This window comes from Chelmon rostratus, chromosome 7, assembly GCF_017976325.1.
Source record: "Chelmon rostratus isolate fCheRos1 chromosome 7, fCheRos1.pri, whole genome shotgun sequence".
NCBI classification, from domain to species: domain Eukaryota; kingdom Metazoa; phylum Chordata; class Actinopteri; order Chaetodontiformes; family Chaetodontidae; genus Chelmon; species Chelmon rostratus.
In genome coordinates this window covers 17,307,741-17,368,688 of record NC_055664.1, presented here as the reverse complement: position 1 = coordinate 17,368,688, position 60,948 = coordinate 17,307,741, and the positions used below count along the sequence as shown (strand labels likewise).

The 60,948-nt window shown below is 41.6% G+C and overlaps 2 protein-coding genes across 2 annotated transcripts; both read right to left on the bottom strand.

The window, feature by feature from the left end:
• Positions 1-763: 763 nt before the first annotated feature.
• On the bottom strand, positions 764-41,416 carry ppp1r37 (protein phosphatase 1, regulatory subunit 37). The gene is made up of 13 exons (XM_041940468.1): positions 39,623-41,416; positions 20,799-20,896; positions 15,838-15,883; positions 15,570-15,670; positions 12,484-12,603; positions 9,676-9,826; positions 9,329-9,484; positions 8,809-8,921; positions 6,327-6,468; positions 6,067-6,233; positions 4,099-5,818; positions 3,910-3,995; positions 764-2,822 (listed from the first exon to the last, which is right to left on the bottom strand). The coding sequence occupies exons 1-12, from the start codon at positions 40,359-40,361 to the stop codon at positions 3,919-3,921; spliced, it is 3,630 nt and encodes a 1,209-aa protein (XP_041796402.1). The 5' UTR covers positions 40,362-41,416; the 3' UTR covers positions 764-2,822; positions 3,910-3,918.
• A 1,929-nt stretch (positions 41,417-43,345) lies between these two features.
• LOC121608996 (late histone H2A.2.2-like) lies at positions 43,346-43,762 on the bottom strand. Its single transcript, XM_041940482.1, has one exon. The coding sequence runs from the start codon at positions 43,760-43,762 to the stop codon at positions 43,346-43,348; it is 417 nt and encodes a 138-aa protein (XP_041796416.1).
• Positions 43,763-60,948: the final 17,186 nt, after the last annotated feature.

The window sequence follows — 60,948 nt, the reverse complement described above, 5'->3', positions numbered from 1 at the left end:
ATGTAATTTCAACTAGGAAACTCTTCTTAGAAAGCTCAGATATATCTGACTCAAAACCTGAAAACCAACATGGCCGCCTCTCATCGGCAAGATTGTCGTAATTAAAACCTAATTTAATGGATGTGGCGTTATATTGTCAGCGCACAGACGACGTGAGAGCTCCCTGGTTGTCAACACGAGGATCTTTCCCATCTCTAGCCTCATTCAGCTGCTTGCATCGCTGTGGACTTTTTATTTTCACGATCTTCATAAGTACTTAAAAAACCTAAAATTAACTACAATTAGGACAAGAAACCAAAGCAAAGGTTAGAGGAATGTCTGTAAAATACAATTTTTGGGAGCCAGTGTCAGGTTTTGGGTTTATGTCCCTGTGAAGGGCGGTTTGTTAGTGCCAAACACACAAACTACCTGCCCGATGTCTGACTATAACAAAACATTGATTGTCATTTTGCACTGACAGCCCCTCGATCACTCACTCAGACCAGGACTTAATGTTAACACTGAACGGAAAGTGAAAATCATTGCGTACTTTTACAGAAATTGTACTTTTTTCATACTGTATTAATGAACCAGTGTTTTTATAGAACTGATAGATGGCCTCTATTCTCTGCCAAAGTGGTCTGTGAACAAATTAGAAAGTTTCAAAGATCATACATTTGAAAGAGTCACCAGCTGTATCCTGTTATTTATGCATTCATCTGCAGAGTTCAGTCCTTCTGAAGTCCCAAATGGAGTAATTTGATTGAAAGATTCAGTCATATCATTAGTCATTACATGCATTTATTTGAGAGGAACAAATTTCGCCATACATATCTTTGTGATTACCAGCACATTTCAATTAAGTTAACAAATTATTATTAAAAATTTCTAAAAATTAAAGCATAACAAACAGTGGGGGCAAACTATCTGTTGGGTGGAGAGGAGCAGAAGGGTTGAATGCTGCTCCTTTTAAGAAGAAAAAAAACACCAAACCTGCCCATGTCTGCTTCAGGAAGAAGCTCAAAGCAGGGTAAACCAGCTCTTGCAACGAACAAGTTGACATTTTATGCAAAGTTTCACTGCCTTGCTCAGCAAAATGTAGGACAGGAGTTAGATGTGAACGGAGACATCAGCCCCTGCAGCGTGTTGTACATGATGCTGTTCAGACTTTTTCTCTCCACAGTGGGAAAAGAACACAACCACTGGCGCCCCCTTGTGGTCACAGCTTCACCCAGCAGAGTAGTGTTAACAAGGACTTTGTTGAGAACTATTGTTTGCTGCTTCCCTGTGTTTGCTTTAATTACTGCACCCCGACTGCTACCGTAGCCAACCATTCAATCATATTTACCTTTCCTCCAACACAGATTACACCCCTCCCCCAAAAACTAAACTAAATATTTGCTCTAGTTTGAATCTGAAATATACATCAAAAAATGGGGATAATCTTTAAAAGCAACCCCCCAAATGGAAAAGAAAAAGAAAGTGAAGAAGGGGTGAAAAAAATCAGAAAAAGCTCATATATCTATAAAATAAATACAAAATAACTGATTTCTCAAAGAAAAATAAACAACAACAAAAAAAAACAAAGACTGAATATGAAGTGGTAGTTGAAGGCAACATGAATGATGAGCCGGAGCGGAGAGGTGAGATGGCACGAAGTACCAGTGGAAGACCGGGAGGAAGGAGAGGGGAGAGGACGACAGAGACCGAGCTGCTTTTCTTGAATGACTTTAACACAACAACGACTGGTCGAACGAAGCAATAACAGCGTCTTAAGTTGCAGAGAATCAAGGAAACTTTATGTTTTCTTTTTTTGTTTTGTTTTCCTGTAAATAACACCACTGAAAGCAGACGTCTTGCTTTCCGACATTGGCAGAAGATGTGGGGAGCAAATAACCGACTTTGTGGCTTTCAAAAAGCGGAGGCAGGCGGGGGAAACAGTTGCAGCTCCTCCACATCGGGTCTGAGGACACTGACCGGAGGGGGATGCTGATTCCTGAGGGGCCAAAAAACGAGCAGAGAAGGAGAAAACAGACATGAGGGAGGTCACTTTGGCAGAGGTCCCTTACAGTTTCCTTGTTTTTCTCCCCCTGAAGAATGGTCGGGAGAGTGGGGACACGGACATAAAACGTTGACATTTAAACAGACACGTTAACATCTTCAGCTTCCTCGGATATAAAAGCCTTTGACAGTGACCTACTTTCACCTCTAGAGCAAGTGCTTAAAGCCAGCAGGTCCGCCCAGCAGGGTCCGTCACCTTTATTTCACGTTTGGACTGTGCCGTTAACCCCACTTTTCTTGTTGTCACCGATATGTCTTTGTATCTGTGTGTTGTGACAAAAATTGCTAGTTATTTCACCAACTACAGTGGAAATCTACACAAGAAAGCGAGTAGGGCTGTGAGAAAGGTCTGTCTTTGGTTAGTGTTTTATCCTCCATTCTTTGCCCCCCATCTCTCGTCTTTCTCACAGGCTGCTTGTTTGTAAAGATTGCAGGTTGACAAACGGTAGTGATAAAAGGGTGATTTCATTTCTCTCTTTCCCCCCTCTCGCTCATACTCAGTGTGCATATGTACGTGATTCAGTGGTCGATGTAGTGTGGATGTACAGGATTCCTTATTTTTCACAGCTGAGCTCGAGCAGTTGATTTTGTCCTCTGGGTCTTCCCGTAAATTTCTTGTATTTTCACGTATAGAGCTTCGAGTGCAACACCAGGTCTTCCTTTATGGAAAGGTCGTGTTGGTGGTAAAGTCAAAGAAACGACAAAAACATTGTAGGGCAACCAGTCATGTAGAAGAGCCAGACAAACTATCTGAGTGCTGTTTTCTCCCGTCCTCGCAGTCCCTGGGGAAGTGGAAGAGAGGAGATGAATTAGTCCTGGAGCAGAGAACATTCAGCCATATATGATAAAAGCAAACAAAATTCACCTCGATTGATGAGTGATGTATGACTCATTTTTGACTGAAAAGCTTCACTCACGCACACACACACACGCACACAACAACAGTACTTATGGTGGGTCTATGAACGGGACTCTTTGATAAGTTATTTTACAAAAGAAAGAGAATCTACATACGTTTATCCAAGTGACCACAAGTGTTACCAAATAAATATGGAAATATGGAGGCTCCACATGCAATACATACATACATGCTGATTTTCACAGACTGTTGTCATTTAAGGCTTACCAGGAGCACAGAATTTTCTGTTTTTTAGAGGATCTGGTTTGCGTCAACAGTTTAAATGAGACATGTAGAATAAAGTAATTTTTAAAATATTACTATTTTGAGCTTAAATTTTGATTATTTTTCCTGGTGGAAGCGTTCGTTGCACATAATTCAGTCAAGGACAAAAGGAAATGTGAAAATGTAACAGTAATTTCCATTTTCTGGCATTTTTTTTTAACAGAAACAAAAATGTGGTTTTATTTGATTTTGTATTCAGACCCACTTGCTCAGCAGAAGACACAAATGTAGCACTGGGCCCATATCCATACTGTTGTACTAATGTGTGATTTATCACCGTAATCCACCTATGCATATATACTTGTATAGTGCAATAGTGTAAATGCTGTACTTATAATATCCATACCCACCATGTGCAATTTCTGGTAAAACTGTGAATATTCTACACAATTTTTGGCATTTTTTTTTAACATATTTTTATAGTTCTTTGTATAAAATGTACATGTAGTAAGCTTTTATTTTGTATTCTGTATTTTTACATTCTATTCTGTTGTCATTTTCCTACTGCCACTGCCTGCTGCCTGTAACAGAATTTCCCCAGCTGGGGATTAATAAAGACTTATCTTAAATACAGATGAGGTGCTTCTGGAGAAGTTAATTCAGCAGGTTGAAGTCCCCGTTCATGGAAAAGATACAGTACGTCAACACTTGTTGACTTTCATAGTGCATACATGATAAATGTTTACCTCGCAGCCTCATGGCGCGTCTCTCCCCGTCTCCAAACTGGCCTCTAGCAGCAGCTCCTCCAGCTCTTGTCCACAGCTGACACTCACTACACAAATGACACATTAGAGTCATTATCAAACAGGATTTTCACACCCAAAACCAACTGTGAAACAAATGTGATTTATTATTCAGAGATTACAGCGACTCACCATGCTCCATCACACAGCTGCCTGGTTTGGGGCTTTCAGTGTCCAGGAGATGGAGGGAGAACTCAGGCTTCAGGCCGTTGGGCAGAGCTGAACCGACGAGTTCCTCCTGCGGAGCCTCCGCAAAACACTCGCCCTCGTCCGCAGAGCTCTCATCTGGCGAATCCTCCACTTCGACTGGGGACACAGGCGCGGTCAAGGCAGGTTCGAGACTCTTTGAGGCTCCCCCTGCTGGGGGATTTGACTCATTGACAGATGGTGCTTGTTGATCAGTCTGGGCAGAGAGAACAGGCTGTACTCCCTGTTCATCTGCCTCTGTCTGCTGCTTTGGACACGGTTCCTCTTGGCTTGGCTGGCTGTACTCGTTCCCTGTTAAACTGGGTTTTTCATTTTCTGACAAGGTGGCTGGTGCTTCCGCCAGTGCCTCCTCTTCTTCCTCCTTTGTTTGGTTCTGTGACTGGGTCTCCTCTGATGCAGATGCTAGCTCATTCTGTAGCTGCTCAAGAGCAGAGGTTACCGGCTGCTGCTGCGTTTCTACGGCAGGGATACTAGTCTGGGTTTGACCCAGTTCGTCTAACTGTCTACACTCTACTTCTGTGCTATCCGGGGACATCATCTGTCTCTTGTCTTCTGTACGACCTTCCTCTTCCTCCTCTCCTTCAACACTAGTGGGCTGAGCCTGGGGGCTTTTAGTGCTCTCTGCTACGTCCTCAGTGAGCCAGGCTGATGAGGAATCTGAAGGCAGGGCTGGTGCTTGTTGACTAGGATCCGTCTCTTCTGGGCCTAAAGTGCTTGCTGTCACATCCTCCGTGGGTTGACTTGCAGACTGTGGCTCTAGTGTGTGGGTCTGTGTAGTATTTGGTGCGATGTCTAAGTGTGCTACAGGACTCTGCTGTGTCAGTTTACAGTCTGTTGATGGAGCAGGTGAGCTCTCCTCCACGTCCTCCTGTGCCTGTTTTGTTTGTGTAGGTGTTTGAGATGAGGGTGATGGCTGTGTCTGCTGTGCCGTGGGCGTGTTCGCGTCTGCGGGTTTCTCCGAGGCCTCTTTAGTCTGGCTGGGAGCTGCAGGTGTGCTCAGCTGGAGTTGTAGCTGCTGCTGCTCAGGCGGACTCTCCACCCGAGTTACCATGAAGATCTTATGACCCCTCCCGGGACTAGAGACAGATATACAACGTCCAGGAGAAGGAGGGGTCCCGGGAGGAACTGAGGATTCTGTGACGGTGATGCCAGAAATGACGCTCGGTCCGCCGGCAGGTGAGGCCGCCGGGGATGAGGACGTGTGTGAGGCACTGAAGAGAGGCTGTGCAACCCCTGTCTGGGTTTGAGGAGCAGTCTGGTTTAAGCAAACGGAGGAGTTTGACGTGGAGGAGGACTTCGTTACCACCTCCTCTTCCTCCTCATCCTCAGTGTCTGAGTCTGACTCCAGGTTCATTTGAGGAACGCTCGCCTCAGCGCCCGTCTCTGACTGGCTGCCTGTCTGTCCTTCATTTCCTGTTGTTTCACCTTCTTCTCCCTCTTTCCTCTCTGCATGCCCTCCTTCCTCTGATGCTGGTTGCACCACTTCTTCTGTGGTCCCATCCTCTGTGGCGATTTCAGCCATGGAGGCCGACAGCCTCATCTTCTGCTCGGTTTCCTCCTTCTCTTTAGCCAGGATGAAGTTCCTCTTGCAGCCATTCTGGATCTCAGACAGAAGGGCACGCTGGGTCTCAATGAAGCTCTTTACCTGAGAGACAAATAATATGTCTGAAACATGCAAAATAAACCACAACAACATCAGAATAAACATAACTAAATCAAAGGAATTCCTCTATTGAGCCACTACCTTCCTTCAGTCTGCTGTATCAGTCAGCAACAGTATATTTTTTTCCAAGCAACTATTTTCTTTAACAAGCTAAGGCTCGGGCACCCTGGTTGCCTGTCCTGTAACTCCTCTCCTCCATTCCTTTCCCAAGGCCTTGTCCCCATGCTTACGGTTTCTTTCTTGGGCTCCCGGTCTAAGTCGAGACGCAGCAGAGAGGTGTTGACTTTCAGAGCGAGTGACAGGGCCATCAGTCCACCCGTCTTGATCTCATTCTCTCGAAGGTCGAGGCGTAGCAGTCTGGGGCTCTCAGCTATGAATTCAGCCACAGCCACAGCTCCTATAGCGCAGTGGACAGAAAGACACGGGGGTGTCAAAAAAATGCAAAAAATCTTCCACAAAACTGCAGAAGCACACAGACATCAGTTCCCACCTTCACAGGACAATTTGGTGGAAGCCAGGCCCAGTCTGAGCACAGAGCGGTTGGCAATCAGTCCGTCTTTAAGCTTGTGGACCCCTTCGTTACCCACCAAGTTATGGCCGAGGTTCAGAGTCTCCAGACTCTGGGTGCAAGGCTGAAACAGCAGAGGAGAATGACAAGCTGTGATGTGTGTCTTTGAATGGGAGCAGAGATATAAAGTATTTCCTTAGCGATGTGAGAGTGCAGTTACAAAACCACATTATGCTTATACTAAGTGTACAACGTGTTTCATGCAGTTTATGAAACCTGTGTGTTATGATACGGGCCAGTCACTTCAAATAAATGTCAAATATGTTATGCATATTTTAGCTTTCTGACAAATACAATATGTGTTTATGCAGACTTTTTTATGTTTAAATTGTGCATTTTGGATTTGGATTCTGTGGAGAGTTTGGACATTACTGACTGTAGATATTGCCTGGCAGGACGCAGTTTACTATTTAATGAGCTGAATAATAAGACTCCTTCCACTTATGCTATGTGTTAAGCCATTGCTAATACATTGACTGCCAATTTAAACCTCTCAGTGAGTGCCAGAGCTGTGCTGCACAAACACACCTTTTCACTAGAAATTTCTATTAATTGTCCATTTACAGGCTTTTTCTCCTTAAACTGGTTACTGTTAAATGACCAATGCCCTTTCATTGCATTGCGGAAATCGAGCACACAGTCGTTGTTTCCAGGGTTATGAATCATCAGCGTCAACAACAGTCATGGGATGTTATCTATCAGTATGAATTGGGGTTTTAGGCCATTTATGTGTCTCTGACAACATCTCACAAGCCTCAGTAAAAACCACCAACAAACAGATTTCTTGGAAGAGCTCAAAAACGCTGCAGTTTATAATCCACAAGCAAAATCATCATGTGTTTCTAAAAATAAGAGGACTGCAGTGTCATAATTGCAGTGTCACACACGAGGATAAATGCATTCATTAGATTTAATAATGTTAAATCCTGATAATTATTCTTATATACATTTTATTGCTAAGAAACAGAAAGTAAATGACTGAAGCAAGAAATAATACTACTAACTGCAATAACAGCTGTATGTTACAGTAATATATAGTTTATAAACAAAAAGGTACATTTTGTGGAATAATTTAGCTGAATATCTTGATTAATCTGTAATTGAGAAAAATCATACGATTTAAGTTAAATATGCTGCTAAATTCTGGGTAAACAGCTTGTCAAACATGAGCAAAATTCAAGCTTCACTATAACACTGCCAATACAGAACAAAGGAGAGTTTTGTAGCCATTATACTGGGTCAACAAAGTTAATCTCCTCTCATAAAACAGCACTGAACTGAGAACAGTGTGAGCAAGAAACATGCTGCTTTATAGTCATTCAATAATGTTTGCCATGTTTGTCAAATTTTCTGTGGTTCTATTACTGACAAAACTGACAATGACAAAACTGTAACAAAACACTAAAAACAGCATAAGGAAAAATTATCTCACTGTGACAAGGCTGCCTCTGTAATGACTCAGCAGTGTCTACATTTAAACGCTGCAGCACTAAAACAAGTGAGCAATAAGTGTGAAGATAATGACGCTATCACTCAACTACAGACATGAGACCAGTGACTTCAGTAATGGATTATCTCCACCCGACTGCTGTGAAATCAAACAAAGAAAAACTGAGAGAAACGGTGCGACACAAAGACCAGAGCCCGAGCTCACATCTGTCCACCAAGCGAGACACGGCCGCACAAAATGTCAGGTGTATTAATGAGGTGCTTACGTGGAAATAAACGGCCACATCAGACGTAACAACACCTATCTACGCAGCACGCTAATCTCTCACCTACACACCTGTCACACTTGAGTTTACACAAGGAAATCAGGTTCTCTAGTGAAATGCAAATGTGAGTAATTCCTCTAACAATGACACAGCAAATGCAAAGTTTTTAATCTTATTTATTTTAAACAAGATCGCTCAGGCACTAAGGGGGTCAATATGCGTGTGCCTCTCAGCCTGTGTGACTTCTTTGTTTACTTCCTGTAGATAATCCTCAACATCTCTGTACTGTCAACTGGGAAATACATATGTGAATGCATGCTGCTGGAAGTGAAACTGGGCAGATTCATAATTATTCCAGCAAAGATAACTAAACTCCTTTCTTTCAAGTAAATACACACACACACACACACACACACACACATATCACACATACACATACAAGGTGTAGAACAGACTTGAGCGACTGTAAAATTTGTGCATGTGGCAGAAAGCTGAGATCCAGCTGCCCAACACGAACAGATTGAAAAAGAGGTAAAACAAACAGCAGAGCCCTACTTTCACTGCTCTGATAAGAGTAATGAGGAGTAAATTGAATTCTCCCTGCCTGTGCTGTTATACACACATCTGATAAGTGTGCAGACTGGCTATAGCGTGAGAGAAAGTGTGTGTGCGTGTGTGCGTGTGTTCACCAGTGCAGCAGCTAGGTAGCCCATGCCGTTGTGTGTGAGCTGGTTGTTCCATAGCACCAATGTGACGAGGCCTTTCCTCTGCTCTTTCAGTCCTTCACACACATAGGCCAGACCTGTGAAGAACGAGACAGACAGAGTTCAATATATCACAATTTTAACAAAACATCAAGTGACCTAAAGTAAAATGTTTAATTTGAGGGAGCCTGTTTGCGTTGTCTTGTATTTTTTCTTCAAGATTTACTCCAGAATAAATTTCTAAGCTTTTTTTAAGATGAATTTAAACACCAAATAATCATACATAATAAATCTGGGATTGTGTTTAAAACAAGTCTGCTGCCATGTACAAATTATAATTTCCCGACAAGGATCAAATGATTCATTTTTATCTGAGTTTGTAAAACAGTGTTGAGGGTTACGTGCAAACAAATCTGTTTAACAAAAGTTTCACCTAGAAAAAACATGCGAGGCTATGTAACAATTTTTATCCTGTATGTGTTAGTGCTCTGTCACTGCTGTGTACCAGAGTCTAGGATGTGGTTGTTGCGCAGGTCCAGGATCTGAATATTGTAGTTGAACTTGAGCAAGTTGCCAAGTTGGGCTGAGTCCTGCAGGCCATTGAGCTTGTTGTCTGCCAGGTACAACTCCCGCAGGTTCATATTCATCTTCAGAGCTGTCGCTATAAACGATAAAAGAAGGTGTTGGAAGAAGGAGATATGCGTGAAAATAAGAACAAATGTCAGGACTAGAGGAATGAATTCAGGGATTAGGATTCTCTGCCACTGAAGGTGGGGCTGGAAAGAGAAACCCCTCCTCTTCCTCTTATACATCCTCTCATGTCAACCCCCCCAGGCGCTCTGCCTATCTTACCCAGTAACATAAGCGGTCTGCCAGACAGGCCAGCGTTCTCCAGGTGGAGGACTGCCAGGCTGCCACTGATCCTGAGCGCTCGTGCTACAAAGGGAGCCGAGTGGTCCAGCAGGGGAGTGTTGCGTGCATCAAGATACTGCAAAGAGCTCGTCTGAGGGGGGAACACCAACAGAGATAAAATCAGTAAGGTATGACAAAAAAAAAAAATCAGAAACCAGAACAGTGTGTGAAATTATCTCCTCTAAATCGCAATGAAAGCCGTCTTTGTGCAGTAAAATAACACAATTACAAACATCAGGAAAAATAATTACACAGACTAAATGCAGATCTTGAGATGAGGTGATGCGATGACCTCACACATGAACACACATTTCCCATCTTTGCATCCATTATCCTCTAGTTGGATGAGTTTCATCTTTATTTCTAACTAGCTGCTGTAGCATACCAGTGATGTTTCATGAAGTTCTTCTTCTTCATTAGACTCTAAACCAGGCATCTCAAACCAATTCCATAAAGGGCCGCGTGGCTGCAGGTTTTCATTCCAACCCAGGAGGAGCACACCAGGCTGGAATCAATTAATCAGCTGATCCCAGTCTTCAGCTGATAACTAAGTGATCCCTTGATGTTGATTGGTTGGCCTGATGTGCTCCTTCTGGGTTGGAATGAAAACCTGCAGCCACGCGGCCCTTTATGGAACCGGTTTGAGATGCCTGCTCTAAACATTATCCTCACATGGGCAAATGTGAATAGCAAAGATGACATGTATGCACACTGTTGCCCAGACAGAAGAATTTTTAATCTGCTTAATCCAAGATCTCACCTCAGGGATTCAAGGACACACAGTTGTTCAAAGCATCGGTCTGTTAAGATCTATTGGACCTACCTGAGTGAGCTATAACGACTTTTTATTGACAAGCTATGACACAAACAATCTACTGGAACACATGCCTCCATGCAGCTCTTCATTCATCATCAGACACTAAATTCTTAAAGACAAGGGGATGCCTTTGGGTACAAATTCTGATCAATGACAAAGTAGCTTCTCACACAGTCAGACAGTCGGCTGTGGTGCTTAAACATTTTTGTAAACACAGTTATTGTATTAGTAGGTGTGATTACGAACATGTTGTTTTTCCCTCTAGGAGGGAAAGTAATGAACCAGATCTTAGAAAACAAGTAAATATGCCACAATATTAATAATCGAGACTGCAAAGTAATTTGCATCTTGGCAAACAGATTAGTGCGGTACACTGCCAGGACAGGCAGCCAAAATATCCACAATGCAGTCACCTAATATTGTTTTTTTTTATAATATATGTTTTTTGCATGTATCATCACAGACTTCTGTTTACATCTTAAGCCACTATACAGTATGGAATGATATAAAGAGAAATGTCTCTATTACACTGACACACAATCAACAGTTCCTTCACATGCTTTGTTTGATTTAAAAAAAAACACTTCAAACTAACAAGCAGCTGTTTTTATCTGTGTGTTTTCTCACCCACAGTGCTTGAAAGGTGATATATTAATGTGTTTGCCTGGCAACACATTTGTATTCCTAACAGTAATAAGTGGTGACTGACGTCAAAGCGCAGCATAAAGGGCACAGTCAAGGGATGAGCAGGCGAGGAAAGGCCGAGCCTTATATCTGAGTGCTGACAGAAACCAGCAGCTCTGCACGACACAAGTTCAGACACAGATAAAATCAGTGGAAAGATCGATCTTCTCCTCTGGGCACGGAGCAACAATTATAGAACTAGAGAAGAATAGTTGACTTTAAGTCAGTAGTATTTAAGACCAAACATCCTCTTCACTGGCCAAACAAAATACATGGCGTGAAATATTGTGCACAGTTTGGTCTTTAGCCTGAAGAGCTTTCTCGCTAAAGACAACAAACACATTGTTGTGTAATCCATCACACTCTGTTTTTATTTTGCAGATGATTACTTTTTCCATCCTCACAATCTTTACTGCCATCACCTAGTTTATTCTGTCAGAGTTCAACATGTAATCTCCTTCACATTATTATTTATAGTGGTGTTGCACTGTGGAAGTCTTAAATCCAGGGTCTGAGCAGCTTTGTAATAGTAAAATTCAAGCACCTTTCAAATGTTTTCAATGTACCTAACCCAAAAAAATCTCCAGACTCTTAAAGTCTTTATCTATAAAAAATGAAGTTCACAGAATTATTTTAAACCCACAGCAATCAGTGTATATTTTCACTTTATTTTATCAGCTGTTCATCAGCTTTGATAGTTTTTAATCATGATCTTTTTAATGCTTTTATGAACTCTGTAAATTAAATATAAAGTTGACTTGTTAGGAGGGATTTTATGCTTTATACTGCTAATGGCACTTTGTTGTCTATTGCTATACTTCATTCACCTTCGGTATATTGAGCATTGAATATGGATTGAATGACAAGAAATTCTAGCTTGAACCAGGTCTTGTCTTATTTATGCTGATTGAATTTTTACTGAGCTTTAAATCTGCTTTGGTTGTATTTTGGTGTATTTATCTGGATATCTTATGGTTTAGTTTGCAGAGATGTGGTTTTGTATTGTATTGGTTAATGTTACGTTAAAGGTTTTATGTCTGCCAAACCGGTGTTTTTGGAGCATTCCACAACTTTCCCTCTTTTGTTGCACGTGTCCCAACTTGTTTAAAACGTGTTGCTGGCATTAAATTCAGATGAAGCACATATTTACAAAAATCAATGAAGCTGATGACGCTTAACATTAAATATATTGTCTTTGTACTGCTCTACCCAGCATCCATCCACTGTAGAGGATGACGATCTCTTACCTTCCTCATCATGTGAGCTGCTGCCTGCCATCCTCGTGTGCCAATGTGCTTGTTGAAGGAGATGTTGAGATGTGTGGCTGACTCGTAGTACTCGATCATGTCAAACAGAGCTGATGCACCCTGAGAAGAACAGAGAGGAAGCGAAAAAGAAGCCAAAGGGAACAGGAGAAAGGTATTAACCATCATGGCACTTCAGCTTCTAATTCAACAGTTTAAAACAAGTCTCACAGCTGGTCACAGTGTCATAATCCTGGAAAAGATACAGTCTGCAGCAGCTGTAGTTGCCATAGTAACAGTCCCTCAGGATAGGTGAGAGCTGCTGAGGTGTTTCCATGGGGGCCTCAGGTGAGGTTGAAGAGATACCTGTCTGGGCCTATACAGTCTGATACTGATACCGTCTACAGTTGCAAATATGATGTAAAAATCCCGATTTGCTCAAGGCGGCATCTAGTCCAAACCCCCAAATAATACGTTTCCAATGATATAAAATAGAGACATTTGAAGAGCTGGAACAATCTAAGGTTTTACATTTCTGCTTGAAAAATGACTTCAATTGTTAGTAAAGTATAAACACAGTGGCAGATTCATTTTAGGCAGGACGAGTAATCGGTTAAGTTACTTGTCATTTTGGCTATTCTCTGGAGATAATATGAAAAACGTCATTCGTTAAAGGCTGAAAAATCATGTGAAATGGTCAGTGAATCAAAATCATAGATAATGAAACCCTGCTTTGGTCAGGAGCAGATGCAGGACTGCAGTGAAAAGTCAGGTGATGCAGCACAAGGCCAGAGTGCACTCATGTGATCAGAGTGTTTTAATCTCATTTTGGTTTTGGTGGTGCTGTGTGGGTGCATCTCTTTCATCCATACAGACTATGAAAAGGTGTTGATGACACTAGAGTGGGGGTGGATTTCTGGTTGTTTTGGTTTTCTGCATTTTTTTTTCCATTTGCTTTCATTACATAATAACTTATTACCATATTTTAACCAAAAAAAATAGCTACTGTGTCATTGTGTCCCATATGTGGATTCGGTGTCCCTTATGTATTTCAATCGGCAACAGTTAAAGGCGCACTTAAACACCAGAAATAACCAGCCAGTGATAAATTTCCTCCTGCGCAGCCAATTGCAGGAGATTAAAATGGGAGTATGAGTGTATGAGTTTATCCTCTTCTGAAACTGATGAAAAGTAACAAAATCAGACAGGCTGTTGCATAGCATCTCATAACCTTTTCCTGTGTGTGTGTGTGTGTGTGTGTGTGAGCGCACACGGGGAGACATTACTGAGTATACACAAGTGTGTTTATCTACAGGGTGGGGGAAGATGAGTCACATCCATTCCAATAAAGAGCCAGCCGGGGTTAGTGCTCCCCATGCCTGCTCCTCCCTATGCTCCTTTAAAACATCTCCCCAAATCTATTTTTTCCTCCTTTCATCCTCCCAAATCATTCCCAACAAGATGTCACTACTGCCAAATCAAACCATCTACTATATGTCTCTCACTTCAAAGACGAACCCCTCTTCTCACTTCCCCTTTCGATACCTTTTCTGTCCCACCTTCATCCATTCTTGCCTCCTCGATATTTTCTCCTTTGAGCATCTCATTTAATCTGAGCCCAAGGCAAGAATACTCCTCTCAGAATGAGACGCTGCTCTCTGGGACTTAATCACCGACTCATTCAGCTACTTCATTCACATTTCCGGGACGGAGTTACATGTTGGGTGAGAAAAGAGCGTATGCCACTCTGCATTTGTTTGGATTATGTGACGCTCTGATGTGCATGTGTGTAAACTGTGTGTGTACTTTGTAAAACAAAATCTGTACAATCATATATACCAATATGTCATGGTTTTACATAATGATGAATTACAATCCATTGTTAGGATATGGAAACTATAAAATTACACAACAAAAGTTTTTCTTTAGAATGTGGTCACGAGGTAAAGATTGACTAATCTGATCGCCTCCAAATGTGGTCTAGCCAACCACCTTCTTATCCCAATGTGTTCTGCTTGCATTTATACTGGTATTAATTAAACTAGCTCATTATGTGTTTTTCCTTATCCAGATAAAGTATCCAGATAGAGATCACATTCTAATGCCAGATGTAAGTGGAGTAAAACTTTGCATCACTAAATTTCAGATTATGTTATTATTATTAATTAGGAAAGTGGGAGAAACCCACAGTGAACAAAGGAAAACCTCACAAACACAAAGAGAAAATGCACCTTCCACATAAAAAGGGCTGGGGCCACTTATTCAGTCCCTAATGCTATATAATAGAGCCTTCCACAGAGACACTGTTTTTGCCGACTAATAAATCCTAAAATCACATTTGGTTGTCAGTAATTACAGCTGTATACTTGCATTTGCTGATGTTTGCCACGTTACCACCACCAACTCTTGATCAGTAAAAAAGTATAAAACCATTGGTAGTGTGTATCCTGTCATCTGCGTGCAGACGTGTTGGTGTTCGCCTTAAGATGTTACTCCATCGTGCTACTAGTGGTCAAAAACTCCACAGGTGCCTTTAATTCATAGCCACTTTCATGGAGCACAAAGTGTGCAGAAAAACAGCAGTTAATTGGGGCCTAAAAAAAATCTGCAGTTTAAGGGTGAACTACTGACACAGCTTTGCTAGAGAGTAATAAAATAATGAACAGTAATTCAAGGGACCCTTCCTGCCCTGAAGAAATGTATCCCATGTGACTCTGGCTATGAGCAGAGCTTGCCTCTGTGTGTGATACAGTGCTGTACAGTATATTTAGAGCTGTACATGACAGGAAGTGGCCAGGGCCTGTCCCCTCTACTCCACACTGCAGCACTGTCTGTGCGTGTCTACAGCCCAAACGCCCCTAATGGTGTTTACACAAGTGGACATCTGGAGTAATCAGAAAACCCATGACAAAAAACTCCACATCCCGCCAACGCATTAAGAGTGAAAGAGGATCAGAGTGTGACTGAATGCAGAAGCAACGGTGACAGAGGGTGAGAAAGAGAGACAGGCATGAATCAAGGGCTGCACTGAGAGAAATAAAGGATAGGATTGAGACAGAGATAGATTTTAAAATGCAGGATCTTCTTACATCTTCATCCAGGTTGGTCTGCTCAAGGTCAATCACTTTAAACTGGACCCTCTTCAAAATCTCTTCCAGAGACTCGCATGCTTTGTAGTCCAGCTTCTCACCTAAATACGTACACACGTCTGGTCAGTAAACCATTTTGCAGCAGCACATTACATGTTGTTCCATGAGACAAATTTGCTAAAATTTGTAAAATGATCTCCCAACATGAAAAAGTGTTGGCGTCTGTTGATTCCCATAAGTTCCACGATATGACTGTTTTGGTTCTTACCTTTTAGGTCTAAGCATTCATTTCGCTGTGTCAGGTCTTTCAGTTCCTACAGAGACAAAAGGAAGCAGCGTCAGTTGAGTTTGTGTATTAACCCATGGAGGCAGACTTTGCTTTTCACATGTTGAAACTTTCACATCACACAGGAGGCAATTCTGTGAATTAGCATGGAGACAAAACACAGATCTCATACAAAATCACTGTAGAGCCTGATGCCTGCAGCGCCTCATCTAGCAGATAGCTGTTCCTGGTAGCATTATTCTTACCTGTAATACTAAGAACAGATCTGCTGACCTAACAGTGCAGAATATGTTCATATTCAAAAAACGTGTTCTTGTTTTACTTGAAAAATTGAAGTGTTGAGCCATCATCTTAGTACAAGACATAGCTCTTTTTGAGGGGAGTCCCTGGTTGGCTGTGGTTGGCCCTGCTCAGGACGCGGTGCAGCTCAGCGGCATGAAAGTGGGCCAACTAAGGTCCTTGGAAAGGTGGCCTAAATGCATCTTGATTATTCAAACTGTAAGCCCATTTTATGTGCCATTTGAGTCAATAAACCTCAGCATGTACAGCTGTCTGTGTGCGTGTTTAACTTGACCATGTCATCTATCCTGTGATGTAGTCCGACACCAAAGCACCACGGATAAAAAGGTGGAAAGATATTTAACCTCTCGCCCTGGTAAAACACCCAACCACCAATTCAAACACAAAAACACAGAGCGCTGCCCTCGAAACTATGTACCAGCAAATCCCTCTCTCTAGTTGACTGCCCGGCCCATTCAGCGTGAACTCCATAACCTCTGCCCTCGTGCCACACTGCCACCACTTATGTGTGTGTGATTGAACATTCTGATGATGGTTTAGTTGCACTGAGGGTTCATGGCCTCCTACATGACTCAACAGGTCCCAAAACATGATGATGTTGTGTGACAAATGGCACATGTAAAAAGCTGCATTGTCACAGTACAAACAGTAGGAAACACTATGACACTAAATAACTCACTGCAGCAGTTGCAAAGATAATTCAGCTATAAAACTGACTGAAAAATTCACTTTAGGTAGTATAATCATTAAATAAATTTCAATAGTATTTTATCAGTATGTTGTGTTTTAATTCAAACACTCTGGTTGTTCTTCAGCATCCAAATGGTGTTGACCATGTACGGTAAACACAAGCAGACACACATTTTGGGCGATTTAACAGTGAGACCATCGTCACCTAGAATTAACACGGGCACCTGTCAGTGAGAATGACTTTATCAGTGTAAATACCTCTCTGACAGCGCTTCCAGAAGCCAAAAATAGAAGATGACGCACAGTGCGCCTCTGCATGAGTGGTGTGTGTGTGTGTGTGTGTGTGTGTGTGTGTGTGTGTGTGTGTGTGGACTACATCGAGCTCCTGGTTCCCTTTTGATCTACTCCATTAAATTTGTGATGACTCTTGCTGTGCCTGTTATATATTTAAGCTGTTTTCGTTAGTGTGTTTTAGCCAAATTACCTTGTGCAAAATTTCTCATGAGTCTGAAGTCTAACTGAAAAGGACAATTGGGGAGGAAAAATTTGGGGAAAAATGCCTTTGAATTGCATCCCTAATGAGAATGATAATATGTCTGTGCCTAAATGGCATGATACAAGTAGGTGTCCGTGCAGCACAAAGATGTTGCTAAATCTTAAAGTGTTGATGCATATGTCCCATCCCTTCCTTCATTTCATACAGATTTAAAGTTTATTATCCTGAACCTGAACCAATGTAGAGACAGCAAGTTTCTGCATATTCTGAGAAATCAAGTGAGCACCCTGCCTGCAAGTGAGACATTGCATAATAGGGAACCACTTGTCCCCAAGGGAATCGCAGCATCAGAAATGTGACACAAGGCTACCAAGTGTCCAGGTCTCAAGGCTGTGGTGGGAGTTACTGTAGAGCAGGCATTTAACAAGCGGCTGCTAAATGGTGAACCTTATAAACACACAGACACAAACAACTGGACAGAAATGCACATAAGCTGTAAGGTTCCTGGCAAGCCGCCACATATACAGTGCAGTTGGTCTTAATAAAGAAAGCATTTAGAGGGAAAGAGGAAAAAACAGTAAACGGCTGAACTCCTCTTGCAAACCCCCCTTTCACTGATCAGCCATTTGGTCTGACTGGCTTGTTTATGTGGCTGGTTACTGCAAGGATGACTAAGCAGAAATGAGAGGGGGTGGTTGTGGTCCAGAAGACTACAGAGGTAGGGAGGGATGGAGCGCAGCCAGACATTGCAAACATGAGCAATCACAAAAAAAAGCAGAATATGATGGAGGCAAGTATGGGAGAAGGTGGGACATCTCTGTGATGAAGTCAGCCAACTCCCAGTGGAAATGTACCCAGACGGTAGGACTAAATGAAGCTCACAGCAGCAGCTTAGCACATGGATGTGCACTTCCACAAGTAGCTGAGATGTTAAGCCAACTTCTTTCTCTCAGCTGACCGGGTGTGTGGGGATTTCTTTGCAGAGTCTCTCGAATTACATATGTGTTTCCATCTGGGGCTCACTTCACTTCAACATCATCACGCAAACATGGAGACACACCTGCAGGTACAAATGCGCAGAGCCCCAGTGGAGAGGCCCAGTTAAGGGTTTATGAGTGTGTGCTGCAGTGACTGTGCGACAGAACAAACAGGAAAAAGTGCTAATGTGCCCCTGCTGCAAAGGCTAGCACTGCCAGCTCCTCCATCATCCCACCAGTCTCACTGCAGGGGAATTGGTTTGGTGATGGGACATTCCCACACATACACAGGCAGAGAGACAGGCACCCATTATGACTGCATACACAGATTACCAGTGATATCAGATCGACATAAAACTTCCAGTAATGGGTGGGGCATTTATTTAAGTATTTTAAGTGCGTTCCAGGTCACAGACATGGCTAGATATTTTGACATATTCACATGAAACATATTGCTTTATTATGCATTATCATATTGCAAGCACTCATTTTAACTCTGGGACAGTATACACGGAAGTCTTTCCCACCACAGGCAGTGGATATATTATCAGCCTATGCTAAAAACTGATGATTACATAGTCACTTTTATTGTCTACAGGCAGAAACCTGTGCCCACTGCTTCTTACAAACTCTGCAAAAAGGCCTCTTTACTCTTTTGTGTGTGCTATGCAGTACCAGTACCATCCTCTAGTATCAGATTTCCAGCATAATTAAGACTGGGTGTTGAGCGGACAGTAGTGTACATCTACTTGCAGGGAAGGTTAAAGAGCTGTATTGTTTTCTCTGCCCATTCATTCATATTTCCTCTCCTCTGTTACAAAAACCCGTCTCACATTGCATAGAAACAACTCCCACATGAGGAAACATTTGAACACGTTGACAATCGCAATACAGATCATGCACGCGCACCAATTCACATACAAAGGCACAAGGTTGGCAGAAATATGAAAACAGCTCTGAGGCTTCCCCCACTGGATTTGAAGAACTGCTTATGTGAGGAGATTATGGGACACATGACTGTGGTGGCTAACCCACAAGAGAAGGCAGAAAAAAAAGACATGAAACACTTGTCTGCCTGTTGGGAGTAACAACCACCCTTGTTGAAAAAGGAAAAAGGCCCACCTCTACCAGATACTATCATAGCACTTGTCCAGAGTCATGCCATGGTGCATCACGCCATGCCCTCAAACCACATAACAGGCTTTTGAAGTGTTTTTCATCACCAGAAGAAAAGTTTTAGGATGTCATTCTTGGAACTACATTTTGTTCAACCTCACGAACAGGAACCTTAACAATTACAAAGAACTTTCAGGGTGGAACTAACGGGACTTCCTAAATGTTCGCAGCTTGTCCAGCTCCTGGCTGCACAGCAAAGCTCGGTGTTGCTACAACTGGACTAGTTTCTATAGTAAATATGCTGTAGATATTTGCACACCAGTGGTTTTGAACTTGTACTGCATGTACACGTCTGACATTCTTGTTTAGGCCTCAGCCAGCGCATGCCCTATGTGATTAACCCTCTTCAGAATTTTGCACGTATTTAAAGCAGAAAGTATAGTTCCCCCCCTGTGTGCCAAGACGCTGCTCATCGTACTCCCTGGTTGCCATCCTGATGACCATGAATGGAGGTCCAGCTCTACGATCAATAGGCACCAATTTCATCATAATTTACATATACTCACACAAGTTTTTGCTCGATGTGAGCAGCACGCCACTGTGTCTCTAGTTATGTACATTATACAGTTTTGAGCACATTGTGCCGTTGGCAGCTTCATGACAGCAGTGTTTGCAGTGACAAGAACTGCAGTAAAGGGGAATTGGCCACATCAAATTGGAGTGAAACAGGGGTAAAAAAAAAAAAAAAAAAAGAAAAGCAGGAGCTAAGCAGGCTGGGGTTGTGATGGCTTTCCACGGTGCCAAGGGATTTAAGAGGGGATTATGATGTTCCACTAGAGGTGGCAAATAACAGCATTTCAAGTAGAAACAGTGCTCCTCATTCATCACCTTTTCTCCTCTCATTGGTTGAAATGGATATTTTCATGTCCAAACAGCAGTCAAATCGAGTTACACAACAGCTGAAGCTATGTAAAAGAGAAAAAAGTACAAAAATCCAGAGAGACTACACTCAGTTAATCATTAGGTACACCATGCTAAAACTAATGCAGTCTGATACAACATTCTTGCAATAATTTCCCACCCTCATGAAGGTCATAGTCTTCAGTTTTTGTTGAAACTGTTGCATGGTTATTTTGAAGGCTGCAGTACCTGGTGGTGCTGATTTTTATTGCGTTATACTGACTGATGTTTATATTATTTTGTCCCTCCCATTTACTTCACTGATGGTCGGCAAAATGGACATACCCCCATACTTTATCCGACTGCATTAGTTTTAGCTAGGTCTGCCAAATAAACTGGCAACTGAGTGAGAGTCTGTGTGATACGTCTGTTGATCTGTGTGTGTGTGTTTGGCTGAAGCTCACCTGTATTTGTTTGAGCACTTTGGGGATGGGTTTACAGTTGAGTTTCTGACAGGCTTGTTTGTAGGAAGAGAGGATCTCCTCCACCGTCACATTCTGAGCTGCAAAACACAGAACATAAAAAAAGGTTAGGATTGCCTTGATTGCTTTGTTTCTTTGAGCACATCTGTCACTCTCTAGGAGATAAACACACGTGCAGGCAAAAATAAGATGGGAGAAATAATTACACCAACTATGTCCTGATCATGTTTTTTTTTTCCTCACATCCTTTAATACTGCCTGTTGAAATAAATCTGTTTGCTATATTCGCACACTTGTACGCATTAAAAGGTACAATGCGTAAGAATTTGCCACCAAACTAAAATTCTTACACATTGCACCTTTTAATGCCAGTAATCCGATTTAACTATGTGTGACAGCTTAAGTGCATGACAGCTTTCTTTTGATGGGTTCCTATAATATGCTGTATAATGCGTCAGGATGGTAAGGACAGGATTCAGACGGCCTTTCTTCACTTCTAGCAACACCGAAGTTTGAACGCAACACAGTTGTAGTATGACCCCGAAATACCTGCAAAATGTCTTTAATCCTAAGTGGCTCTGCTCACATCACTTACTGGCACATGCTGTCATATTATTAGACTGTGTTGTTGAGGTGCCTGTGAGAATAGTGCAACAAATTGAAGTGGTGATTTCCTGACAGCCACCATTCCCAAAGTAAACAAAGCATCTAAAATGGATTGGGTGAAAGCTGATCCTGCATGTCAGTCAAGGATTTCCATGCAAAATGTGTAAAAATGATCAACATGATGAAATCTAGGACTGGGACATACTTGGAAAATGGCCTTTTTTTTTAATGTGACCTGTTTGAGCATCTGCCTTGGGGAGCGCTTGCTTGACAGAGAGCATCAGAAATTGTAACCCTTTTAAGGGCTCCACTACTTAAGTCAGCAAAAAGGAGGTATTGTTCTTGGTGTGTGTGTGTGTGTGTGTGTGTGCTGCTGTTGCCTTCCCGGACTGTTGCAGGGGCTAACTCCAATCAGATGACTGGGCAGCATTCAAACTCACTGTTCTGGCTGAAAGACTCTACTGAGAGATGAAGTGAGACACCCGGGCAAAGAAAGACAGAAAAATAATGACAGAATTAAAAGAAAAAGAACAAGGAAAAAGATGTGTATTGATCCAGGAAGATCAGGACATAAAATGAGATAAACACAAACAGGATATGCATTCTACCAGCTTGACTTTTTTTAGACTGTGTATAGGTAGGTATAGGTACACAGACAGATAAATAGATTTACAGCAAGAAGTGTATGCTGATGCAGACAGAACCTGCGCCCATGCTTCAACCGTAACACATGGGGCTGGTGTGTGTGTGTGTGTGTGTGTGAGACAGTGAGACAGAGAGACAGAGAGACAGAGAGAGAGAGAGAGAGAATCTGACTTTCTGCTGCAGTCAGCTTTTTCACCAAGGTGAAAATCTGTCCGCTTCACTTTTCAATCGCCTCCATCTTCTCTCCCCTTTGTGTCCCACTGTGTCCCCCATCAGTCTAACTCATGCTCTCAAGTTCATCAACCATACATTTATACAAGGTTGTGCTTGAACAGACTGGACCAACCAACTTTCAACTTTACTAAAATGTAAAAATAATAATAAAACCATTGTACTTCTAAACAAAACAGCTTCAGTAATGACCTCAGTAGTAGCACTATCATCGCATAGATTTGGACGGTTGACTCTGCGAGTCTGTATGTTTGTACGAGCACAGGACAGAAACCTGCTGTGGGACAAAGAGGCAGTTTAAAACCTGCATGAGCAGCCTTGCATGTCAGAATGACTGCGTTATTCACCATCTCAATGAAACATACAAACATCGGACCACAGCTCAAAATACTACAAGAGGCAATACCGCGGTGAGTCTGAAGTAATTGTGTGTCTGTATGTGTGTGTGAGACTAAATGAAAGAGAGAGGCAGTGCCACATGAATAAAATGAGAATGGCCACAACACCTCTTTCACTTGAACAAAAACCAGTCCGGTCTTGCAGTTGGTACACACTGAATAGGCAGGTTCAAGACTCTAAAATTATGCATACACTCCACATTTACATTCCTAAAAAAGGTATTCAAATAGTTTGAACTGATACCAATTAAATTGTACACACAAGCGTACAAACACACACACAAACATAATCGACAAATAAATACATCTGACTGCTCCACAAGTCTTGTGCCCATTTCCTGCCAACAGAACAGCTCAGCAAGCTGCTTCACCTGACAGCAATGAGCTACACCGGCAGGGCATATCATGTTGGAGGTTCATGCAAACCCCTTCCAGTTCCACTCTCCACTCTTCAGGCCTCACCAACCAGCAGGCGCAGCAACAAGGATGTGATCCCTCATCTGGCTGTGTGTTGACCACATGACCAAAGCAGTAGTTTTGCTACCAGAAATCGAACCCTGGGTTTTTGCTGTGGTGGATGGGAGCTTTACTTCTGTCTGACTAATGTGCCCTTAAAAAATTTCCTCACACTAATTACTGCTGTACAATGAACCCAACAACCACTTGCAGCACAACGCTGCTGTTAAAAACAGAGCAGAGTCCATGTTTGTACGAGGATGGTCTTTCATTACCTTCAAGTCTTCAATACAGCCACACCAATATTCCTTCCAAACCTACATACTCCTGCTAGGTTAAGGAGGAGACTGCCAAGCACTAAAAGGTGTTTAGGTGTGCATATGAATCATTTATGAATTTTGCCCCCGACCTTAACTGTAATACTTCAGCACTGAACGTCTTAGAAATTATGACACACGGACAGACATCTTAGCTTTGTGTCCAAAAGCAGTTACAGGTACACATTAGGGCCAAGGCCTGTTTTTCTTTTTAATTTCCCTCTTCTGCTAAAATTGTGATGGGTTTCCACCAGGATCTGAGACTTTTCTACATTTGATTTTACTCTGCATCGACAGTGTAAAAGTTGTCCTTTAATAAAGCAAAAGCATGGTAATAACTTGCTGTGGCGGTTTCAATCATTCATGCCAGCTTCCAGGGTTTTGTTGGTCGGTGATCAGTTCTATTTAAGTACCACTCAGCTAATCTGAAATTACATTTGTGCTTTATCTGCAAGAAATATCTGACACAGAACTGTGGATTCAACCTAAATGCCTCTGCTGCCAGTGTGTGAGAGTCTTGTAAATGTGTACAGTACAGAGTGTGCGTTCCAGTGGACACTGTGTCCTTGGAAAAGTGTTATTGTGCAGAGTTGCTGTGTGTAAACACTTCCTGAGGGAAAGGTGGGGTCTGAGGGTGGGCAGCGGAGGTGGTAAGGGTCCCATGCTTACTACACAGTATTTTCTCACATACAGTAGCTCATTAATTAGAGAAGGAGAAGGGAACTTGAGCGAGATGGAAGCTGAATGAAAAAAGTCAGTCAAAAAAATATCTTTCAATAGTGTCCTCGAAAGCAAGGAAGGAGTGTAAGGGAGCTTAGATCGAACACCTCAGCATGACATAAACTACAAGAATGAGAAAATTGGAAGAGGTGAACAAGAGAAAAATAAAAGCAGTAACAGAGAGCTACTTGGTAGTGAAATGCTTTGTGTTTAAGATAATTCATAGATGTGTGCTTCAGCTCTGCAGGATCATTAAGAGCTGAGCTTCAGCTGTTGCTTGCATTTCTGCTTGCTCTGTCTTTGTTTTATTGCATTCCCTCCGGTGCTGCTGGTACATGTACAGAGGGAGTGTCGATGAGGAGGTACAGAAAAGGGGGAGAGAGGGAGGGGAAACCACTGCTCTAAACATCTTTGAAAACCAAGGTGAGAGAAAGTAGAGAGGTGATGGATGCAGAAGAGACAAGACGTTTAGCCACCACTGATCACTGAATATATATCACTGCCAACCAGTTTGGGGCGGGGGGTGGGGGGTGGGGGGGGGGGTGGATGGGGGGTGGGGGTCTATCTCTGATCTCACACACTCATGCACAGAAGATTTACTCAGCCCAGGGTGGTCAGAGTCCAGCTGCAATTCCGTACAGGTTCCACACTTATTATTATTTCACAAATCCAACTGAAGCAGTCAGGCACAAAATTTCCTTTGTTGCACCGCACCTTTCTAAATTTGTCCCGACCATCCCTTCAATTGACAAAACCTGCTCTTTGTGTTGTAGTGAAGAAAGACAGCATAAAGGGAAGGGCAGCTGAGTTAAAAACACCTCAGACTGAGGTTTCAGGCGTAGAGGGGGAGAGGAGAGGAGAAAGAGACAAAAGAGTACGAAAGAGAGCACATCTCTGCTTTGACTCAGCGAATCTGCTAAATGACACAAACGAGCAGCACGCCCCCTTTCTCCTTGTTATTGTTGTTGGCCTCCATCCACTGTACAACAACACACAGTAAATCACTTACTGCTGCTGTCATTGTGCTTGTGAGCAAAATGAAAAAAGGTGGATGCAGCTACACCAGCACCTAGCTTGCTGACTCAGATTAGCAGAGGTAAATTAAGCACTGCAGCCTCTATGGTTAAAACAGATGACCACTCTCTTGCTGGTGCAGATTTTGCCTTTAGTGGAGCAAACATTTTGTACTGTAGCTAGGTTTCCATCCAAATGTATCACAAATTTTAACCAAATTTAAACAAAAAGAAAATGCAAATTAACGCTTCTTTCCAACCGCTACTGTTATGTGAATATTAGGAGTTGGTTCTGCATGACAAGCTGTAGGTGGCACCAATTCTCCAGTCAGAAAACCATTATGCCATTGAAGAAGAAGGAGGTGCAACAAGATGAAGTAATCAAAAGGCAGCCAGTCAAATTTCAAATGGTGAAAACACTATATAATAAAGCATAATGGAAATATGGCATTTCTGTTTGTTTCATGTATCACGTGAATGTTCATGTTAAATGGTCTCTACATCTGAACATCAGCATTAACTCCACCTCAAGAAAGTGTAGAAAAGCTTTGAAAATTGTTTTTACGGATTTGGACATTTCCATCAACCTTTTCTATCACGATACTTAAAATAATTTGATGGAAGACGGATAATGTGATGAACAGCTTGCTCATTTAAGCAAGATATTCACAGAACCAACAAGTCAAAATAATACTTACTTGACATTGTTCAAAAATATTGTGTATGTGCAATATGACAACGCTTGCTCTTTAAATTGTTTTCCTCATTTCTAATACCTTCCCTCTTGACTTAGATGGGGCTGAAGATAGTCAAAAGGAAATGAATGCAATGAGGTGATTCTAAGAGATCTGGTAATTAATTTGGTATAATCTAGTTTTTTGGGGTGTGCCCTTCTTACAGTCAAATGCATCATGAATGTACAAAATGTATAAAGAAACCTGATTTACCTTTACTAAGTTCTTCACTGAGCTGTGTCTGTTTCAACTCTACCAAAATAAATTACGGCTCTCTTGCATCTGTGCTGCAGCACACAGCCTGTTTGATTGGTATCTTGGGGCGAGGAAAAAGTACAGGCAACAAGGGAGTCATAACTGCGATAAGTTAGAAATAAATTACTTAAACTGAGCAACGGGCAGAGCTGCGACAAGTACAGGCACATATGCTGAGAGATCTGTATTAACAGTATGTCAAAGCTTTGTCAGAAAATATTTGTTTTCACGGCTAGAAATTGAATGTGAGCAGATGTTCAGTCAGCTAAACCTGCTAATTCCCTTCCACACCTTAGTTGTACTGGAGCTAGAAAGCACAAGGTGAGGTCAAGGTTTTTAGAGAAACATTAACAAAACACACCTGCGGTTAAGACTTAATCTTGGTATGAACTTAGAAAATACAGTATTTGTCACATTTCCATTGTGAAATTTACCACAGGAAATTTGAGTTACAATTCACCACCAAACAGCTCTGCTTTTTAACATGTACCTGATGTTCAAGTCATACAGTCACCTGTCTTGTAAAAACAATCCAGTCAGATAAATTAACCATGCACTTTTCAAAGATCATTTTGGGGTTTCCCATTTGTATTTTTTAGTATTTTGCTCTCTGTGGAGCATGTCTGTCCACACCTTTCCAGCATAATGCAACCCAATACAACATCCATCCATTTTCTCAACTGCTTAAACTGTTTCAGGGTTAGGTTTCAGGGAGCTGGAGCCAATCCCAGTATGCACTGGGCAATGGGAAGGGTTCATCTGGACAGATCACCAGTCTTTGAAGGTGCCAATACACTCTGTCAGAAGTGCTTGTTGGACGGCCGAAGAGCTCCCACTCCCTCCTCCCACCTACACCTTTCTGATGTCAGATTTGTCGGGTCTGTGTCCGACAACTTCTGTACCATTCTGAAACAAACAAGCGGTCATTCACACCCACTTCACACTGTGATTGGCCAGCTGTGTGAAGGTGAAAAATGTACGATGGGTGTCAACTTCTTTCTCAAGCCGTCTTTTCTCACTCTTTACTGAAATTATGCAAAAATGTTGTTTATGTGCAAACAAGTGACTTAAACTGATCAAACCTGCGCAACATGTTTGTGTCAGCAATATGACTAAACATAACATTAATTCATGTATATTATTCCTTTGTATATTCCTTTTTTAATCCTACAGTAATTCACTTTCTATATCATCTTTAAAATGTTACTTTATTGCATATTTAGGTGTTTTTGTAACACTGACATTCTTCTGTGTTTTAAAAGCTGTTATACTAATACACTTGCCTTACCATCTACTGCTACTGTGAAGCGTATGTGAAACGTAGGAAACTATGAACAAACAGGTTCAGCAGGTTATGGTTCATTTACCAACTAACGAACATCCAGATGGCAAAAAAACAAAAAACAAAAAAACAACAACCCAACAAGTCCATTAAAGTCATACCTTAACTTCTAATAGAGACAGGCTGCCATCCCACTTCCCTCATTCTTTGTTTCTAAGAGGATGTCAATTTGGTTCATGAAAACATATCTTGACAAGTCTACTTGACAAATGTAAAACAAAAGAGAAGGAATCAGCTGTGAACCGATCAAATCCAGCATATCCCTCACGTTACCTCATCAAACCAGTGTAACACTGTGTTATTTATTATTGGCTTTCAATTACTGCAGGCCAACAAGTCTCTTGCATGCAAGTATGACAACTCATCAAAAACCATTATCAAATGCAGCAGCTAAAAATACTTCTTCGCCTCTCCTTTGTTGCTGCACAACATCATAACATTGCAGTCAAAGCCTGTACCACCGCCCACAAAAGGTCAGAGCAGATCGACCCACAGTGCCCACAGTGTGAGTGTGGGCTTTAGTACCAGACTCAGATGTGCTAGTCTTACTGGGACAGAGGAGAGGACTGGTGTATGAATGTTCACTAAACTGTTAGCATCACCTCAAAAGGCTGAATATGAGATATGGATCTGAACATCTGGTTTCTTTTTCAACTGCAAATGTTGACACATTTTCAAAAAGGTCACCTTTGAAGGCAGGACAAGAAACTTTTCACAGCATAATAAAGCAGCATAAACAGGCTACTGATAATAAAATATTGCATGCAAAGGTAGCACACAAGGCATTTCCTAGTGAGTATATAACGGCTTTATTAAAAAAACAAGTGGAGGAAGTAGGACTGTAGGGATTGTGAAAACTTTGTGGCGGACTTGGAGTTCTGCCCACTTAAAAAAAAAAAAAAAAACATACTCACACCTGGCTAGTTTCTGCAAAAAGCAGCATGACCATTGGGTTGCTAGTTCTGGAAAGTTACAGAGAGACTGGGCAACAGTGAAAACTCCCTTCCTCCAAACTTGAATGAAAAGATGAAAAGAGCTTTCAACTTGCTTTCAGACATTTTGAGAAACCTCTAAAAGGAAAATGTAAGGGCCCTGACTATTTTCTTACAAAGTCCTTTGAAATGAAGTTGAAGCCAAACCTTTAGGGCCTGTAGAAACCTGTGATTCTCATCTTTCAAGGTGCTGAAAAGAAGCTAACACCACACCTACAGCACCCAGAAGGCGCTGTCATATGAAGGTGCTGAATAGATGTAGATAACAATCATCATTTTAGCTCACAAAAATCATCCAAAGCCAGCTCTTGCTCCACATTTGTACAAAAAATTATCATGTCAGAAATGCTCTTTACGGCACGAAAGCAAGGATACGTACAGAGTAAGGTTATCTGAATTGTTGAGAAGGCATTCAAGTGAAGTCTGACCCAATTTCTGCCAATCCTTCTCTTATCCTTCTCGGCCCAAACATCCTTGTACCTTCATCACTCACTCTTATTCTTTGTCCAGCTAACGAGAAACAAAGTGCAAACACAAGGTCTACAGGCACTGCGCTTTCTCCTCTCAGTCCAACAACATGGAGGAAACAAGCGAAGACAAGTGTTTGCATGTGTGCAGAGGAAGGCGCGACACTATTTGCAGAGACAGACAGACATTTGAGAGACTTGGCAGAAAGAGAGGATTCCATTGAAAATGTATGACCTGCATAATGTCTTGAATTTTCTATGTTTGACTGGTCTGCACAGTCTGGTTTCACTAGTTAGAATGATACAGCAAACTCTGTATGAAAAACTTTGCCAGTGACTGGGAATGTAGTGAAGACTGTACCAGCCTCCGTCAAGCTACTGGAGATAAATACCTAACCTGCTGTCTGCACACATCTGCAGCTGCATAGACAGCAGGGGTTTCAGCACAATATAATGTTAAGTTACATAACAACAAACTAAGAGCGAGGACTGTGCTCAGAAAAGGTAGTCAGCCTGTTGACTGACCTAGTTTACATTTGGACAAACTGTTATGTAGCAGCTAATACTACCCTGCAACAACTGATGACCAATCCCCTGGAAGGATTAGCACACCGATAGGAGGGAGAGATAAATTCTTAAATGACAGAAAGTGTGAGGTCTCCGGAAAGTGATTGTCACCTTAAAGTGATCATTTAAACACAATTTATCAAGTCAAATGCCTGTAATGAAAGGAAACAGCTGAGAAACCACCGTTGACAGGTTTCATGCTTCAAGAGGAAATTACTCCTCGCCAGCGGTTCAAAAGAGGTGCTCCAATAGAGACCACTGGACACAGAACACTCAGCAACACATGGAGGCCATGTGTCCAACTGTCAGCGCTTTAGAGTCTAATCCTCTGCGTTTGATGGCCAACAAACATCTTCAGCAGTCTTCATGTGATTTGTGGCCAAACTGACTGAAGCCATTAAAGTCTGAGGGTGGTTTGCCCTGTCAGTCTTTTTGGTATTGTACCACTTGCATATTGTTGCTGTCACATTATGCTTATTCATTCATCTGACACTAATTATCAGATCAATTCATCTTCCAGATTTCAAAAGGTTTCATAAAACCAAGACTTCAGAAATTTCAAACCATGTAGTCCTTCAATTAAGAGTGCATTCATACTCTCTCAGCTAAACATAATAATGTGTCTTTTTCCTCACTTGGACTTACATCTGTACAAGGTCTCCAGAGTGGATAAATGTGAAAACACAGGATGGCTGTTTTAGCTTGGAAGGGGAAAACTGAATCTTAGAAAAACAATGACATACACTCTGCTGCCAGTTTATTAAGTACACCTTGCTAAAATTAATGCAGTATAATATGTTCAGTTTGTGCTGACACTGTATGATAATTTTGTAGGATGTAGTTTGTGGTGCTGGTGATCTGCACTGCATTATACAGAGAAGCATTTCTGTTACTTACTCTACCCTCAATCATAAAAATGAGGCAGGCAGAAAAACATAAAACACCAGTCAGTTTAACATGATACAAATAAACCAGGAGTAGGCAATATGGAGGATAAAGAAGAAGAACTTTAGCCGTTGTCCTGTTGTCTAAGCACTTCCATGTGGATGGATATGAACCTGAAAATACTGTTGTGGACGCATGTTGTTTCCAGACATAAATGGCATTTTGTAATTTATCTGGCTTCAAGTGGACAATTCTACAGTGAAAACATGAAAATCACTTAAACTTTGAGTTGAGAGTGTTTTCACAGGACAACAGCACAGTATGAAATAACATGCCAAGCCTTTGGGCAAACGTCCAGAGATTATGAGTATGCTGGTGGTGGAACACAAAAGTGTTGCCAGTTCCCACTTGACATGCAAGTGCCAGTGTTCAAAATAGTCCCCCTCTCACAGTCTCTCGTCCCCTTTCCCTACCATTTCACACTGCTGTGCTGTGGATGGTGACAGCAGCGTCATTCACACATGACAGCTGGCTGCCTGGATGGTCAGAGGTGGGGCAGAAAGGCAGGGACTGTGCCCCTGCTGCCGTGTGCTTCTACCAGTCTGGATGACAAGACGGCAGCAGTGGGCAAACAAAAAGAAGAGAGAAACGTGCAAATTTTACAAGGGAGCTTCCTTCCGCTTATACCGGATGAAAAAGGCATAAATTACTAGCCAAACTCATTTAAATCAAACTGCACCCGCACAAGTCTGCACGATAGCAGTGGGTCAAAAGTACACAAAGTAAATTTGATGGCTTCTACTGATGTGGCTCAAGAAACGGCGAGACTTTGCAGGAGTGTAATTATGCAAAAACCCTGGAATTGATTCCAAGTGGCAGCGTGCAGATCAATAATTAAAACACAGCAAAGACAAGGGCTGCTTAATTATGGCAAAACTCATAATGTCTGCTATTTTGGTCATTACTGAGATCACAGCTATTTAACATGATTACTCACTGACTTTGGAAACATCAATGCATTACTGAACTCTTAAAGGACCAGCGTGTAGGATTCAAGGAGATCTACTGGCAGAAACAAAATATAACAATCATCATTATGTTTTCATTAGTATATAATCACCTCAAAATAAGAACTGTTGTGTTTTTGAATAAGCTCTTTATATCTACAGAAGTAGTGAGTCCTCTTCCACAGAGTCTGCCATGTTGCACCACTGTGTTTCTACAGTAGCCCAGCATGTACAAACCAAACACTAGAAAGAGCCTTCGGTGTTTGTCATGTTTTCAGCAGCTTGCGTAGATCCTTCTGCACTTGGAAGGGGAGAGTATTCTGCAACCTAACCATTCCATGCCACTCAATGCTACACACTGGTCCTTTAAAATAGTCTTTTTAACATAGGATTTCCTAGAACTTTAAATATAATTTACCCAAAAACAAATAAAATAAATGTCTCATGATAAAAATAATATTACAGCATATGAAATATAAAGAATAAATATATTATGTTTATTATAACATCGTTTTTAACACGTAAAATATAAGAGAAGATAGCTGGGTTGCGATTCTCTCATCCTTTTTGGCTGCTCCAAACACCAGTAACGTAACAGCATGGACAATTGGCCTCAAAATCCAAGTGGCGACTGGCTTGACCAGGTTTTCACAAATCATGGCTCACTTGACAGTGAGTTCGCAGTGAGTTGAACTTAACATGCTACAGCCTGGCTGAGAGTGAGTTTGGGCTTTTAGGAAATGGGTGTGCTGGATTTATAACACAAGATAAAAAGAGAGCATTATTGCAAAACAGAACATGGCACAATAATTGTTTTATCTTGTTGGCTGTTTTCATAATTGGAAGCCAAAATTGTTATTGAAAATAAAATTTGATTAATCACCCAGCCCTCGCATAGACTGAGGCAGAACCTGATGAAATTACAGGATCTGCTACCCCCCCAGAGTCCGACAAAACACACATAACACACAACACCAGTCCTCAACTGGCCTTCATGTCATTGCTCTCATACAACCTAGACCTCCAGTATTTCAGGTTTGTTTGCACATTACTGCACACACAGCAACTACAACAGGACGCTGTATAACATCACAATATGTCTATGTTGACTCCATGCTTCAAGCAGTGCATGACATTATAACTGCATCAACAGTAGCTTCTCTCTTGTATAATGAACTACGATGAAAAAACAAAAAACAGAGCAGCCATTTTAAGCTATCTCCCACATGAAACCAGGCCTGCAAAGAGAAAGAGAAAGCTGCCAGGCCAGATGGAGAGCGACATTATGAGCAAACAACCGTTGTATGCTCTATTTTTAAATGAGGGGGCATTTTTTTTTGCAATATGTAGAGAATGCAGGTAATATTTGTCACTTCCAGTCCACTTCCAGAGTGATAAGAGAGCAAGGATTTCCCTTTTGACAAGGACAGACTGAGACTGGCTGAACTGTCTATTCTACCATTTATAATCAATCCTCAGCTTTGTTGGCAATTACCACGGTTTAGGGCTACAGTTCTTATAGACACAAGGTTAAGGAGCAGTGTTCATCTCAAAATAAACACAGCCAAACACTTCTTTTTCACATTTACAAGACAAACAAAGAGCATATGTAGCATAAACAGGCAGAAATGCACAACAGATGAATGTACAAACTAAAGCTTGCCCTGAGGCTTGATATTATCAGCAGGCACTATCATATCACACACATATCAGCAGTGTGTATTATTGGTCAGAAAATAAATATCGACTTGAAAAAAAAATGCTATTTGGAAACTGTGACATCAATGCATAGTTTATATAGCAGATGCCAATGTTTACAATACTCTGCAACACCTAAGCAGCTGTTTGACAGTTGAGCAGATGCTAGTGCCCCTGTTTGCTCATAGGTACGGATGCACAAATCAGGTTTTACTTGTTTTGAATGCTTGAAAGTTTTGATCAAGTTATAGATTATACAGCTGCACACTGGAAGGATATTAAATGTAGTAAATCAAACTGAATGTAGGTATGCTATGTAATGTAATAGCTCTGCATCCACACCTTCCTATAATGATTTCAACTTATTTCCAAAAACTAGACCAAAGTCATCAGCTCTACAACTGTCACAGATTACAAAAATAACACTGGCCAGAGATTAAGAATAATATGCAGAATGATCAATACATTTTCAACTTCAGTTGATTCAAACTGAAACATTGGCAGCCATGTTGCCCCAATAGGATGGAAAAGTATCTTTGCACACCTAAACGTGTTTGAAAGGATATAAAACACTGACTTCAAATAAAGCTTTTTTTCTCTATTGGCCTCACAAGCCAAGAAAATCCAGTATTATAGTCTGCCTCTGGCGCAAACTGAACCAACGTCTAGGTTTTCGAGCCTTTGTCCATTCTGTACACTGAAAGCTTTGCTTATCAGTATCTAACTTGGTCCACAGCCACAACACATAACATTTCATGGGTCACAGAGCCTCTAACAACCTGGTGCCAAGTGGGTCTTGGGTCTGATGACATGAGACGGAGCAGCATGTAGGCCAAAGAGTTTGGCCGCTAGCAGAATAAACAGCTGTTAATGAGAAGGAATTGTCTGCACTTCATGTAATGGGCTTCACCTTGTTCGTATACAAAGCTGTGTTTAAGTAAACTCTAGTAGTCTAGTTGTAGTACTCTATTAATCTCCATGGCTGCTATGAAAATCTATCTTGCATTTACAAGTGTCAGCAGTTATTGATAAGTCTGATAAAATACATGACTTTGCATATGCTTCCATGCAATTTACATTTGAGTTTGTTGCCTTTCAGGAGAAAATCTTCCCACACCAAGCTTGGTTTAGTGTGCTTTATTTTTACCTCAGCTGACCAGTGCTTTTGTATTGACATGCTTTGCTAATGCACGCCCAAGCTGCACCTAGACTGAATTTGCCAGCCAAGAAGGAGGAGAAACACGGGAGGAGACGTAAAGGGAATCAAGGAAACAACCCAGCATGTTGGGAAGTTCAGGAATCTCAGGATATGATGTTGTATTTACTCAGGCCTGGAGGGAAAAAACGAGCCTCAAATCTCAACAGGGGGAGGGGAGAGAAACAAATGGGTAATGATATTATCCAACTCTTTGCTTACACTGCTGAAGAGTATTTTGACAAAATTCAACTACAGTGCGATATTACAAAGGTAGTTCCAAAAAGCACTATTTGCCTTTTTTGTGTAAATTCTAACCTCACACATTACTTGCTAGTTGATACCACTAAACTGGATGACTCCAATTCTGGAAAAATGAGAGTGCCAAGAAAGATATGGAAATATGGCACTGCAGCTGCCTGCTATTGTTCCCCGAACTGTGTTCCCTCCTGTACCCCAGGGGTATATTTTGAATGGCAGCTTTCTACACTCTATGAAGTTAACTCCTATTTAGAAGCTCATTTTGTGACAGCAATTAAACCAGATATGTGTTGCTCTGGGAACATTCAATACTCATCTAACAAATTCTTCCCTCTGCTCTTACAGCAGTAACTCACATTGTGCGCGGATGAAGCTCCACACTCTGTGAACTCAGGCCTAGTTCACTGTTAGGTTGTCTGGGTCCCTGTCTTATGTTTGTCAGACACATGACACTAGTTCAGCAGATAAAGGGTCTGCATGGATCATTGGATTTATTGTGGCACAGTGCTCCCTCACGAAGCATGACAAGCCTTGGAGTGGAGATTCAGATACATTTCATTTCCTGGACTTTGTCTCAGAGACACACATGCACACGTGTACACACACACGCACGCACGCACGCACACAGACAGACAGACAGAGAGTCTATCTGATGGAGATGGTGAAAGTTAAAGGGTTGGGAAGTTCACAATTGAGAAATGAATAGAGCAACATGTAGCACATAATATGACACCTGTAGCTCAGGTGCAAAGGAGCAATTACTTATTAAACCTCAAGCATAGTGCGATTATCAGGCTTTGTCAGAAGTTATTAAATTATTTAACGCAGGTGACTACAAGCTTTTCCAACTTATTAACATTTAACTTGCATGTGCTGTCGGCTTTCAAATGACAGCACAGCCCATTCAAACTGCCATTACATATTTTTAAAGTAATCAGGCAGCCCACTGAGCCAGTGTGGGCAGCAGCAGAAAAAAAGTATTTCTGCTGTTCTCCTTGTGATTGTTGTGACAAAGGGAACAGCTGCCACCATGATAACTGTAGAGAGTTGTAAAATGTGCCCTTTCTACGTCATTTTCAGTTGACTCAGACGCTGCAGTACCAGTTGCTAGGAGTAGTTCTTGTCAGCCACATCAAGCAAAGAAATATGCTGATTTTAAAGTTATTTCCAAAGCCAGTTTGTGTACACCCTTTGTAGCTTTGTCAGTCTCATCTATGCATGTCTCCATTTTAGTTGCCATTTGCCCTGGCTCTGGTGCAGGGTTATGACATCCCTTAATTCCACCTGTAAAGCTGAATCTGTTTTTCTAAGCTTTGCAAGTACTTCTATCAAACATGGAGAGTTTGAGTTTTTGGAATTCAAATAATTGTAAATGTCCAGTCCACTGTCCATGGACTGACAAATTTTCTGACAAATGTACCACTTTGTTATAGCTTTGCTTACATTAAAAGCAGAACATTCTTCTTCGCGAGTCTGTCTACCTCTACAGCTACAGCACAATCAGATGAACCTTTGGAACTTAAACGATGTGATAAATGTGAATAGTCTAATCCCACACTATAGTCATCGGGACACTTCACAGTCCACAATGCCATGTGAGTAGTTTCCCTCACTGCCAAACTGAAAGGTGGGTTGCTTTTCAATTAGTGGGTACCATCACAATTTTCCCAAGATTGAGGTAAGCAATGAATGGCCATTATTTGTGAGACAAGCATGTGCTCTTAATGAAAGCTAGGTTATCTTAAGGTAGACTGGATACTGGTCCTCGGTTGCCTAAATTTGAGCACTGGCCCTTGACAGATCAAATTAGAAAGCAGAAATTCGCTGTAGTGAAGTCAGTTAGAGGTTGGACTTTCACAAGCATTCACTCTCGATCCAGTGGCATCTTCTTACTCAGTTTCACCCTCCTCACCTCCGAGGTCACCAATAAATTACCATGTGAATGGCACAAAACCAATCTTGTTTTCAATGGCTTTGTGCTGACCTACATTACTGGAAATCATGATTTTAAAAGTTTCTAATAAATTGCTTAAGTGTACCACACTTATTTTGATTGATAATGTATAATTAATTTATTTTACATAAATATCTGAATAGAAAATAATTGTATTTTTCTTGATAGCGTCCATGTCATGTGAGACGGTGACTCCAATTCAATACCAAATTTTGCTACTACAATGGACAAATTACGGTTACATATTAATATACTATTTTATATTAATATTTGTATGGATTTTTTTTTGATGGCCTGTTGGTATCTGTTCACCGATCACATTGGAAAGCTCTTTTCCGTGAACATTCTTGTCTTCACTTTTTCCATGAGGCTCTGTACCCTTTTGTTTGATCAAACGATAGAGCCAGGAGAGTGAAATGTGCACAGAAAGATTGCACAATCTGCAAACGAGTTTTTTATGTTCATTCCAATTCCAAAACAAATGCGGCCATTTGCCACAATCCTGGTTTTTCATCTTTTTTTTCCATCTTGGTAGAAAACTATTTGTTGTAAAGCATTTTGAGCTGCAATTAGATAATAATAAAGTTTGTTAATATGATTACAACGATCTAAATTCCTGTGAACACTTTCGTCTGTCAAAATTGTCCCACTTAGGTTCATGAACAAACTGTGTACACTGCATGCCACACACATTGTCTAGGCTTTGCCACTTTTGTCTCAAAAAAAATCCATGGAAAACCCTCAATGTGTTTCATAAGGTCACAGAAATCTTGGCTAACTGGGTTGGAGACTTTGCCCCTGTGGAGTCGGGCTAAATATACAACATGTCCAATTTACTATCAGATTGGCTGCCTGGCATGTGCACTGTAGACTGATACGGAAACATTTAGAAGAGTAACAGGGTTATGTGACAAGCATTAAGGGGCACGAAAGCAACAAATGTTTATATATTAAGTGGTCAGAATATGATTTACAGTTACATGAAACAAAATGTGTAAGGATAAGTGGGGGAAAATATAAGTGTCTTTCTGAGTGGCTGTCTGACAAATTGCAGGGGGTGTTAATAGACTAATTTATATTCAGCTGAACACGCGGCAGTGCATTTTAACCTTGCTGCTTTATGCTTCTTCCTACACCCCTCCCCCACCTGGACATCTCGCATCACTGACCCTTGCCTTGGTCTGGCCTACATTTTTGGTTTTATACATCAGGAAAAAAAAAAAAAAACAGGACTCACTGGCTTACCCTTAAAACCACACAGGTCACAAAGGCACCAAGACTGCAAGGCCGGCAGTATATAGTTCAAATCAACACAAATCTGGCATTTTCTCAAACTGCAGTCAACAGTGTAATTCAGTCGACTGCCATCACAGTACTGTGAGCAAACACCAGTTGTCACATGATGACAGTAAATCTGTTTATTAAAGGATGTCCATTGTATGCACTGGATGAAGGAGCATATGAGTCATGGGCAGATCATACATGACTAGTCAGTCCTTCCAAAGAAATAATTAAACATGAAACTATGATGTACTAAAGCTGCATATCTCTGCACAAGAGGAATCAGACTGCAAAGACACACACACACACACACACACAAAAAACAAACAAAAACAAAAACAAATAATGGTCATGGCAGATTATCAATATTATTAGACTTGAATCAGGACCGGGGACCAAAGAACTAAGAAAAGGTCACCTGGGCATCCCTACAATTTTTCCTTTGGTTACTGGTAAACAATGACCAATAAATAAAAAAAAATGCACAGCAATGAAAAAGCTACTAGTCACGGCATTTTAAAATTAAAACTGCACGTCAATGGATTGGTCTTTACTCTATGCAAAGACAAACTGAATGCAATCTGAGAATATAAGAGAGAAATGTGCACTAGAGAAACTGTTGATATTATAATCATTTTTTCACATCATGTTTGATTTTACTCATTATGAATGCACACCAATCTATAAATAAATACTAGTTTATATATAAATATACATTGCAAATATACTTGATCTATTATGTCATTTGATCTGGATTGGCAGAAAACGCTCTTGGTTTTGCACATAGGTTACATTTATACACAGTGGTTTAGAGTAACAAATATACATTGCTTTCCAACTTGGATTTATTCGTAGATATCTGCATATCATTTCTCTGCTTGTCTGTGTCCTGTTCCTATTAATCACTCTGGTTTATTGCTTGTGCAGCGGTTGTGCCAAATTTACCTCCTGGGGATCAAAAAAGTTTGATCTTATGTTATGTATATTCAACTTTCAATTTCATAGCGCCAAACAGAAGTTGTCTCAGAATGCTTTCAATATAGAGCAGGACCATACTCTTAATCTACAGAGACCCAACAATTCTCCCAGGTGCAAGCACTTGGGGACAGTGGCGAGGAAATATATGGCATTTATTGTAAAACATGCATATTATTATGTGGGAAATTAACTGCAAAGGTAAAATAGTGGCTTCGTATTATATTGCAACTTTTAAGACTGGGTTCCTTATATCAACACAGCATAGGCAGTGCCATATCCTGCAAGAGCTTCCTTTAGACGTGTTTTCACTGAACAAACAGGAACCTGTGGTAGAATGGCACACCTCAAGGAGTGGTGGGATCCACTCACAATATGGCATCCAGCACAGGCCTCTGCCTATATTAGGATATATGGGTGTTCGGAAAAAGAAAAAAAAAAAGATAGACTAAGCAATTCTGTTATTTGACTATTAAAACTAAGATGCAGACTGTTTGAAAAATGCTGCCCGAGGACTGAATAGACTGTACTTTGATTGTGCAAGAGATAAAAAACCTTGACGAAAGACAAAAAGAACATTCCTCTCAAACAACAAACCTCTAATGTACCAGTGTCAACATCCTGCATCCAGTCACGTTTTTAGCCAACTAGACGTGGAATATGGGCCATGACAGGGCACATTTTAAACCCAATCTCAACAGAGAGAACAGCTTTTTAGACAACCTATGAGAGTAAACCCTCACAAGCCATGATGATCTGACATGTTCATACAGGCACAATAGACAAGTAGAATAAGCACAGCATTACCATGTCTCCAGGGGTCCTTGGGCTCCACTGCTCCTGAGACTATATCCTCATCTGAGGGAAACGTCACCCTTTTGCCACTTGGTTTGTGTTTATCGTCCTCCTCCTCCACTGAGGGGTACAGTCCAGCCTGGTCTGAGGCAGAAGCCTCTGTGCTCGTCTTGCTTGCATCTGAGTGGCTCTCTGCCGTGATGCCGACTGGGACATCCTGCGACGTTGACTCTAAAGTATTGTCTGAGAATGATCTGACGCTTGTCAATTCAGCCTCCAGCACCCCACTCTCATCAAGACTCAGATCCACACCTATGTCCATGTCCCCACCATCATCCCCTTCCACAAACTTAGCAGGTTCAGTGTCCTTATCTTCCTTCATTTTCTCCACCCCAATATCGTCCTTGTGCTGCTCATCATTAGTAAAGATCAAGTCAGTGGGATTCACCACCACAGGGGTGTCTTTGACACGGCTCTTTCTATTTCCATTAACCTCATCAATTTCCAGTGCGTCTTGCTCCTGGTGGTTATCCTCCACAACTGCCTGAAGGTTGTCAGTGAGCTGAGGCATCAGGTACGTTTCAGAGGCCTCTGTAGGAACAATGTTTTGTTTTTCTGTGTTACTCTCCGTCATCAGTTCAGAGATCCGGGGGGTGACCCCTTCTGTGCTGTTGGTAGTGTTGTGATCAGCGTCCACATTGCTTTTTGTCTTAACATTGCACAAATCTACACACTGCTCTTCGATATTCATGTTTTCATGTCCAGTGAAACTCAGTCTTTAACTGTGCCAGACAGCCTAGATATTGAGTTAAACAGTAACTAGGAACCAACTGACATGGATAAGCCTGTCTCTGGTCTATGTCTCACGACAGTATACGTGGATGTGCACCTACCCTGGTCCTGGTTCTTGAAAAAAAAAAAACTATATTCAAGTGCAATCAGAAAATTATATCTGTATTTTGACTGGTTTGTAGTACTGGGGTGATTTTTAGTTTTCTCAAACACAAAATCACAGGTGTCTTTGGCGCATCCTTAAAAATTAAATTAAAGTGCACTTTCACACAACTATCAATACCAGGAATAGGTGTGATACCTGTAAGAAATAGATGCTATTTCAGTAATTATTTATACGGCAAATTAGGCAACTTTGCTCAGCTGTCACCCAGGCAGGCAACCACCGTTTAATGATTTCTGCCAACCGTGTTTTACTGCTCCAAACGGGAACCGACGAAAAGGCTGGTGGTCGTCAGCACATTGCCTCGCAGCATTAAAGAGCACCAGGACAGTCAATTGAAACGAATAAGTCACTCAGGGTGCCTCCATTACGCTAGCGAAGTGAGCTTACAGCCAAACCGATTCATTTGCATCAATTTGAGGGAGCTAATGTAAGCTAGCTTGCTAAAGTTGTTGCCCAAAGATGACGTCCAGGCCCGTGTACGGTCGCATGCCTGCTTCTTTGCATGAGCCCGTCAGTTTGTCCCCGACAAAGTCCATTCTTCTGTGTCAAGAAAAATATTTTCCGGCTGTAGCTCTTGACTCACCCTCTGTCGTGGTGCAACTCCGCTCACATCACAACCCTCGACCAGCGGCAGTCAGAAAAAAACAGGCGTCACACTCGGAGCAATGAGCGTGTTTCGGTTGCTAACGTTAACGCTGGGAACCGTGCCGAAGATACACTCACCGGTACTAATTGCGCTAATTGTTATGAGATTATAAAGATATCCCGACCGCACAGGTCTCGTGGGTGTCTCCCCGTCCGGGAGAAGTACGCTGGACCTGTTTTTGTCTGCCGTTACCATTCGCTAGCTTAAGTCCAACAACTGTTTGTTGTTCACACGTCCTACGTCAGCACGTCATCACCCACTGGGTTACGTTCAGCAGCCGCAGTGTTCCGGAGGGTTGCAAAAAAGCATAAAAAGGGAAACATCTTAATAATAGTATTGAGGCTCGAAATACAATAAATTAATAGACATTGTTGCTTACTTCGATTTCTTGAAATTTAATCAAATTGTCGGACAAATTCCACATACATACATACATCATTTTTTTACATCCTCCGCAAATATTTGAAGCTATTTTTTTTAAGTTATCAATCAATTAATAGCACTAAACTAAATTTTTAAATAATTTGTGCGCTACTGGACACATTAAGGGAACGTATATTTTACAAGCCACGTAGGCTTGCTAGTTTTTAACTTTCTCAAATTAAAGCCTCTGATGCCCTTGCTTATCTGCAAAGCTGTTGTGCAAAATGACCTTGAACTACAGATTTGTACAGCACAATGGCTGTACCTGTCAAAAAGCCAGGGATGTTAAAAGACTATTGCATATATACAAATATTACATATTTGATGTGGAGCTTTTGTAGGATATTGGAATGATATCTGAGAATACTTTTGGAATTATATAAGTATTGTTTGGCAGACTTTTCCAACAAGATCTTGAGTCTCACCAATGCTTAAGACCCCTTTGTCTGTGTTGTCTCTGCACATTATGGCAATCAAACACATTAGGGCCACAGGAGCAAGACCAACGACTGCTTTGAAGGGCATGCAAAGAAAACTGAACATAAAAATCATGTCATTTTATATTCCCCAAAAAGTATGAGGTTTCCTTGGTTAGAGGAAGTAGGAAATGAAGCACATTTCCGTAGAATTTCAGAGAAATTTGATAATCCGTTTCCAGCTGCTGAAAAGACACATCCCAGTGAGTTGAAAAGACATTAGAATAACGACTCTGGTCACTGGTGACAAGTTACATACTTAGTCATACTAACAGTTTCCACTTAAAGGACAAAGAAAACCACGACACAACAGGCTACAATAAACTTCTATTTAAGCAAATATAAACACTATTCTTTAAATACAATTACAGTGAAATATAATAACACATAACTCTTGCAAGGAACATAACATTAAAAATATAGTCACAACCGGCAATTCCAGGTTTGAGTTCAACAGAAGGAAGCAGCTCAGTTAAAGCCGCAGCAGCAGCGAGTGGGTTTCAGGCTCTACAAAGGTGAGCAAAGTTACTTCAGCCAGTTTGATTCTGTTTAAAGTGGGGCGAGACCAATCACATGCTTGTTTCATCATCTCAAAGCCTGCAGCATTTCAATAACTACGCACTCGACCTTCCACCATTCATCAGATTCGTACATAACATAGTGGCAATATTCAGGAGAAACCTCACCGATCAAAATGGCACTTCAGATTCTGGTCAATACCTGCCCCCAGGGCATGTACACAAACTGGTGAAATTATGTCCACTGGTTTTTGAGGTACTTGCATGCTTTGGTAGGCCAAACATGGCCTAAAGATATGTATGGTGATTTACATTTGCTATCTGGTTATGGCCCTTTTCTTGCAATTTTTCCTGCTATTACCATTTCAAAAAATAAAAATGGTAGAAAATCCATTACACCCAAAAGGTGTAGCGCATATTGAGCTGGACTGGTGTCATATTTCAAGTATCACAATGTTGGGCCTTATGCACAGTGCTACTATTTGGCTGTTCGGGCTCCTGTTTTTTGGCAAGCATTTGCACATAATTTCCAGGTAATGAATCAAGTTTCATGTGTCTAGCTCATAGTAATTTGAGCCTTTGTTTTCAAAACCATGGGTCCTCAGTGGTAGCAGTTAAAGACTGTTGCCTCCAGAGCCTTGAACAATGGACACAAGTATACTTTAAAAACTTAACACTTTAATTTGAAAACATTTGCAAAACCCGTGCATTTAGTTAAAACTCTTGTGACTGAACATCTTTAGCTGAACTGTCGTCCTTGGGCCCCTTGGTCCTCTTGGGGAGAAGGCTTGCTTGGATATTTGGGATGACACCACCGTCCGAGATCGTGACCCCTGCCAGCAGTTTGTTGAGCTCTTCGTCATTTTTCACCGCCAACAAGATGTGGCGGGGAGCAATGCGCTGCTTCTTGTTGTCACGGCAGGCGTTCCCTGCAAGCTCCAGGATTTCAGCGGAGAGGTACTCCAGGACGGCTGAAAGGTACACTGCAGCCCCGGTGCCGACTCGCTCAGCATAGTGGCCTTTCCTCAACAGCCTGTGGATGCGGCCCACTGGGAAACTGAGCCCTGCCCTGGAAGACCTCGACACTGCAGACTTAGGTTTGGGCGCAGCTTTCTTCCCACGGCCAGACATCTTCAGTCTGAATTGAGAAATATTTCAGTCCAGATTACACAGTAAAGAAAGTGACTCTAACATTTATACGGTCATTTCAAAATCTATTTCATGCACCTTCATCTTAAAACTAGAGAAGAGTCATAAAAACAGCTGCTGTGTTTGAAATAAAGGCCCACAGAATTTGGGGACATAAAGTTAAATGGCTTGAAGAGCAGCCTCTTGGAAAACATTAGAGCCTGCTCCATAACAAACAAATAAGAAACTCACTCCTCTTGAGGAACCACAACAAACTAATTAATACTCACCAGCACTTCCCTCTAGTTGAGACAGCAGCTACACACTGAAACCCAGAATACTGCTTTTATATGAGTCAGACAGGCGGTTGTTGATTGCTGACACCTGCCTCCTCTGCTATGTGGAGTCACCTTGATCACCTATAGCCTTATAGACTGATATCTGCATCTATAGCAGCCCACATGTCCTCTCACATACATTTTAGCTACTGACTAACAGTGTGGAGACTTCTGTGTCTTGTTGCAAAGGAGTGCGTTTTCTGCACATGCACATTGTTCCTGTGGAGAAGTCTAATGAGCCAAAGAGCAAACACCTGTGTGAACTACATAGCCTGGAAGCTGGGAAGGCGTGCCACTGAACATACGCTGATGTCACAGTGTTGGAATTAGTGGAGATTGTCTCATTTAAAAAAAGGGGAAAGTGAAAAGATATTCAAATGAATGTTCGATTGCAGTGAGTGAGATTTTGACAACATTGCCTCCCAATCATTGAATGAAGTACTTGAACATTTCCATTTTTATGGTACTTTATGTTTCCTCTCCACAACATGTGACAGCTAATTAGTCACATCGCAGATTCAGAATTTCTAACTGGTTTAAAGTGCATGTATAGTCGTAGCTGATTCTTGACCAGTTACTACATTAAAATGTTATTGCATTAGTGATAAATATCAAATAATGAAATATTATATTTTAATATAACAATAAAGGGGCATTCTGCTGCATACTGACCACTTACTTTTAATTCTTAAAGAATGTTTCTGTTCTTTTACTTAAGAATAATAAGTGTGTGAAGAAAGCCAAACTATTGGACTGTTTGATTTTTTTAATTTAAAGCAGAGCCCATAACAAAGGAACTATGTTAGTACAAAGAAAAAGAGAAACAGTCATTTCATGCTGCTAAAGTATTTCTTATGCACAGGGAGGGACCAATATGTATTTGAAGTAGCCTACAGTATTTTCCATACAGTTCACCTCTGTAGAAAAGTGTTTTGTATTTATATGTTTATTTCACTCCTGAACTCGACTGTGGAAACACCTTAGATAAAATATTTGTTTACGCTCTCCCTTGAGCAGCAATGCATGAAGTATTCAGATCCTTAACTTAAGTGAAAGTAGCAATACTGTAAATGTGCAGTAAATGTGCAGTATTTCCCTCTGCAAATACAGTTGAACAGAGTTCTAAAGTAGCATGACATGTAAATACTCAAATACTCAATACTTACATACTTACCTGCAAGTACCCAAAAGTTTTACTAAAGCACCATTTTTAAGGAACTTAATCTCATAGCGCGTGTGTGTGTGTTCGTGTGTGTGTGTGTGTGTGTCCTCTAACTGTGCTGAAAAACATCAACAGCAGATGGCAGCACAGACCTCACATTTAACCCGCAGCCTGTTGTATTTTGTGGCTTTTCTTAATCATTTTATATTTAACTCGAATGACTTATTCTTAATGACAGAGCACTTATAAAACCACACTTAGTGGTGTCATGATCCATCACTTTATGATCAGGTGCTTGACTGTGTCTGTCTCCCTGAGTGCCTGATGTGCTTACTAACTAACTGCTGGGGGAGTGATGACTCATCTCCTACCTCTGTGTACAACACAGAACCAAGTGTTTCGTTACAACACGCTAGGAAAACAGACAGAGGTAAACAGGGATTATTCGTGTCTCGAAGGCAACTTGTGGCCACACTTGGCAGCCTGTGGTTTTACCACTATCTTTTGAGTCATGTTTGTGGTGATGTCTCATTTTAGAGGTGAAACACTGATTAAAATAAGCAAGTCCATTTTTGACCTTGAAATAGTAGTTTGACAAAAATCAAGGTCCACTTATTGGCTTTTTCTGAAGTTTTCAACCATATTACATGGTCATCTGTCTTGCTGTGAGCCCAGCAGCTCTATACATTTCATCCAAATTTTTTTTTTTAGCATTTCCATATTGTTTATATCACCTTTTCCAGCCACTGAGCTTACATCTCAATCGATCTATCCTGATGACATGACACCTGAGCAATGTCCATCTGCTGATGAAGCCCATATAATATGGTTGAAAGCTGCAGGAAAATCTAGTAAGTAAGTCGAGTTTCATAGTGTGAACGGAAGGGTTCGGGGTTTTTCGGTAAAAGTCGAACCACTCATTTCTAATTAAGAAAATTAAGATACACTGTTTTCTATCTGATATGTTGCAGTGTGCATGTCCCTTTAGCAGCTGTCAGGACATTTTAACTAATTTTTACTGCATTATACTAGGATTCAAACTGCCAGTGGCACAAATGAATTGAGCAGAATGGACAAAGAAGACTTCCCCTCACTGAGTTGAAAGTAAATATTTTAACATCACACTGGAAGCGCCATCAGCCACATGTTTTCTTAACATGTTTTCCCAGTTTCTTTTTTCTCTAATGCAATGACTGATGGCTCTTTGCCAAATTTTAAGGCAACCGGCTTTGTCCTTTGTACCATTTTCCTTCTCCCCCATGTACCGACAGTGAGAGATGGGGGAGAGAGAGAGAGAGAGAGAGAGAGACATTTTGACTGTTCGTATTCACTTTAAAATATGGCAAAAGGCCAATCGCAGAGCAGCGGGAAGACAAATTAAGCAGGGACCTTCCCAGCAGGTCGTCCTTGGACAGATTGGATGTGATTCTGTTCAACCTCTCAACATCCTCCCGACACGAGGAGGACAGGACAGTTCCCAATACGTTTCTGCAGCCTGACTTTCAAGTATGTAAAGTATAAAGCCAGTGCACACATTGAGCTGGTTCCTAACACAATTTATTGGCACTCAGTGGAAGCTAAATCAGCGTATAAGACTGTAAGCTGCAGTTTTTCATCATGTGAGTTGTCATCATTGAAACAAACCACTTGTTTTTGCGCAGTCCTCCTGAGAGCCTTCATCTGGATAAAGGCTGAAGGCCCTCTGTATTTATTAGCAACAGTAGCTACTAACACTGAAGTTTGCAGTCTGCTGCCGAGTGAGGAGAGGAGATGAAAGGGAGAACGGAGGAAGCCACCAAATGAAACAAACATACGATTAAACCCGCAGATTGAGGTGAAAACCAGATATGAAAGCCCCTAACAAGATTTCTTTTATGTCTGCTAACTCGGGATAATTTAAATAAGTTAGTTTAGCACTCCCTTGTATGCCACTTTTCACCAAATTGATTACTGAACATACTGGTCTTTGCACCAGACAGGTGGACAGGTAAGCAGTGAAGGCAGCCTCACACTCTCTCTTTCGCTGACACACAAGACCTCTTTCTCTTTTCCCCGAGCAGTAATAAATCTGTAGATGTGGCTTTTAGGAGGATTGTGCTGCTACTTTGACTACTAGTTTTTACCCTTTCCTCAGCTTTATGGAGATTGTGCCTGATCTTCGGAAAGCAATTTATCTTCTACATGAAACAAACCCAAGGGTCAAAGACTTCTTTTATACGTGCAGACACGACTGTGCGATCACAGACATGCTTTCACGTGGAAAAAGTGGTGCTCACTCTCGAATTACTGATTCATTCAAAAGGCAATAACCCCACTGAAAATAACCAAATCTATAGACATTTTTCACTCAAATGTTCACCTCTTTCAACGGGTAATAGCCTATTCATCATCAACCACTTTTCCCCTCATTCATAAATTCCCAGATGACAGCGACATTGCCTTCATATGGTGCCTTGACAGGAGAAAAAAGGTGTTGAATGCGCCTGGCCCCTTTTGTAATCTGAAGTTAATAAAGAGACAATTAATATGAGGTGTCCACACAGTAAGTGGAGAGTGACTCATTCTCTGAGTGGACTGGCTTTAATTATGAAACCTTCTGGACACCCACAGTGCAGCCGGGTGTCCTGAGGTCCCAGGATCCTCAGGTGCTGAAAGTCTGTCGCCTCCTGAAAAAGAAATGCCTATGAGGCTGGGATTGTTTTTCCATGACTTCTTCTGCAACAGCCTGGGCTCACTCTCATTAAAGGAAGGAGAAACAACTTTCAGAGCCTACAGGCCTCAGAGTTATTTCACGAGTGAAACCCTATATATTCTGCCTTCATATGTTTAATGTGTTTTCATTCATATGAACATTAATCTCACTGCTCTAAAGCAGCTTTTAAAGGAATAATTTGGCATTTATGCTTAAAACTACAGCCAGCAGCTGGTTAGCTTAGCATAAGCACTGGAAGCAGGGGGAAACTGCTAGCCTGGCTCTGTCCGGAGGTGATGTTAGGTGGATTTAGGTAGCGTCGGACCACTGTTTCCAGCCTTTACACTAAGCTAAGCTAACCAGCTGCTGGCTGGTTACATTTAACACATACATCTTCAGATTCTACATGTTGTGCAGTAGCTACAGTAGGTGTGCTCTCTCAGTTCCCCAGCCTTGATGTGCAGGCCAACTCTCTCCTTTCACAAACCTCCAGATCCACCAACGCACCACTGGGACGTGGAGAAAAGCTGCAGAATAACACTTATGATATTAGGGAACATTATACTCAACCATTTGGTTTTCTAACCTACTTTTTTTTTAATGTTGGCCTACATTCACACCTCACAGATTCAGGTGCTTAATTACCTCTGAGAATCATTTTTATCTGACTAATTTTGCAAATCAGACTTTTTTGTACGTTTTATCGATCAATGCCAAAAACTGATCCAAGCTACATTTCCAACAGAAAGAGGAAAATCCCTCTGAAAAACACAATAATAAAATACAACCAAGGGTATCTTAAAGGACAGGTTTGCCTTTTTTCAGCTCTGTCAATGTTTACACACCCATACAGTATGCATAGTGAAAGAGTTTTTGTTTTTGTCACTCCTCCTGTGGCCATTAAGAGATTCCTTCCTGACACGTTTCCCATGCAAGCGATCACTCAACAGTCCTCCTATTGTGCATAAACGACTTTTACTGTTCACCTGAAGTTACTATGAAGCTTTGAGGAGGTCGAAAAATCACATGGGTATCGTCCAAACTTACAGTCTTTTTTTGTATGAAACCTTGGTGTCTTTTCTGAGCTGCAGAGGGAGGATAGTATGAAAAAAAATACATTTGGTACCAAAAAGAAGTTTGAAATGGGTCTGCTGAAGCCTCAAATTAGCTTCAGCTGCATTTCAGAATGCATTTTTTTTTTTCACCGAATAAAGACTTAGGATTTTGTCCCCATTGCTGACGATGGAATCTCTTTTGTTAACTGCCAGCACAGACAGGACGAGTAATTACAGCATCCAAAATTGCAATGTACAAATGAGCATGTGAGTATTGTTTAAGACAGATGTGGAAAAAAATGCAAACTTGTCCTTTAAAAAGAAAAGCATGATGGAATAAAAAGCAAAACGAGACATCAGGACATTTTCCAGCCGTGTTCATGGCGACAAATGCGGGTACTGACCTTTAACATAAAACCAGAATTGAAACATAAAGAAATATGCAGTTCAATGTATATGTGCTTTGCAGAAACTTATAATGTCAACATTTATTCTGCAGATTGGGTTGCCTCTCGTCTCTTCTCCACCTTCCTCATCTTTTGCATCATCCTACGCATCTTTCATCCTCCTCAGGTCCTCGTCCAGCTATGATGGCTACCATATGTCCACACCACATGTCGCCGGTTTCCCAATAAAAACCATTTCCCTTTTTAAACATTATGAAAACACAGGGTGGACCTTGGGAAATATAAAATCGGGGTAGGATTTGATCTGGCGCTGAGCACCTGTGTGTGGGGATTGACCAGAAGAAGACAACCACCGCAAATCCACTGCCACGTCATTAGAAGAGGGAAGAACGAAGGACAAAGAGATTTTCCATCATCCACCCAGCCACCCATCCGTCCATCCCACCTGTGCAAAACTTCCATTCCTCCCTGCTTTTAATTCCTCCATCTGTTTTTCTCTCTTTCCTTTCTGTCTCTCTTTCTTTTCAGCCGTAACCTGTTTTGGCTCTCTTTCACATTATTCTCTACTGTATAACTCTCTTTTTTTTATGTAATTCACTTCCTGTCCTCTCTCTTTCCTCCTTACACCCTTGGTACCTCATCATCCAACACACACACACACACACACGCACACACACACACACACACACACACACACACACACACACACAGAGAGAGAGAGAGAGAGAGAGAGAGAGAGAGAGAGGCATTCAAACACTTCATTTCTTTAAATATTCATTTCCGTCTGTCTGTGATGTGTTTGGGGGAGTTTCCTGTTCCCAGCCCTCCCGCTTCCCTGAGAACCGCCATGTAGGAAGTGGCAGTCCTGGCACTGGTTCCTCCTCCCCCTCCGACTGGTCACCCACCTTATAGAGACCAACAGAGGTAGAAAGACAGGGAAAAGGAGAGATGGACTTCTGCCATAGAGGTCACTGTCCATTTAATATTACTGGTTTCTGGATTCTGTTACAAAAATTGTTGTTGCAATAGCCTTTTCCCAGACAATATCACCCTCTTTACTGGTCAACCGGCACAGCCCTGCTCGCTAATAAACTCAGCATATTACTCTATTTCACAGCTGGAGGCTTCTTAGAATTTCTCTAAGTCTTTTGACAGAAACAATTCCCAGGGTGTCACTCAGGAAGTTATGGCATGTTTTCCCCAACATAAACATGTGAACTCGAAGCTGCGCATTTTATTTCAGACTGGAAAATATCTCCTTCTTTTCAGCCGACACGATGAAGAATACTTTTGATCCTTAGACCACCTTTACAAGATTCACACGTTGACGCCGGAGAAGTAAAAACTGGTGGGAAGCGTAAATTCAGAGGAGCTGCAGACTCTCAGGTCTCTGGTGGTCTGAGGCAGATGATGTGCTGCGGAGAGGTCAAAGAGGGGAAACAGAGGGACATCATGAGTATTTGTGCAACTGATTTGGCTGCTCGTTCAGTTTGAAGTCCTGGTTGCAGCACAGGGTTTTCCCTGGGTTTTGGAGGGCTTACTGTTAGGGTTTGAAGGTCTTTGACTTAAAATGCCTTTAACACCCAGAAAACTTGCGAAAGTTAAACAATTCCTTCATTAATTTATTATATTTATTCACACATTTAAAAAGTTATGAAGAACAGTTCTCTTATTATCTTACAAAAAGGAGCTTGCTAATGACACCCTGGGTTGCCTCTGACAGTCTCTTATTACATAAAACACATCCTCTTGATATTGACAACAAATCAACCAATCAACTCCTGTCTCATTACTGTCTGCGACCCATTCCTCTTCTGCGGACCACTTAACACTTAGAGTATGTTAAATACAGGTGCATGTTGGAAACAGCTACTAAGCTATGATAGCCGTCTCTATTTTGAAATCTTCGACACTCTGTTCCCTCAGAGGCCGGCACTGTCTAGACGGTCTAGACTTTGTGGGGCGACCAAGATTAAACACGACAAGAAAAGTTTGCACAGATTTATTTCTCCTTGCATGAGCAATTCTGCCAATTGCTTGGATTCCATTAGAATGACTTGATTTTGCTGTTTTAAATGCTGGTGTCACCAGGCCTTTGTACTGTTACCTCTGCTAGGTATGGAGATCATGACGCTGCTTTTTGGAATATCTCCTTCATCATCATGGCCAGTTTGCTCTTTGCTGCTTCCTCCCTGTCTTGTTCTCGTTCACATTTTGCTTCCTCCTCTTCATTTGCCGCTCTTACACAATTTCATCCTCTCCTCCCTCTCCCATCTGGACCACACGACGCCTCAGGTCTGTCCCTCCCTCCTGTCAATATACATAAAAATAACCTGTCGCAGGATTTGGGCCCCTGTGCTGACAGCTCAAGGCTGTTCTCAGACTTGTGTTTGTTTGCGTGCATGTCTGTGAATGTTTGTGCGTTTTAGAGGGAAGACCAGATGCTCTCGTAGCTCCAGGCTTGGTTTTCTCATTCTGGCTACAAACAGACCTGTGATTTATGTTATTGTGCTGTTGCTTTGGCCAAAATAAGACTGGAAGAGGGATGAGGGGACGGAGGGACAGATGGAAGGGCCACTGGACAGAAGAAAGTGTTGATTGCTCAGTTGCGGCTTGGCAAGACCCTGACATGTTGACTGTGGGTCCGAGATTGATCACTGTTGGTACACATTAACAATCTAAATGTGGTATTATCACAATGTTTATGTTGGAATGAATGACCCACTGAAATGTGCATTCTGAAAAGCAACCACTGTGTGTTTGTTATCCCAAAATGAAGTCGGGAAAAAGATGCAACTTCAGTGGCAAAAAAAGCAAAGAATCACCTCATGTCTTGATCATTTTGGTGACTTTGACCTACAACTGACAGACTAACAAAACAGCATGAGACTCTCATGAGAACATGCATGCAATCATCATGAAAACACCTGCAGGCACCTGTACACCTGTGACAAAATCCACCAGAAAGGAATAAGAGCAGTATCAATATCCCTTCCTGTTGTTATTTAATTAGATTTGAGCACAGCCAGTTGTTGAATAAGAATGTAAATTAGTACTGATGACTTATTTTGCCTAGCAGTGATTTAGATCTCAATCAAAGTGTCTTTGACAGTATTTAGTAGTTGCAAACTAACCAGATAATGATTTCATTCCTGATTTACTGCGATTGCTGTTTTTCCTTACATTCTTCTTGCTGTTCTTGCTGCGATTTAAAGGAGTACACCCTCTGAGCCTTTGGTTCCTGAGCTGCTTCCTAAATAAATTAATTCAAATGGAGTGTGACGGATGTTTATATAACATGTTTTTGGTGTTTCCACGCTGTGACCAAGCCACAATCAGGATGTCTCTTTCTCTCCCAATAAAACTTAATACTATTTCATATTAAGCAAGAATTTTGTAACAGTTTTCTCTCAATTCTATTGCCAGGCGCCTTCAAAACAAGTATAATATGGACACCTGCTATAGTGCTCATTGTTATTACAACAGGCTTTGTTGATGTCCCGTAAGCGCCCAGATGGAAATGCTCCATGGCCTCGTGTTGGCCTCTATTCTCTTCCTTCCTACTAGCTGTTGTCACAACCTGCCAAATGTGAGGTACATATCATCCCCACACACTCACACACACTCACACACACACACCTGATCTTGAATCAGACCAAGTTTTGGAAATCTGCAGGACCATGTGGCGGCTTGTTTTTCTTTAAAAAGGGTACATGCTTCCAGTAAACCACTGGTCTCGGCTGGACATCTGGTTGATGGTGAAATTGTCTGTAAAAGCTGGATTTTGAATTAAAGTAAAGTTTGTGTTTTAGTAGAGCCAGAAAAAGTGGGACATTAAAAACAGAGAGGGGGAAGTATATCAGTTAAAGAAGAAGAGTTATACAGAGAGGTCGTAAGGAATATTGTGTTTCAACTAAAACATTATATTTAGAACAGCCAAGCACAAACAGCCAGTTTTACCTGGCTGCTGATCATTCGCTAAGCTCCACCCCCTTAGTTACTGTTGCTATGCTCGTCAAGCTTTATGTCATAGCTAAGCAAATATACAGTATACAGTGATAATTAGACAGATTTACAACTTGAAATATTAGTTATTTGCAAAACAATGGATCCATGATGTCAGACAAGGACGACAAAAGTGTACTTTTCAGTTTTAATTGGCATGTTTATTTTGCCAGCTGAAATGTCACAGATTTTATCAGCTTAAGTTAGCTAGCTAATCAAGCTAACGTTTGCTCTATGAGTTGGTCGAAAAAAGTGTCTCTGGCTGCATAGCTTCTTGTTTGCAAAAAAATGGAAAAAGGCTTTTATGATGAGGACAGATACACTTTGTCGAATGAAATGCTATCTCGTGTAATGCTAGCTGAAGTTGCTGGAATAGACATCCTGAAAACCAATAACAGGACGAAGATGCTAATATTAGCCTAAATTCTACACCAGTGTCCGTTCGGTGATCGTCCCAGATGTGAGCAGTAACCTAAACCTCCACAAACTAGTTAATGATATCCTCCTTGGCTTTGGATGTAACACCTAAACTACTGAAGGTAGAGAGCTAGTAAGTATGATAATGATTAGCATGCATCTTATACAGCTGCCATTAGCAATCAAATGGGCTAAGTAAGGCTACACTCAATGAAGCTGGCATATGAAAGTGTCACTAGTGTAATGTACACTACCTGTACTGTAAGTGGCATGCTGCACATCACTGAATTGTTCTTTTGAGGAACTGTTTCAGCAACATTTTCCAAATTTTTTGGGCGTGCCTGTGAAGCTTTCTTGAGATATCATGCAGTTCATTTAAGAATATAGAGCATTCAGTCCATTTTGTGGTTTTAGGCATTCCTGTGGTCCCCCATGAGCCTCAGCTCATCTCTTAATTTTCAAACAGAATAATTGAGCCTCCACCGGCCCACCAGTGGAGATTAGAGGGTATATATCAGTCTTTCCATCGCTTTGTCTTCATGCTGTTCCCACCCTTCCTCCCTTTGGAGTTACAGCTCAGCACTGCTGGAAACAAGCTCATAGCTAAAGGGGAAAGGAACGGAGGAAACCCTTTTCCTCCAAACCAGGCCAATGCTTTCTTCCCTATGGATGCATAATAGTGATGTGAACACAGTTCGGAGGAATGTCGTCCAATACCTTCACTTGCAGAGGGTGTTTAACGTAGCACACATTATCAAGCCTTAAATAAACAACCCTCTGGGAAGGTGGGAGTGCTGCATGCGCCATGGGAAGCATGAGCTGACACTCATGCATATGAATTCATCATCATGCTGTATCTCATGTTTCAGATTGCCGCTGTTGCCACAGAAGAGAGATACTGTAACATTTGATAGATGTACCCGGCATGTTTCCTCATTATGATCAAAGTTGGTACTGTAGTTTATTCCTTTTCAAAATAGTAGAAATGTCGAGAAAGTGGTGTTAGCAAGAAACCACATTCCTGAGCATGCTTGGTGTGGAAAGTTATCCAATCTCCAAAATCCATCCCTACCTCCTCCCTACAAAGTGTGCATCATTATTCCCATTGGAACGATTACTGTGTCTTGCCACTTCTTTGTGTGTGGCCTATAAACAGGTTAGCCTTCAGATGTGTTTGTACGACAGTATTTACTTTCAGGCATACCCTGGCTGTTATGTCATGCTATATCTGACAGACAACAGCCATTATGTACACAGCCACAAGAGGTCCTTGTCATGAAAAGATGAAAGTAAGTTGGCCAACAGCAATTTTTTGTCTGGTCTTGATATGAGGCCAGTTTGTTATTGTTCAGCTCTGGAAATTCAGACACAAAGTGAATCTTTTTTCCAACCATCTTTCAGTTCAAGCAGTGGTCTAACTGCAAATAATTTAAACTTTTGGCGCATCCCTGCTCCACCCGGCACGCCACGGACATCCTTGCAATACACACATACACAACAATAAAGGAGGCCCTTTTTTGCAAAAAGCTGTTGTGAGACAGAGCTACTTCCCTAGAGATCTAAAATAGTCACTGGGTTTTCATTTTTAGATGAGAGTGGGGCTCTCTGGCACGGTGACGTGAGCAAATCAGGCCACACAGACCGAATTTGCTTGTTAAAATTTGAAAGATAAAACAACACCAGCCTTACCCTTAAAGTAAAAAGCCAATGACGGAACAAACATAGCAGATAAACCACAAAAAGGAGGATGAGGGTGGAGGAAGGAGAGGTGAAGTGTAGGGGAGGGGAAGTGGAGGAAAGAAAATGTGAGATCAGGCCCAAATCTGTGGGGAAGCAGTAGCTTGGGCCAGACGAGTTCACAGATGTTTTAAAGTGCTAATCTAATCTTTATGCCAGGCCTTCCCCCTCCTCTCTCTTTCTTTCCTCTCTCCCTGTCTCAGTTTTTTTTTCTTTTCCTCCTTTTACTTTTTTGCAAGGAGGTTGGAAAGGCTGCGGCCTGTGTTAATGCATCTCAGGAGCATCATGTACCGCTGCTGCTCGGTGACGGGCCCTAGTTATTCATGCGGCTGTTATCAGCCCTGTTTTCAGACTCAGACACATGTGAAATTGCAATGAAGAAGTCTGGAACTGAGAAGAAGTATAATGAAAAGCTGCCTATAGGAAAGACAGGGAGGTAACGTAGCAAGAGGTGGGGACTGTCCTCTTGTTTAAGGATATCACCCATGGTGATCATTCATCAACTTCAACGACCTTCCTTTTTTGATACCCTGACACCTTGACTTGCCCTGTTATTGTGTGTGTTGCGTTGGTGTTATATGGCTCTGTTAGAGGATGAAGAGGGATTACACTGACCTCTCACGTTACAGAAGCAAAATTTTAGGCCCCACTTTGAGTTTTAACTCATTTCCTCCCCTTGTCACTCTCTTCCTTGATTTTCCCTCTCGCTTTTTCTGCCTTCCTCCCTCTTGTTGCCCGATAGGAGGGAGACTTTGTGTCAGAGAGCGGCCACATTGAAATACACCGACAGCTCCCTCCGATTCAGCGGATGTGCTTGCACAGGAGTTAATCTCACTCCGCAAATTAACAGCAAACCCAAATCCTGTGGTTTAAGCCTCTTCCTCCCGACACGCTAGACAAGAAACAAAGAGGCCACCGCCAGAGAAATCCCCCAGGTCACAAAACCTGGAAATACAGCCAGAGATTAGAGGTACCTGTGGAAGTGTGAGAAGAAACAAAGCACTGAATCATTTTTCTGCATGAGAACACAAGTTAATTACATAAGGGTTAACAGATCATATCCACATTGTGATTTTCACTTTATGTGTTTCACTTTTAATTTATTTCTTTTACTCCTCTGGGTGATTCATCGGGATCGGTGGATATTGTTCTCACTGTGAGCCTGGTGTTTCCTGTGTTATTCTGTGACAGGGCATTCCTACCACTGATTCCCGGTTGCTGACCACGTAGCACTTTGAATGTGCAAGTCATAAAATACACCATGATGAGTCCAACCTGGCAACCGCCGCCGAACCTCCAATCACTCACATCCTTCGCCCCTGCCCCTCTCTCTCTGTCTCTCTCTCTCCCTTTTCCTCTGTGTGCTGCTAAACATCTGGATAAGAGGGATATCCTCGAAGTAAACAGACCAACAGCTGTCCACCAGCTCCTGTCTTTCTCCTCACCATCTCTCTCTTCCTTCATCACTTGTTTCCCCCTTATGTGTCTCCCTCCTTTTCTTCACAGGCTGTGCGACAGGTTCTGTTTCAGTCATTCTGTCCCCTCTCCTCTGTTTGTTATTGGTCTGTTGGCTCATCAGGGGTAACCATCAGTGATGGATGGTGTTTGTGCCGCTGCTGGTCTGGGCCTTGGAGGACACTGAGGACACAGACTGAGTGCAGTTTCAGTCAAAGGCTGATTTTTCTGACTGCACTGTAAGAGTTTCTTGGGAGTTTGACCACATGACAAAAATTAAAGGAGAATTCCAGTTTTATTGCAACTGCAGTCTTTGCTTTGTACTTTTGGCCATCATAGAGTAATTGTTAAAGAGTAGTCTGATGGGACAGTCACAAACACAATGCACAGGGGCTTGTTTCACATAGAGAGTGAACGCTGCTTACATGCAGATTGAGCCAGAGTCATGTTTCACATTTTTGCTCTGACAGTTGTCTTTCATGGTGTTTCTTATTTATTTAGTAAAATCGGCCAAACTGAGCGAAAAGAAAGGATGTCAAATTTCAAATTGCAGCTTTGGAACGTAACTAAATGCACTTATTCTACTTAATTGCAATGTTTTATCCTACTTGAATATTCAGTTTTATTTTAATTTATGTTATTTATTCTAATTAATGTTGTACTTTTTACTCCACTACATTTATCCAGCAGCTTTAGTTACTACTTACATCACAGATTATTTTTTTATGTTTGCCTACAGTGCTGCGTTATATATCTAGCTATCCAACAGTACATAAAGTAGCTAAAATGTGCTCGATCAGCATTAAAATGCTGCTTATGTGTTGATGCATCAGTAATAGTATTCTAAAAATATGATGTACTGTATACAATAATATAACTAATTTTTACCAAAAAATACTTTCGCTTTAATACTTTAAATACATTTTGATAGGTACATCGTGGTTAATACTCTTGTACTTTTACTTAAGTGAAATACTCAGTGTAGGACTTTTACTTGAGTTACTCACTACAGAGTATTTTCACAGAGAGCGATGGCTACTTTTACTTTTACCTCGTTTTTACTTTTACCCCACCAGGTTGTAGTGAACCTTTTTTTAATGCTGGCTGCTCCAGGGAAGAATTAAAAAGCAAATGTTAATGTAACCTCACAGAGTCCAGATCTCTGCCTCCATCCTCCACACAGGTCTAATTAAACCTGAACTAAAGAACATCTCCGCCCTCTTCTCGAGTCCAGTGCTACATTTCCCTGAACGCATGAGACGGTGGGAGAAGGTAGGAACAGCAGAAAGGGAGGAAGGAATGAATGCAATTTCCATTCAAGCAGGGACAGCATCCGCATTGTGAGACACCTGAAATAACATCATTTTTCAATGTTGAGCTGTAAAGGAATGGGAGGAGGGAAGATGAAATGAAAACATAAATGAAGAGATAGACAGACGACAGAATAGGAAGAAAAAAGAGTGGACGTGCACGGTATACAGAAGGTTCATTCACTCTTTAGACTGCATCATTTTTGATTAAGTTGTTATATCTGGTGCTTGCATACGTACATTTTCTGGCAGAGACAGCAGACATAGATGGATTCAGGACAACAGCTGGTTCTTATGCAACCTCTACACTGCTACATCAAACGCTACATCAAATGCATGCAGAGTTGGAAAAGAAGAGACATACACTTAGACTGCAGCCCTCCCTGACTCTTGGGGTCCGGGTTCTGGCTCGTGACGGGCCGGCTTCCGGTCGGCCTGCCCGGCACTTCGACGTGCTGCACCTGCCTCACTCCGAGGCCCAGAGGTCCAGCTCTGCTCGTTCAGTTTCAGCATGAGTCTGTCTTTGAAGCTCAGAGGCGAAACCCAAGACCCTCGCTATCTGTTTTATGTGTTCCAGACTGAAACCACCAACTCAGCAGCAGCAGCCTACAACTGGTAGATACATCCACATCTGCCACAGTGATTTGGGACACTATCATTTTATTGTGTGACACACTATATGTATCAAACAGCAATTTAGTGGACTTAAGGGGTTAGCATGATTGAAAACTATTTCTGATGTCCAAAAGGGAATATTTTGCAGCCATTAAGGGTCTGTGACCTCGGCAGTATAAGTGATGCCCTTGTACTTCTGCTGCTGGTCTATCACTGTCATCTTGGCTTTTATTTATCATCGCTGCAGGCACACGTTCTTTGTAGCTGTGCCATTTGTAAAACAGCCAACAGGGTTTCAAAATGGAAGCCTGTCTAAATGTGCTTGTGTGTTTTTGCGCGTACACAAATGGTCAAATTCAGAGTTTATTCAATCATCATGTTGAAATATAAAAATGCATAGGCTGATGCTGGTAGTAATCCAATATGTGCTTCAGACAGGTATCATTAAATGTTTCATATATGCAGCAGGTGGGCTGCCTAGCTGACCCAGCAGTGAGTCCAACAGTCTAACAGGGAGGAGGGAGGAAACTGCAGTTTCCTTGGACCAGGTTGACAGTCTGCTACCAGGCTCACCTCAGCTCTGTCAGAGTGGGCAAGAGTAGCAGGCCAGTCATTGTGGACCACACTGCAGAGAGCCAGGGAGCAATACCCACACCTGCCATCCGTGTATGGCACCGCTCATGTTCGATATTTGTTACTGGATAATGCAAAGCTGAAGCACTGTTTGCTGGCACATTTACAATTTTGACACAGAGAGCTGAACCCTGGTCCAGAGATAACACCGAGGAGACTGAAGTCAAGTTGTCAGTTTGGGGCATTTTGGAGTTTTTGAGCCTAATTTCTGAAAATTAGATGCTGTTTTAGGCCTTAAAATTCAAATAAAGTTTCTGGGTTGTGTTAGGTGACTCTTCTTATAAAGTTCAGAGCGCCATGAAATTCTTGAGATTAACAACTGTATCAGAACTTATTTTAATTAAGAATGAATTCAGTTTTGGATTATGGGTTAGTGTTGGATGAATTCAGCAGAGGCAGCAGAGGCTCATGGGTATGGTAATATTTAGCACCGTCTGTGATACCAAACTGACAGACATAACACAAGCTCTTCGAAAATAATTTGATAATAATAATTAAAACTGGTGGCCGTTAAATTAAAAAGTTAGAAATGGGAATTCAGAGTGTGGGTTTCTTTCTCTGGACTCAGCATTTCTAAAATCCTGCTATGGCAAACTCTAGTTATAATTATCTAAAAATCCCTGGTAGACCACGTCCACTCCTTGTGTGAAGAAGTGTGCGTGTTAGGCATTTGTACTCCCTCCTGCTCTCCCAGAGCTTATCTGGCATACATCACAGATAAACACCTGGTTGGAAGCACGGCCATGTGTCCGTGCGGCCCTGTCATTGGGAGTAACCACCCATAGCTCCTCCGTAGCCCTCAGCATGATTTATGGAGTGAGGGAAGGTGTTCCTCTGGGCTGACTGGGTCAAGGCCGCTGCTACCCAGTCTCAAACATACTCCACACCTGACAAGATAAGCCTGGTCATATCCTGTATTCCTGCTCCACAGCCTCACCCTTAAGAATTCATAACCAGAGCACCTGTGAGAGGAAGTAGAAAGGCAGAAAACGTGTTTCAAAGATAGATATGAGATAGAGGCAGCCCTGTTGAAGGGAGAGGTCAAGGTGTGATCAGACACTCATCACTGCGGTCCTGAAGATGTCAGAATGCAGGAATGTCTGATCAGCAGTGTCTGTGATATTGGGCATAAACACCTTGCAAGCTCCATAGACCTTTTCACCTCGTAACATTCGTGTCCTTTAATGTTGTAAAAAGTGTCCAATTTCACACTTTCTGGTAGTATCACATAGCCTATATATATCATCCTTAGCACCGTTTTATACACATTTCCACAAAATTCAGCCTGAAATGTTGGATATGCTTGAAAACTTTGGGATCTCCACTAGAATTTGAAATAACCATCGGTAAGTTTGAGGAAGTT

Bases quoted from the DNA above. Each gene is read 5' to 3' on its own strand.
- ppp1r37 (XM_041940468.1), bottom strand. From the start codon at position 40,361: ATGAATATCGAAGAGCAGTGTGTAGATTTGTGCAATGTTAAGACAAAA. The intron at 20,897-39,622 runs GTAATGCTGTGC...TGTGTTTTGCAG, and splicing joins CAAGGACCCCTGGAGACATG to CTCAGAATGTGACGGTGGAG. The intron at 6,469-8,808 runs GTGAACACACGC...CTGCTGTTTCAG, and splicing joins GCTACCTAGCTGCTGCACTG to CCTTGCACCCAGAGTCTGGA.
- LOC121608996 (XM_041940482.1), bottom strand. From the start codon at position 43,762: ATGTCTGGCCGTGGGAAGAAAGCTGCGCCCAAACCTAAGTCTGCAGTG.